The sequence below is a fragment of the Zingiber officinale genome, chromosome 2B (genome assembly GCF_018446385.1).
Source record: "Zingiber officinale cultivar Zhangliang chromosome 2B, Zo_v1.1, whole genome shotgun sequence".
Lineage (NCBI taxonomy): Eukaryota > Viridiplantae > Streptophyta > Magnoliopsida > Zingiberales > Zingiberaceae > Zingiber > Zingiber officinale.
The window spans coordinates 154,792,199-154,857,486 of record NC_055989.1 but is presented as its reverse complement, the minus strand read 5'-3'; the positions used below and the strand labels follow the sequence as shown (position 1 = coordinate 154,857,486).

At 37.5% G+C, this 65,288-nt stretch overlaps 9 protein-coding genes across 17 annotated transcripts; 2 read left to right on the top strand and 7 right to left on the bottom strand.

Moving 5' to 3' along the window:
- Nucleotides 1-6,478: 6,478 nt before the first annotated feature.
- On the bottom strand, nucleotides 6,479-8,473 carry LOC122048004. Its single transcript, XM_042609585.1, has one exon. It carries the CDS (start codon nucleotides 8,414-8,416, stop codon nucleotides 6,530-6,532), a length of 1,887 nt encoding a protein of 628 aa, XP_042465519.1. The 5' UTR covers nucleotides 8,417-8,473; the 3' UTR covers nucleotides 6,479-6,529.
- A 3,438-nt stretch (nucleotides 8,474-11,911) lies between these two features.
- Nucleotides 11,912-14,350, bottom strand: LOC122048003 (probable WRKY transcription factor 21). Of its 2 annotated transcripts, none has more exons than XM_042609582.1 (4): nucleotides 14,195-14,350; nucleotides 13,006-13,833; nucleotides 12,793-12,918; nucleotides 11,912-12,598 (listed from the first exon to the last, which is right to left on the bottom strand). In XM_042609582.1, the coding sequence occupies exons 2-4, from the start codon at nucleotides 13,755-13,757 to the stop codon at nucleotides 12,454-12,456; spliced, it is 1,023 nt and encodes a 340-aa protein (XP_042465516.1). In that variant the 5' UTR covers nucleotides 13,758-13,833; nucleotides 14,195-14,350; the 3' UTR covers nucleotides 11,912-12,453. The 2 variants fall into 2 exon arrangements, with proteins under 2 accessions (XP_042465516.1, XP_042465517.1); XM_042609583.1 differs by having other exon boundaries at nucleotides 13,006-13,783; nucleotides 14,195-14,343.
- A 4,062-nt stretch (nucleotides 14,351-18,412) lies between these two features.
- Nucleotides 18,413-19,741, top strand: LOC122048000 (jacalin-related lectin 19-like). The gene is made up of 4 exons (XM_042609579.1): nucleotides 18,413-18,441; nucleotides 18,708-18,938; nucleotides 19,026-19,217; nucleotides 19,288-19,741. Exons 1-4 carry the CDS (start codon nucleotides 18,439-18,441, stop codon nucleotides 19,525-19,527), a joined length of 666 nt encoding a protein of 221 aa, XP_042465513.1. The 5' UTR covers nucleotides 18,413-18,438; the 3' UTR covers nucleotides 19,528-19,741.
- Nucleotides 19,742-21,427: 1,686 nt separating this feature from the next.
- Nucleotides 21,428-22,373, top strand: LOC122048002 (auxin-responsive protein IAA31-like). The gene is made up of 3 exons (XM_042609581.1): nucleotides 21,428-21,614; nucleotides 21,706-21,972; nucleotides 22,048-22,373. Exons 1-3 carry the CDS (start codon nucleotides 21,478-21,480, stop codon nucleotides 22,103-22,105), a joined length of 462 nt encoding a protein of 153 aa, XP_042465515.1. The 5' UTR covers nucleotides 21,428-21,477; the 3' UTR covers nucleotides 22,106-22,373.
- Nucleotides 22,374-22,852: 479 nt separating this feature from the next.
- LOC122047999 (protein OSB2, chloroplastic-like) lies at nucleotides 22,853-30,369 on the bottom strand. Its single transcript, XM_042609578.1, has 5 exons — nucleotides 29,945-30,369; nucleotides 29,657-29,795; nucleotides 29,490-29,574; nucleotides 28,963-29,066; nucleotides 22,853-23,679 (listed from the first exon to the last, which is right to left on the bottom strand). Exons 1-5 carry the CDS (start codon nucleotides 30,328-30,330, stop codon nucleotides 23,491-23,493), a joined length of 903 nt encoding a protein of 300 aa, XP_042465512.1. The 5' UTR covers nucleotides 30,331-30,369; the 3' UTR covers nucleotides 22,853-23,490.
- LOC122048001 lies at nucleotides 24,384-26,035 on the bottom strand. The gene is made up of 4 exons (XM_042609580.1): nucleotides 25,842-26,035; nucleotides 25,620-25,738; nucleotides 25,159-25,513; nucleotides 24,384-25,073 (listed from the first exon to the last, which is right to left on the bottom strand). The coding sequence occupies exons 1-3, from the start codon at nucleotides 25,963-25,965 to the stop codon at nucleotides 25,166-25,168; spliced, it is 591 nt and encodes a 196-aa protein (XP_042465514.1). The 5' UTR covers nucleotides 25,966-26,035; the 3' UTR covers nucleotides 24,384-25,073; nucleotides 25,159-25,165.
- Nucleotides 30,370-32,146: 1,777 nt separating the features above from the next.
- LOC122048900 (zinc finger BED domain-containing protein RICESLEEPER 2-like) lies at nucleotides 32,147-36,257 on the bottom strand. The gene is made up of 3 exons (XM_042610414.1): nucleotides 35,436-36,257; nucleotides 35,169-35,366; nucleotides 32,147-32,479 (listed from the first exon to the last, which is right to left on the bottom strand). Exons 1-3 carry the CDS (start codon nucleotides 36,255-36,257, stop codon nucleotides 32,147-32,149), a joined length of 1,353 nt encoding a protein of 450 aa, XP_042466348.1.
- Nucleotides 36,258-42,664: 6,407 nt separating this feature from the next.
- LOC122048899 (UPF0481 protein At3g47200-like) lies at nucleotides 42,665-43,984 on the bottom strand. The gene has a single exon (XM_042610413.1). It carries the CDS (start codon nucleotides 43,982-43,984, stop codon nucleotides 42,665-42,667), a length of 1,320 nt encoding a protein of 439 aa, XP_042466347.1.
- A 2,424-nt stretch (nucleotides 43,985-46,408) lies between these two features.
- LOC122047998 lies at nucleotides 46,409-48,804 on the bottom strand. 8 transcript variants are annotated; one of them, XR_006130704.1, is made up of 5 exons: nucleotides 48,125-48,804; nucleotides 47,805-47,888; nucleotides 47,379-47,469; nucleotides 46,954-47,033; nucleotides 46,409-46,599 (listed from the first exon to the last, which is right to left on the bottom strand). XR_006130704.1 is itself a non-coding variant. In XM_042609573.1 (5 exons), the coding sequence occupies exons 1-5, from the start codon at nucleotides 48,667-48,669 to the stop codon at nucleotides 46,501-46,503; spliced, it is 453 nt and encodes a 150-aa protein (XP_042465507.1). In that variant the 5' UTR covers nucleotides 48,670-48,804; the 3' UTR covers nucleotides 46,409-46,500. The 8 variants fall into 8 exon arrangements, 5 of the variants coding, with proteins under 5 accessions (XP_042465507.1, XP_042465508.1, XP_042465506.1 ...); XR_006130706.1 differs by having other exon boundaries at nucleotides 48,657-48,804; XM_042609573.1 differs by lacking the exon at nucleotides 47,379-47,469 and having other exon boundaries at nucleotides 47,805-47,881; nucleotides 48,125-48,308; nucleotides 48,657-48,804.
- Between the last annotated feature and the right edge of the window lie 16,484 nt (nucleotides 48,805-65,288).

Below are 65,288 nucleotides of genomic sequence, written 5' to 3'. Positions count from 1 at the left end.
CAACTCACTTAATTAATATCTAGCTCCAAGAGTAGTACTACTCAACTTCATTGTCATGCCGGACTAGGTCCACCTGCAGGGTTTATATGACAATCTTTATGAGCTCCTCAAGGGGACATCATTAACCTAGATTACTAGGACACAATTTCATTCTATAATCAACAACACACCATATAAATAATATCATTTCCCAACTTATCAGGCCTATTGATTTAACGAGCTAAATTACACCCTTTGATAAATTAAAGAAATAAATATTAAATATACGTGTTTGTTATTATATAATGATTAAGAGCACACACTTCCATAATAATAGAGGTTTTGTTCTCTTATATAGTTAGTATAAAAAGAAACTACCTCAAATGGTCCTGCTCAATACACTCATAGTGTACTAGTGTAATTTTATAGTCTAGATAAACTAATACCAAATTACACTACAACCACTCCAATGATTTGCCCATGCCATCATGGTTGTGAGCTACTATTTATAATTTATAAGGATCTGATAACATGATCTTCTGTGTGTCTCCTCACACCATGTTATATACAATATAAATTAAATGAACAACTACACTTAGCATAAATGTAGACATTTGATCAATGTGATTCTTATTTCTAAATAAATATTTATACAAAAAGTTAGACTTTTAGTATACATTCCAACAAACATTTTGTCCTTCAGACCTGTTTGGATTTTCTTTGCTCAGTGTTTGATCGCCTGATCCACTAAAATGTTTCCCTCAATAATAAATTAGCACAACAACAAATAATAGTAATGAAAAATAGTGCTGGTAAAATTATACTTAGGTTTACCAAAATTTGCTAGTCTGGTCGACCGCACTCGGTCGATCGGAAACCATCCGATCACACATGCTTACAGTTCACTCCTCTAAGACTTCTCATTACCTAGGTGATCCAGGGGTAAAGTGGGACCCGGATAGTAGAGGAGCCAATGACGCGTGGGGGTCAGAGTTAGCACGGTCAACATCCCGGGCTCGGCCGAGCGGCCGGTGTACTACCCGGGCTGCGATGCAACAACCCAGCTCAACGTTGGGTTTTCGACGCTCAGGGGTCGAGCGAAGTCCCCGCTCGGGCGGACAGTGGACACGACTCGACTACGCGTGGCGAGGCGAGAGCAGGATGAAGCACTAGGGGACGAGCGGGCCTCCCACTCAGCTCGGTCACTCCCTCAACAGTGTGTGGGCGCAGCCGAGCGGACCCCCCGCTCAGTCTTGTAGACAGCAAGATGAGCAGGAGGGGATATCTTCCTTGGGGCAGGTGTCACCGACAAGCGGCGTGGTTGGCGGCATGTTCAGGCAGAGAATCATACAGTGGAAGCCTCCACTGTCACATCAGGGATATGCCCGGTCTGTTAAGGTATGACGTCAGACACGCTTTTCTGACATACTCATTACAGGTATGCTTTGAGAAGCAAGCACGTCTTGATAAGTATGCACGCACCTTCAGGGAGTCCTATATAAGGACCCCAGACTTCAACGGAGGTATGCGCTATTCACCACTGTAGTTACAGTACTCGTTAGTCTGCTTCGATTTCTCACCGCCGAGAACTGACTTGAGCGTCCAAGGGTCGTCACTGGAAACCCCTCCCCGGCTCGGTCTTGTGCTTGTAGGTTCTCGATAGAGGTCTACACCATCCCAGAGCTTACGTGAAGCCAGCAGGGAGCACCACATCCCCAGCGACCATCGTCTCAGCACTCGGACAGGATCACTAGGGTTGCCTCCCCTTAGGTATCTAGGATTACCTCCCCCTTGAGTTTTATTGTCTGGCTTTACTCACTAGGGCTTTCACCATCTATCTTTGTTCACTAGGGCCTAGCTTCACTTACTAGAACTTTTACTAGAGTTCACTCCTCAAAGACCTAGGGTTACCTCCCTTAAGTACCTAGGGTTACTTTCCCTAGAGTTTTCCTCTTTACTTAGGGTTAGCTCCCCCTAGAATTTTTCCTCTTGCCAAGTATCAAGTCACCTTACCTGCTTGGACTTACTAGTCACTTGATAGACTATTCATCACTTGCCAGTCATCTATTAAACCTTGACCTGACTAGAATTTTCGCTTAACTAGGTCAACTTTAACCAAGTTCCATTAAACATATTGTCAGACATCAAAACCCTAAAAGTTGATTGCACCAACACCCCACTCCTCAGGGATAAGGCCCCTCGCATATAGTCGGTTGGCCTGAAGTATCGGTCGGACCTACAAGACTCAATTTCCCACTCCTCAGGGGTAAAGCAGCCTGCATATGGTCGGTCGGCCCAAATTATTGGTCAGACCTATGGAGCTCAGTTCCCCACTTCTCATATGCCAATCTCCTAGCCTACAACTGATCGGCTATAGGGTCAGTCGGATTTCTTCCAGGAGACAACAGCGTTAGAGAATTATAACAACTTACCAGAGAATAACGATTACTCGTCGGGGAATATTACACTACCCTGGCATATGCACATAATGGAACCTTCCTCTGAGGGTGGTCATACCTCTATCTTTACTCGATATATTCTAACACCAGACATTCTCTGACGCCTCATTATTATGGAGGTTATGAGGGTTAGTATAAAAAGGGAAGTCATCTCTGTTGGTCAGGTACGCTCATTTACATTACATTACGCGCACTCACGCATACACATCTAGATTTACTGCTCTACTATTCATTTTTTTCTCTAATTTTTTGGATACGATTTTGGCTTGAGAGTCGGAGTATCTGCGCCTGAGATCTCTTTCCTGATTATACTCTAACTTTTATGTTTGCTCTTTTTATGATGTGTGTAGAAAGCAGCGCTCGGTGTCATCTTCTTCCATCTCAAAGTCTTCTCACGATTACCTATCTAGCTCATCATCTTCTCCAATTTCAGACAAAATGAATGACAATCAATAAGATGGATTGATTAACTTATCAATTAAACCAAATCTTTGCCGGTCAGAACAGGCCACCCATAAATTAAACTCGTTCAACTAATTAATTAACATATTTCCTACCATCTTCTATTGTTTATCTAAATATATTTTAACCAATAAAGAAACTTATAATTAAATTGTGAATCATAAGTGACAATAGGTTGTGACCATTTATGAATGTTTGATAATTATTAATTAGTTTGGTGGATGTTGATTATGATATATATATATCGCGAGTAATGCTAATTTTTTTCTTCCATGGTCCCCTTCATCTTTTTCAAAGAGAATAACAAAAGAAGTTGACTTAAACTGTCCTTTCAGATTTCCTTTTCCTACTTGGAAAAAAATATATATTACTGTCTACATTGATTTCCATTAACAATTAATAAACTGTGATCCTTAAAAAAGAATGTAGATTTGTTAGAATTTTATATTGGTATGCTTTTCCATGTCAGTGGACTTAATTTTAACTATTTTAATTTTAAAAAAATGGAAATAAATTTAATTAGAAGAATATTGATTAAGCAAGTGTCTACTGAACAGGCTCCATGTGTTAATTAATTAACAGACAAATCTTATTTGGTAAATAATATAAAGTGACCAAGTGTTGACCTGTGTGTGTATAAGTGGCATTATAAATTTAATATATTATCAACATTTTATAAGAGTCCAAATCATTAGGTGAAACAGGCCAAATGAGTAGGTTTTAAGTAAACAAAAATTCAAAACCTATATGATTAGCTTAAACCGCTTTATTGACCAAAATCAGTGGCGTTTCTGAACAAAATAGATGACTCTCTCCGCGATAAGTTTCTTCTTTTATGGTTTGAAAGCGTTCTATCAATTAATGGCGGAGTCAAGCATTAGCTTATTCGAGCTATAGCTCGGGGACCTAATTGATGAGTAAGTTAATTTGACCAGTTTACATTGTAATACCCTGATTCTAAGATTCTGATTAAGTATGATTTAAAAGGTTAGACGGTACTATTCATATCATCAAGGTGTACCTTCTTTTTCAGAAGTCCAAACTTAAGAACTCCAAAATTAAGCGTGCTTGGTTTAGAGAAATCTGAGGATGGGTGACCTCCTGAAAAATTTTCTAGGGTGTGTGTGAGTGAGGACAAAGCATGTTGAAAGGATCTTCGGTGGTCTGTGGAGTTAGTCGTCAACCCGATGGATAATTCTGGGTGGCGTTCCCGGTTTGGTCGGGTGAGACCCGCCCGGACCGGGACGTTACATACATCATACATTTTGAATTTTCAAAGAGAAAGAAAGGATTTTTAGCATCATATCAACAATCATCTTAAAAGGTTGAAATAATTAGAATTCATTGGACACTAGTCTTGAAGCTACTACAACAGTTGAACTACAACAACTGTGAAGTCTTGAATCGAGTTTGACATATGGATAAGTAGGTGGTGGGGTTCAATGAATTCAGCTGGAAACTTGACTATCCTGGTAAGGAGACATTGGGCAGGAAAACTATGGAGTCAGGTTCATCGCGATGCTTTGTTTTGTCAAAGATATAGAAAGAGATCAACATCAAGGAGACCAAGAGGGTGCAGGACGTACAATGTTACAACTTAGTGGTTGGCCACTGATCATTTTATATGTATTAGCTGCAACCCTCTTTAGGCCTCTTCGCTCGGCGGAAAGGGTGGTTTTGCGGTTGCATTACAATAGACAGATATCGACCAAGTCTAGATACTAACAAGCCTAGTTTGGTTCGATCGGTTAAGTCATGAGTGCGTAGCTTGTTTGAGGTGGACTAGGTTTTTCGATTAGTCGAGGACTTGTGTAACGAAAGAGGGTAATGTGTGGGTTGAAGTGGCTTGGTTGGCCATGTTTGTGATGAATCAGGTGGCTCCAAGGAGGTTAGTGGAGCTAGTGTAGGTTGAGTAGTTCAAATTGAGGGGGGTCAAGGATGTTGAAGGTGGAGAAAATTTCATCGCTACACAGCATATACCGTCGTTTGATGACTTTGAACTATCTTCAATGTATAAGCCATGTAGCAAATGCATATTCAATAAGAAAATCTCTACCTCATGATATACAACTTATGCACATTCAAAGACCGACCTCATTTTTACTTGAATTCAAACTCTAGTACTTTGTTTACGGTCATAGGAGAGGCTTGTAGCAAATTTATAAATTCAATAAGAAATTATCTTCCACGTATTAAATGTTGAAACTCCTTTTTTAAAAAACTATCCAACACATCTAAAATTTCGGAGAGAGCGTTTGATTTATATTTTCCATGTTTTTTTTCATTTTCTGAGAAAATGAAAAATACGTTTGATTTGTATTTTCCACCTTCGTTTTTAAAAAATAAAAAAATATAGAAAAGTTATTTTCCAAAAAATAGAAAATATGATTTCCTAAAAAAATAAAAATAAAAATGTAAATAAACCAAATGTTTCTTAAGTTTTCAAAAACAGTTGTCTTATGAAACCCTAAAATTTAGCCTCTAAAGATGGCCTTAAAGCCCTTGCATAACACACGTCACTCTCAAAAGCCCACAACATTGGGGCCCCAATAATGAATGAATAAAAGCCCAAATGGCCCAACATCATCCATTCTTTTATATATTTAAGCCGACGCCATAGTTAATATCTGTATACGGTATACCTTTTTAAAATATAGTTTAAAAAAAATGATTTTATAACTAAGATAAAAGCCTTCTTAATATTAAGCATGCTTAACAAAAATCCTACTTAATAATGTGAAGATTAATACATAAATACTATTTTTTTTTTTTATCAAATATAGGTATTTGAGCCTTGGGTCTAACTAGTAAGTGGACAGCCCGACCATATAGATCAATCATCCGATAAATCTAGAAAATATAGGTGGATACTAACATGACATTCTAGTGTCATTAGTAGTTCGAACTCGTTTAAAAAATTAAAATCCTTACTTCATATGAATTATGTGGTACAAGATGATTCAATCGTCCTCAACATCTCCGTCAAACTTTCTTTGATAACACGGAGGAGGAATCATGCTTGCATCTTACAACGACACCGTATCCCTTCATTGTATGAGAATCGTATCTGACAACCTTCAATTATCAGAACAGGACAGAAGAGTGGGAAGTAGCAGTGGCAATGCCAAACACTCCATCTTGAGCTTTACTCCTCTGCAAATGTTGGCCTCAAAATATTATTTATGAACATCATAGTCTAAGATGAGATTGCTTAGATTATATGACAGCTTCTTACTTCACCATTCTCATCTAAACTTGTACAAAAAAATTTCTTACTAAAATAAAAAATTTAGGATACGTTCCATTTAGGGTGCGTCATTCTCTATTTTTTCAAAAATATTATCTATTATTTTAAAAAATAGACATGAAAAATATAAATCAAACATCATTTTTCAGAGACACTAATTTTTTGAAAAATAAAAATAAAAAATATGCAAATCAAACACACCCTTAGTATATTAAGAAATTTTATGATAAGATTAATTTTCATGTTTTTCTTATTTTTTTCCATGTTTATATTAACTTGGATTCTGTATGCGATTGATAGATTTTCTTTACCTAATATAGTAATTTGATTCTAACAAAATCTAAGTACTTAATTAGTAAAAGAGTTTACAATAATTTTTTTTTTAATCGTCTTCGCTTGATTTTACTGTTTTGCTATTTCCAGGGTTCTCCTCTGCTGCCGCCGCCGGAGCCGGAGCAGCTTGTTTCTTCCTATCTCGATCATGGAGCTCTCCTTCGAATCTGAACCATGCCGTCGCCGTCTCCTGCTCCGCCGCCTCCCTCTGCTGCCTGAATTTGGCGTAGATGTCTCCTTTGTAGAATTCCTTCGTCCTCCATACCAGCACCAGCGACACCGCGGCGCCGACCACCGTCACCGCCGTGATTATGAGAAACGACTTCCTGAAGCACTCCACGCCGATGCACGTCAGGTCCCTGTCATCGCCGGCGATGCCTAAAGCGCTTCTCTGTTTCCTCGCCTCCACGTCGTACAAGTGCCCTGCCACCCTCACGCTGAGGAGATAGGACCCCAGCGGGCTGGCGGCGCCGCCGAGGTTGTAGAGCGTCGAGTAATACTTGAGCCCGAAGAGCTCGGAGATGATCGCGAAGATCAACGGCCACTGCGCGCCAAAGCAGAAACCGATCACGACGGAGGCCAAGTAGAGGGAGTTGGGCACGCCAAAGGCGATGAGGAGGTGGCCGACGCAGGAGAGAAGGTGCACCGCCGTCAGCATCAGTGGCCGTGGGAACTTGAACTTGTTGAGAAGAATCTCCGACGCGAAGCCGGAGGTAACCCTGCCGGCGTAGTTCCAGATGCTGATAAGGGAGACGAACGTGCCGACGCTCCGCTTCGGGTACCCCAACGACTCCCCGATCTGCGACAAGTTGTCGATCACCGTCAGCGTCCCGCCGACGCCGCAGATGATGGCGAGGAACAGCACCAGCATGTCGACGCTCACCAGCGCTTGCAGAATCGAATAGTCCTCTCCGCGCGCAGGCGGCCGGAACATCTCCCTCGCGCACCGCACCACCGAATGCTCTCTTTCCTTTTCAGTTCCCTCGGTGATGACAATTGGAACCGTCGGCGATGGTGCTTTCTCGACGGTTATGTTGATCGGCGCCGGGTTTCGGAGGTCTTGTTTTCTCCTGTGGAAGATATTGAATTCTTCCTTGACGACGACGGCGAGGGGGAGAAGGAGGAGGAGGACTACTATTGTGGCGCTGATGTCGTATTCAGGGCGAGAGAAGTTGCCGGCGGTTTTCTCGACGACGATGGCAACGAGGAGGTAGGCGGCGAGGGCAAGGGAGATGTAGAGGAAGTAGTAGAAGGCGCGGGGAGTCTTCCCCGACGGCGAGGAAGGTTCGACGCTCATGATGCGGATGGTGTGGACGAAGATGATGGAAACGGCGGCGGGGAGCCAGGCGATGAGGAGGACAAGTGACTTGGAATCGTCGAAGTAGATGGCGTAGTAGAGCTGCGTGATGATGGCGCCGCTCAGGCCGACGAAGCCCTTGAGGAGGCCGATGACGATGCCACGGTTCGCCGGGAAGTTCTTGACGCAGGTGACGAGGGCGCCGGTGTTGGCGAACGTTTGGGAGTTGGCGCCGACACAGATATAGAGGCACATAAGCCAGACGCGGGGTGGTGCGGTGCGGCCAGTGATGGCGAGGTAGATCATGAGGTAGCCGAAGAGGTTCATGGCGGCGCCGAGGGAGAGGACGACCCACGGCGGCGTCACCTCGTTGATGAGGCCGGAGAGGATTCCGACGTTGGCGCCGAGGTCCTTGAAAAAGGAGATGGTGTTGAGGGTGGACTGGTCGTAGCCCAAGGAAGTCTTGATGTCCTTGGAGTAGATGGAGAAGATGTAGGTTGCTCCGGCGGCCGCCATGATCAGGCACGAAGAGAAGAACATGAACCACCGGCCGCGCACCACCTGAACAGCGAACAGGAATCCGTCGAGCTTCATGCCGTCTCTAGACACCGTGGCGGCGCGGCCGCCGGAAAAGTCCATCTCTCACACAGAGTCAGTGGCGCTTGCTCTGTTTTATGCTCTGTTTTGGAGGAGAGAAAGCTTTAATGCCTTAAATTATTTAATATTAAAATTTAGTTTAATGTAATTATTTGGGGCAAAATAGGAGAATAAAAAGATAAAATTATTAGGTTTTATTTATTTAGAAGGAACTGACGAAAGAAATATATTTACTTTATATTCATTTAGAATTACATACATAATTTCAGATAAAATTGACCTCGAAAGTGACCTATTTTTTTTTTATAAATAAAAAATTAATTCAATACATAAGCTTTACCACATAAAAAACAACTTATTTATTTTTAAAATAATCCTATGGTCCAAATTATAAATATATTTTTAAAAAATAATTTTAGATGCAAAAAAATTGAATAATGCTATAGGGTTCCTCAATTTTAGGATAATTTGTCGACTCCATGAAGACTTTGGCTCTCCATTGATTGGAATTCACAATATAAATTCCATCTAAAAGTTTATTTTTTTTCAAAAAACAAATAATAATAATAATAAAATGCCAAATTTTGTTTTTTTCCCCCATGATGAACAAAATCAATGAGTAGATGTGATATTATCTTGTATGAATCATATTTCATGAGTGTGACTTCACCAGTAACCAAACAAAAAACAGGTCGGCAATCTTTATTCTTTTCACATCAATCTATACCACATAAAAAAACATCAATTTTAAATTTTCCTTTAGCCGGTTTAACTGGTTCGATCGCACAAATGCTTACGGTAGAACCGGAGTTAGTTATACATTGCAGAATCAAATTTACAGACCAATGCCATCAATAATGAATCAAGGTGTACACGTACAGTGTCCATATAAGTTTATGGTAATAGATCTGAAGGATTAGAGAACAAGGTCTGAGGAGAAGGGTAAACAACCTTTTAATTCGCTAAAGTCTTTTCCAATCTACTAAATAAATATTTACATTTTTTTTCAAATATAGTTTCCAAATCGGGAAGGGAAGCTGATGTGGCTTGTAGACAAGGATACTGTCCGACGACGTGGAGGCACATGATTGGGCATGAGATTTGAGGGATTTTGGGTCGTATCCTTTTTCACTAATGACTTTTGTTTTTAGAGAGAATTTTAATAAATTTAGTGGGAAACTTCTTTACATCACGTAACATAGTGATATTCATCAATATATAGAACTAAAATAATAAACTTGCTCTCATTAACTTTCATATAGATACATTGATCAACAGTATTTTCTACAAAATCATACAACATAATGATATCATTGAATTTAAGATGTCACTGTCTGGAAACTTGTTTCGATCCATATATTGAATTCTTTAATTTACACAATAGATTTTCTTTTCCTGTGATTAGGAAACCTTTAGGTTGGTCTATATAAACTTCTTCTTCTAAATTATCATTTAAAAAGACTATTTTCAAGTCCATTTGATGAAACTCTAAGTTATAATGAGCCACTAAAGTTAAAACAATCCTCAAAAAGTCTTTTTTTAGAAATGGGAGAGAAGGCCTCTTTGTAGTCAATGTCATCCCTTTGAGTATACCTTTGGCAACAAGTCTAGCTTTATACATTTCAATGTTGCTTTTCGAGTCACATTTGATCTTAAAGACCCACTATAATTAACTTGTTTTGAACCTTCAGATAACTTTACTAGATCATATATTTTATTGTCATCCATAGAACTTAACTCTTCTTTCATAGCATTGAGCCACTTTTCAAAATTGTCACTTTTCATGGCTTGTATGAATGAAATTGGATCTTTATCAATGCTTAAGTCACATTCATGTTCAAGTGAATAAATTATATAATCATTTGAAATAGTTGGTTTTCTTTGCCTTTTAAACCTCCTTAACATTATTTCTTGCGATACTTCTATGACTTGTTCATTTCTGATTTATACATTGTTAGTTGGTTCATTATCTATACGTTCATCGGTTAATGTTGTGGGTTTTGAAGTCCCCTCGGGCCTCGGGACGGTTTAGTGACTAGCGCATAAGGTGTTATCATAATGAGATATGAGATCAGAATCTCAGCATAGTCGAGGTAACTGTCTTCCTTATGCGTCAATCATTATTTCAAAGGCTAGTAGTCATCCGTGATTGACCTCCTTTGTGTTTGTCCTAAGACGGATTGACAGGAGCGCTAGGATTTATTATCTTAACGTGTTGTTTAACTGTGATACAACAAATAAAACAACAACTTAAGAAGAAATAGTTAAGTGAAGAAGATTCACCACCAGCCTCTCTAATATCTATTTTTAGTGAATTTTTACTCTCACTAAATTGGTCATTCTCAATGAATCGAACATTATCAAATAATAGTGAATCGAACATTATCAAATTCTATTATTTTCGTAGTATGGTTAGGACAATAAAATCTACAAGTGAAGAAACAAGGAAGTGAAAAAGATGGCTAGATTATTTGATAATAATGAATAATCTATTGTGACCCTTCTAACTTATAGACTGGACTTTAATAAAAAATGGTCAAATGTGATGGTTGTTTGACAGAAAGTAATTAAAGTCCCGGGTTCTATATATTTTAAATAAAATCCATCTTCTCTCTTTTATAAACGTAGCAGAGTTATCCGATAAATATAAATAAAAGGGATAATTTTTTTTAAAAAAGAAGAGATAATAGGATAATTTTCATTATCGTTTATATGGAAAATTATATTGAGATACTATACTTCCATTATCTTTTATATGGAAGTTATACATTCCACGTACACGATAATGAGATAACTTCCATATAAAAGTAAATGAGACACTCTTGTCCAGTGCATGTGATATTGTATCTATCATCCTCAAAAGATAGAAGAAAGGAAAAAGTAGATAGCAGAGAAATATTATAAAGGTTTTATAATCACAAGGATTTAATCATTTCATTATGGTATATCTTTCTCATCGTTTCCTAATGTAGATATTATGAAAATCATTATATCCAAGCTTCTTTTCAGCCTATCATGTTCTGAAGGTCAAAGGACGAGTTGGAATTTCATTAAGGATGAATGTTCTAAAAATCCATCTCTAAGTGTGAATAAGTTGTGCTTTGGATTTACCGTGAACTAGGAGCGAAGACAATCGGCTTCTAGGATTAGTCAGGCTTCAGTTTAGGAACACAGTGAATTTGTATGAGGAAAATGGAAGTAGGCAAAGAGTGGAATTCCAATGCCATCACTACCACCAAACCTTCATTGGAACATTTTTCTCTTGGTCCTATTTCAACAACAACAATAATAAAAACAACAAAACGCTTGCTCCAGATGTTTCATGGATTTCCCCAAAGCATCCATCACCAAATCCCACTTCCCACAAGATCAAAAAACTAGGGTTTCCAACAAACAAAGTTGGTGAAGGTGGAAAAGCTAAGTGGAATCTACTCATCTACTTTTTAGGAAACACTTCCAACTAGTTTCTGCGGGTAGACATCATTACGGGAACTGATGATGCAATCAACCATGACCTTATTCTTTCACGAGTAAAGGTGAGGTAAGGCGATTAAACAAGCCTCTGACATTCATTATGACTAATTGGTACAAGCATAAGTTTACTAATACTATCTTGAATTGAAGTAGAACCTGTTTGATTGCAGTCTGATCAGTCACTTAGCATCCGTTACACTTGTCAATGTGGGATCAATTGGCATAGAACATCCTAGCTTCATGGAGACATGGCCTTTGTCTTTGCTCTATCACAGTTCTGGTGGACGACGTGAGTGGACTGACCGAAATTGCAAACAAAGTGGAAACTCTTACCTAAATAAAGTGGAATGCAGACCCACAACTCCATTGGCTGACTTGTTCTCCATTGTTGACTTCACAAGTTTTGCTTTCAAGACAACAGTTCTATTTCCAAATTCTGAACCATTGTTTCACATTTATACATTGGCACTCAAGCGAGGAAGAAGATGCTGGAACTTGGAGCAGCTCATGTTCCAACCCTCAATCGGTGGTGTGATGACCCAAAGAGGAAGGCAATACGGAAAATGTCCAGAGGGAAATGTGAATGATGAAACCGTTTGAAATTGTTACATCTGGGGAGACTGAGTAAGCAACCGGGCATGGTCGTGCTCGCCTTCGTAGGTGACAATGAGCATCGAAGGGTCTTCCAAGCACCTTTCCACATGTTTCCTGGCAGGGCAGCCTCTTGTACTGCTGCATTTGTAGTAACCCCTGGAAATGCAAATTTCTGCTTTTTAAAGACAAAATTCAGTAGCAAAATTATACAAACAAAGAATTAGCAGCTTTACACAACCACAACATAAAACATTTAAGTTAAAAGAAACTTTAACCGAAAGTTCTAATTGTGCCAATAACCTTCTTGATTTGTAAAGTAGATGAATGGAGATTGACGTGTGATACAATACCTAGGATGGGGGGAACCCTTGATTGGCTTTTGCCCGTACTTCCTCCAAGAATACTGATCCGGAGGGACATCAGCTAGCTTAATACCGATAGCAGGAACCCTAATGGATCTCTTAACTCTTAGTTTCCTAAAGATAACCCATTTGACAAGTGTTAAGTTGAATGGCTTCAACTACAATTTCAACTCTGAATGATAATAACGTCCATAACTTTACCTTCTCTTTGAGCAACGACACCGGCCACTTGTGGCACATTTGCCATTTCCATCTTCCCCTCCACATACACACCTCCGCTTGGGAGGATGGTGTGGGTTCACTGGGTCAGATATTGCTGGTCCACCAATCAGATGGAATGATTTGCCACCCGAGCTAGCCACACTATGATCCATGCTTACAGATGACAAGAAGGATGCCGTCCTTGAGGATGATGTCTGACTAGAACCCTCAAATTTGAGGTTAATGACACTATTATTCCTTTGAAACATGTGGGCCTGAAGCTTCATCTTCTCGTGAAGCTGAAACCTTGGATCATTTTGTGGCTGGCGTTGAGGAAACTGGTAAAGACCCGAAGGCGAGGTCTGTTGTCCTTGGTTCTCGAGGAAGCAGCTTTGTGATATTCGGGACATGTTCATGGCACTTGAATCCAAGAGATGAATTTTTCCCTCTAAAATGTTTCTTTGGAGGAGCTGTGGTGGGTTAGAACCATGCTCTAACTTGGGCAACAACAATTGATGGGCCGAGAGGAGCTTATGATTGGCGGTGGATATGACTTTGTTGGCAACCCTAACTCTGCCATGGCCAGAACTCCTATCTAGCAAAGAAACAACCTTTCTGAAACCTGCAATGGCATCCTCTGTCTCAGCCAACAAATTTCCAGACTGGGCTTGATCTTGAGGCCGGAAGAGGAGGCTCAGGACTCTGTGGCAACTCTCCACAGCAGCTATATTAGCTTTCTCTACCTCTTCCATCTCAAAATCACAGCTCTAAATCAACCCTAAAAATCCCATTTTTAGGGCATCAGTGGAATAAGAAAAGTCCCAAACTCTGCAAATAATAAGAACGTTCTAAGAATCTAGCCATACGAAAATAATAAATATTAAAAGATTGATACGCAACAAATACATGATTGAGTTAGATGATAAGAGATCAAAACGAAGAACAAACAATCTCCACCAAATTGTTCTAACAAAAGACGCTGTAGAAACCTAAACAATCTCCACCGTATTTAAAAAGAAAAATCATCAAGATGATATTTTTGGAACGAAGTTGACTGTAAGCATCAGAAATCAGACTCCTTGAGCTACGTTGCACGCAGTATAAGATTAAGCTCAAAAAACGTTAAGAGAGGCAACAATTCGACGCTGCGAGGAAGCAGGAAGATAAGAGATAGAACGGGAGAACTGACCTTCGAGTTAGGATGAACAAACCCTAGAGTTCTCTGCTGCTGCTGCTGGCCGCCCTCCGTTGGCGTCCGTGTCGCTGGGAGTTGTGAAGGAAGCACCAACGGAGGAAGTGGTTCGCTTCCTCTTCATTACTTTTAATACGGGAGACGAGAAGGACGACATTGTTATATTTACTTATAATAGAGGTTTATTTTAAAACTTACGAATTTTCATTTTTGCCCCTTGATTCCACTAATTTTTCCTAATGACCCCTCTATTAATAATAGAGGGTAGAAAACAATTAACGAATTAATTAATTAAAAGGAAAAAAAATAAAGTTTTGCTATTTCTTTTGTCGCAGATCTCATTGAATTACACGTAAATTATTAAATGTCAAGGTTTTTTTTTTTTTTTTTTTTTTTGATAAAATGAACCTTTTTCTAATTAAGTTCAAAATGTAGCCATGCACTAATATTCAATGAGCAAAATAAAATAAAAATTAGTCACTTTAGCTTCTACTTACAAAAGTCAAAGCACAATTGACAATTCATATTAAAAAAAACATCACGTGAAATTAATATTTGAATAAAATTCAAGCTTATGCATCATTCAAATTGACTCCCGTGCTATAATAAAAAGGAATTAAATTATTGGATCAATAAATCCTAAATTATAAATATTCTCATAAAATCATTTATTATTTTCCTAATCAGACTTATCCTCTCTTTTTTTTTTTTTAACAATTGCTATGTGCACTGTTTAATATAAATTGGATTTGAAGAATTTTAATACTCCATTCTAAAATATAAATATTGCAAAAGTATTAATAAAATTTTGAATATATATATATATATATATATATATATATATATATAACAAAAAAAAAATCAATAATTTGAATCATTTTATAAGATATCTTCGATAGAACCTCAATTATATTTTCTAAGTGACGCATCAAAAATAAAAATTTCACTCTTTTCATTACTCTAAGAAAATCTCCATACAACTTTACTATGGGTTGCACTTAACCATTCACTATAGCACAAGGTGAATACGTTCGCTCTCAGCGCCCCCATCAACTCGTCCCAGAGTCAACACAAAGAAGGTAAATCACGGACGACTATTAGCCTTTGGAATAGTGACTAGCATATAAGGGAGGTATTTAGCTCGACTTTACCGAGATTCGAACCTTAGACCTCATTTTGGCAACACCTCATGCGCTAGCCACTACACCCATCCGAGGGGACGCACTTAACCATTCACGTACCTTTAATAGATATTTATATAATTTTGAGATGATGTACACCTTATCTTGTACATCTCGCCTGCATACATCTAAATTTTTTTATGCTTAATGTTATAATTCAACCCTTAAACTCAAAAAGTAAAAATATATTGATATAATCAGAAACTTAAAAAATATAAAAGGAAAAAAAAATCAATGCGGACGTCGCTATGAGCATCGCCCACGCTGGGTGCCAGGGATAACATGGATGTGTGTGTCGCTATATGTATATATATATAAAAATGATTTTGCAAGGTATTGACTATGCTAAATAATAACCCTCTTCGCATTTGAAATCATCGTCGAAATACTTCATTGGGATATACTAACTGATCAAAGAAGTAATCATTGGCGATCATGTCTAGCTTCACAATCTCGATTTAAATACCTTCTATTAGTTCTGTTGGAAAAACTTTGAGCTGCTAGAAGTTTTATTTCCTTATATTCAAGTAGCATCGGTGTCATTTGATCCAAATCATCATCTGAATCCACTAACAAATTTCTCTACTGATCACGAAGAATAAAACGCCTAGAGTGATTGAAATCGTGAGACATTTAAAATAAATGAATAGTATCAATGTAGTTTGAAAAGACAATGAGTAGAATGAAAGATTCTAACTTCTATACATAATATATAGAAACATTTATAATGACTAATTTATAACGGCTATTATTAAACCAACTAGTTTTATAATGAATATTTTTATAACGACCAATTTTATAACAGCTAATTTAAAAAGACTATTTTAAAACTAGTTAACTTTAAACTAGCTCTTTAGCTGAAAATAAATATCCTCAAACTCTCCCAACATTCACCTTTTTTTTTTCTAATGCTCATGGTATTGTGTTGAAAGTTTAAAGAAAATGTGTGCATTAGATAAAGGATACCCTAATCAGCGGGCACATCCAAATTATTTATCCTCGTTTTAGGAAACTTATTTCAATACCAATAACATTAACATAGATAAAAATAAATTACATAAAATTAAATTAAATTAAATTTTATAAAGATCATCTCAAAAATATCCATTTCAAACCATATCTCTTTTTACTTACGCAAAATTTAGAAGGTAACTTAAACTAATTTTTTATCATCCTACTAATATCTTTCATAAAGATTTTATATCTCTTCATTGTCATATCATGTTTTTGCATCTCAATTCGTTCTCTTCATAATTCTTCCATTTTTTGCCACATATTATTGGATTTCATGTCATCAATGTCTCTATTTTGGGATTTATCCTTCCTTTTCGCTGTCGTTTCCTCCATTGGATGAATATGGACTTTACAATCATCCATGTTCCTTTCCCCCCATTAGATGAGTATGAACTTCACAATCATCCACGCCGATAAGAGCATCTAAATTGAATGAGGATATGTGCCCTCTTGATTATGAGGTCTTGAATTGTTTGTTAGCATGATAATTAACTTTCTGTGAAACATATTTCTCACAATATATGAAAACTCACCAAATATATTCATAATTGAAGGACTTGTTGCAATGATTTTTCTGTCACATTTTATGTATTCTCATGAGCTCATCTTCATCGCTCCACCCGCTTTCACGATATGTATAAAAGTTGTTGTATATGATTGTAAATTCATTCACGATTGAATGAAGTCTATAGAAATGTGATTTTAACTTCACCCAAAGTCACTCCACAAATCCATTAAATTGATACTTGTTGTAGTAATTCGTGATTCATTTCCAGAAAGTTTGTGCTTTTGATTATTATTGATGATTAGGTCAGTGCTAATATTGATCTATACCTTTGCAAGGTATATCTTTTTGTCCATTGAATACTTTACTTGGTGTAATGCACACCCAAATTCACTTCAATGCACAACTTTGGAATCTCAAATGGTATTATTGATTCTTTGTCAGTCCCGAATATGTCAATACCAGCCCTCCTTGATTCGTCATAAAGTAAAAATAATGATTGCGAAGACGAAATTTCATGAGGTAACATTATGAATTGACTTGTCATATATTACCAAAATCGAAAAGGTACATATAAAATGAAGGTTGAAGGCATTACTTAGAGGAGCTCAAAATTTTTGATAATTTTTAAAATTTGAAGAAAATTGATAGACCTATCATCATCAAAAATTTAAATTCGAATCTCGATAAAATCGAGATATATACCTCCTTTATGTGCTAGTCATTATTTCAAAGATTAATAATCATCCATAAATTACCTTCTCTATATTAATCTTGAGACGGATTGACAGATGATCACCATTGGATTCGAAATATCAAATCCAACCAAAGATTTCAAAATTTTAAAAAACCTCGTCACAATGATGTAGAGGATTTTCACATGATTTTTCAAAAAGAAAAAAGTTCGGAAAAAGCTGAGATGCCCTAAGTTATAAAAAGTCAAATTTTGAGGCTCCAAGTCTTAATCGTGGCGTTATTGCAAACACTATAAGTCAACGTAATTCTATCACATTAAAATCCATATCTTTCTTCTTGTGCTGCTTCTTCTTCTTATCTATAATCTCAAAGAAAAACATTAATTTCACAACTAACTAATTTAAGTCAATCGCATGAACTACTTTTTTGGAAAAAAACCAAGTCATTATTTTTATTTATATATGCATAAGAAGACAAATTAAAAATATATATATATTTTAAAATTTCAGTAACTACCCTTTCAATGTTGGACCACACCATAATATCATATAGCTTGTGGTTCCAATTATAGCCGGTATGAATCTCGTGCATATTTCATTTTTGTCGAAAAAATAAGATTTAGAAAAAAAAAATCTATAAATAAATAAATAAAATAAATGCACCTTTCCAAGCATTTATTGAATTCACACATTTCCACATGCATTTGTATGTGAACTCAACTAATTGAATAATAAAAAGGAAAAAAAATAGTATTAGGAATTAAAATAAAATTATAAGGACCTTCTTTGTCCCTATAAATATCCTTCTTTGTTTCCTTGTTTGTGCATTGCCATTTTCAAACTCAAATGGTGAGACTCTTCTTTTTCTACTATCATTCATTTTGTTTATTTTCTTTCTTGAAAAGATTTTCATTTGTATATCTGCTATAATTTTCATATTTAACATTATTGGTTTATTAGAAAAGATTCGCTAATTATTTTTCCGCATGTTTTTTTCTCCATTATAAGCTACTTTTCTTCTTCTCCCTTAAGTTGGTTTGTTGTAAGAATTTTCTAATGAAAATTTCTATATATTAGTTTACATCATTGAAATAATTGATTTTCAATCATTATAGGCTCGAATGAATAACTATGGGGATTATAACATGGGTCAACGACCTAATTGGGACAGGATGAGGCCTTCTAACATGGGCCAAGGGTGTCCAGACATCACAACGATCGAGATATACTCGAGGGGAGCAATTGAGACGGTCAGAGTAAACTACCCTAATCAAGAGTACTCAACTTTCCCTAATCCTTACCCTAATTACCCTAGAGGAGGACCGAGCAACTATGGGCCAAACAAGGCACGAGTATTTGTACCTCATCTTTCGTCTCATTATAATACTAAACAACTATTCTATTTGAAATTTGATTATGATATGCATGACTAGATCGAAGCGGTCAAGGTCGGCGATTGGGGCGCCAATGTCGGCTCACAATGGGACATGGGCCCCGTAAACAAGATTACGAGCATGAAGATATACTACGGAGATGTAGTTGACTCGATCGAGATAACCTACTGGAACAATGGGTCCATCCGGTCGACTCCGAGATACGGTGGAGGAGGCGGCAACCCAACGCAGGCAAGTCACTGTTTCCAAACTTATTGATTGACCAATTCTTTTAATTTAGGTTATTTGTCGATATTTTCAGATTGATCTGAAAGAGGGAGAGTACCTGAGCTGCATGAGAGGCTACATAATTTTGAACTACCAAGGGTTGCCTTGCATAAGTCAGATCATATTTGAGACCAATTTAGGGAAGTATGGGCCCTACGGAAGAGGGAGTGGGACCCCCTTTGCCCTTCCTGTTCTGGAAGGCAAAATTGTAGGGTTCTTTGGGCGTGCAGGGGATTATATCACTTCAATTGGGTGCTACATCATGCCTAATTGATCTAATTGAGTGCAAAATCAGGGTTTAGATTAGGTTTCATGGATGTTGTACTAATACTTAACCAATGGTGGTGATCGAACGTTCGACTCGAAACTAGATGTTGGTCGATTATTCGATCATAATAATGTTCTCCACGATTGATAAAGTAATGGGTATATACCTTGGTTTGGCCTTTCAATTACTACTATCAATACACATTTTGTCCAACCTACCACTAGTTAACTCAAACACGAGTATGAATATCTATCGATATGAATCTATGTCGCTGAAATGATTGTTTGTGAAACAACATATATACATATACGACACGAAAAATGATATGCTCAAGGAAAGAATCTCAATGAAATGCTCAAGGATAGACACATAAAATGATGGGGTCCACAAAAAGTGAAATAGTGAGCCATGAATTTATGTGTCTATCCTTGAGCATTTCATTGAGATTTTTCCTTGAGCGTATTATAGCTCATACGACACAGAGAAACACCTCGGATCTAAGAAAGGTCACAAATTGGAAGAAGATGAGGGAAACAAAGGGAAGAGAAGGAGAGGAATGACACATTAGCCACTGCTACCTCAGTCGTCTCCGCCAAGTTTTCGACATTCTTGACTTTCCTGACTGAGTCCTTCCGTGGAATGAAACCACCATGTCGGATACTACTAGCATCAGAGGCCACTCACTATAGAATCAGGAGATCAGATCCTCCATCCTAAGATTCTCATATCCCTGTGTCCCCTCATCGATCAGACGGGCTAGATTATATCTCAAGGATGTAATGTACATTACGAGAATGTCAGGACCGTCCGATCGACAAGAGGACACAGGAATCTTGGGACATCTGATTTGATGGAACTAGGCATCATGCAAGCATTTTCCATGAATAACATGGCAGAGGGGCAAGCTTCTGGCTCCGACACCGATAGAGGAAGACTAAGGTTGGACTTCTACAAAGGAAACAGGTCGAATGAGATCATATTAAAGGCCCAATTAGAGCCCATAAAATCTCGATTTGATTTGTGATGTAGGCCTAAACTGTAAGGAGTATTTCTTGACCATGCCAGGCGCTAATTGGTCTACCCTAGAGACAGACATGGCGCCCACCAACCATAGCCAATGGGCGGAAAAGGACAGAACTTGCGTACGTGAATCATACTGAGCTGGACGCCCGTGTCCACGATCTACACGCATTTATTATACGTATTATTTTTTTTTTATAAACTACTCAATAATTTGCTGGGTCGGATCTGTCACGGACCCGACCGATCTACTCAACAATTTGCTTGGTCGGATCTGCCACGAACCCGGACCGGTATCCTATTACGCTCATGCGAGTGTCTGTACACATACACCACAAGCTCCGCTGTATTGTTTCCCATATTCATAAATTATAATATATATTATATACATGCTCTTCTGTCCAAACTTAAATTATTAATTGTATTATTCAATTTTTTAATGTTTCTTCTCGGCAGCATTATTTGATTTGATGTGATGTCTCAGAGATCTCAGTCGAGCGAGAGTGCTCAATTATGGACCTGATGAAAAAAACAAAGGAATTTTAAGTTTATCCTGAGAAAATTGAAGAACATTTCGACAGTGGAGGATTCATTATTTGCAGCTTGTAAATTGTTAGCCTCGTAGGTTTGTTATTTGGTTAATTTAAACTAAACATATAATTCCAAGTTGATATTAGAGTCGACATAGGTCCCCGTCTGACCGATCGATTGAACCACCGGTCTGACTAATGAACCAGTGATTTGAACTTTTGACCAGGTCGGCATCAAGTCTGACCCTGATGAGTGAAGTTTTTGACGGGCATCATATAAAATAGTGGGAATTGAAGGAGCAAAATGTAAGAAAATTTCAATTTACTGCCCTTCAGACTATAAATTGAGCAACCTTTCTCTTCTCCTCCCAAACTCCACTCTTGCTATCATCGCCAATACAAGGAAATGGAAACAGAGATGGACAACCTCAAGGCCACCGAGCTTAGGCTCGGCCTTCCGGGGAGTGGTGCCTCCGACGATGCACAGCCAGTGCCCTCAAGGATGTCTAAGCGCTCCATGGATGACCACACCCATGCCCAGAAGTAAGCTCTCCTAGTTAAGCTTTTCCCTCAGGAAACCAAAGACTTGCTTGGGTTTCAACTGACGACTTGCTGATATCTCACACTGCCTCAGAACACAGCTAGTTGGGTGGCCGCCAGTTCGCTCTTACCGGAAGAACGCGATGAAGGCTGAGGCAGCTGGGTTGTTTGTCAAGGTCAGCATGGATGGCGCCCCTTACTTAAGGAAGATCGATCTGAGGGTGTACAAAGGCTACAAGGAACTAAGGGAGGGGCTGGAGGACATGTTCATGGTCTTCGAGGTCTGCAAAGGGTCGGAATATACCATCACCTACGAAGACAAAGATGGGGACTTGATGCTCGTTGGAGATGTTCCATGGGAGTAAGTCTCTAACCGCATACACCCATGACTTAATTTTATTTGTTTTCATAAAGATTTAATCTCTCTTTTCCACAGGATGTTCACATCTTCTTGCAAGAAGCTGAGGATTATAAGAGGGTCTGAGTCAACTTGAAGCTAGACACATGTGAAGGAAATGAAGACCTATTGCGTTTTTCCTGGCACAAACTAGGAAGGAACACAGGATGGGATTGAGTGATATAATTATCTGTGACTCTATCTCTTACCATGTACACAAATAGCTGTGTTGTTCAATGCATGCAATCTGTACAAACAAGTTTTTTGAGTTATATATTTGATGTCCCCTAAGGATCTGTTCCTATGTTGTTCTCTTCCAAATGTAAACAAGAGATAAGTAATGTTACGTTGTTGATGTTGAAATATCTGGGTTTTCCTACATGTTCTTGTCATGATATCTAATGATGAATCAAATCAGGAGAGAAAAAAACAGATAAACGAGTGCATACATTGCATGCAATCTTATCATGTGATGTGTTGATAAATAGATCTATAAGCTCATCATGAATCTATTATGAAACAGAAGATGAAAGATGTTTTCATGTTGAATCATGCTGTAGAAAACAGATTGAGAACAACTCACATGTCAAGTGCATTGAATGGGGAGGAGGATGAGAGGGTAGCATTCCACCACCTTATCAACAACTGTGGGTGTGAGGCTCCACAGGAGGATACTTCCATGTCTTTGGATGGGGACCTCTCAGTGCCTAATGAAAGCGCAGGACAAGGAGCACAGGTGACACTATTTTCTGCGAGTGAGGCAACAACAATTCAATCAGTGCCATTCTTAATAATTGAGTGAAATGAACTTTGCTAAATTTATGGGTGTCGACATGAAGCTTACCAGTTGATATCAAGCTTAAATCCAAGGCCTCAATAATGGTGGCCAGTCTCTCCTCCATAACTTCCGACATTAAGCACTGTACAAGATGGATCATAAGGTGCGTCTGCCGCAACTTGCATAATGATGATAGAAGTTACGCTACACGCAATTGCCTCCTCAAGTCAGGGAAACAATACCCAAGATTCCAGCCAACAGCCATGTTGCTGCTGTGGTTCATCTAAGAGCAAAAAAGAAATTGAAAGATAGATACTCTACACTAAACTACCAATCCAATCTGTATGATAGGGAGAACAATACATGAAATATGGTTTGCTAATCTAATAAATCTCATAAATTGGGTATCAAGGATTCACAACATAGTACCAAAGATACCAGTGTGAACCCTCACATGACTAGTATCTTATAATGTCAGACATCAGATACTCTCCACAGTAAGTCACAGATTCATTCTTTCACAAGTTGGGGTTGATCCATCAGCATGTGTCGTGCCAAAACCATGGAGAGACTGCAGGGGAAGCCATTACTCTGAAGGTTGCAAGTTTGTGACTAAAAGATATATGCCAAGCATCTTTCATCATAACTCTAGAATATACTGCGAGTAGAACTCGAGGTCTTTCGTCCAATGTCTAGAAATTAAACTAGAATGGTGTGAAATCATCACCATACATAAAAGAAACAGAAGCATCACTGCCATTGGCTTGGAGAGTAGCCATTCTTGAATCCAGTACGGCCAATTGAGACTTCACCCACTGTGGGTTGTTCTTAGATTCAATCCACAGCACTTCACCAGTATCCTTGTGCTTGAAATCAGGATATTTGGGGTTCCTCTGTGAAAATAATTGCAAGACTTTAGGTTCCAATCACTTAAATGAATTGATAGTTTGACACTAATTAAACTTCCAAGTTACCAATTACTTAAACAATTTTTCTTTTTGTCACTTCAATTTTTTCAAGCAGCAGATTAAGTGTTAAACAATTACTTCTAACATGTAATATAAGCAAATTATTTTTATTCATTAATCTTTAACAATAAAGGTAGAACCAAAATAATGAGGCTATCATATGGATTAACTAAACCAAGAAAATATAATTGTAAATTCATCAATATAGATTTTAATTTCTGAAGACAGGGGAATGGAGAAGATTATTACAGAGAGCCACACTGAACATAGGTGTCAATTTTAAGATTATGAAGCTGCTAAATTTAAGAAAGGCTGAAATCATCCATTTGCATTTTAGTTGAGCATATTAGCAGTAAACTTAATCTCGCTCTGATATAAAGTTATATAGGATATATAGAGAAAACCCATGTAAAATTCACACATGGAACTACATTGCCAAAATGTTAACATTAGTTAAAATTAATAAAAATGTGGAACTACCACATCAACAGCCCCCTAGAGTTGATCTCATGGATATGGAAGGAGGTAAATACAGAAACTCAAACTGATAAGTGCATCCAGCAAAGGGTGATGAAATCCCCTGCCAAGATGACCTCTACGGCCATTACCCATGCACACACAAGCTGAGCCAATCCAAGGGACATTATTTTAAATTAATGATATAATTTTATGATACATTACATATTTCCATGTAAATCTATTATCTAATGATTCACAAAAATTTTAAATGCAATATAGTAATTTCATACACACTGTATATCGAATGTCCTATTCTACTCCTATTCACAATTCTAAATTAAGTTCAAAACACGCAAATAAAAATTATTTTAACAGATTATTCAAGGTTCATAAACTTTTAAGCTAATTAACCACTGAAAATATTCAAACAATGAGGAAGTATCTAAACCAGTGTTTTAAATCGCGTAGCGTTGGTTCATAGCGTTTTTGTCTTGTCATTGCGTAGCGTAAATAGCGTAGCGTATAGCGCAAGCTTTTCGTGCACGTCAATGTTTAAATTTTAAAAAATAAAATATACTTATATAAGTAAAATAAAAATAACATAACCTAAAATTAATCATAATAATTCATTACATGTCAAAATATCTCATACCAACAATTTAAAAAGTCTTATAATTAAAACAACATAACTTAAAAATAATCAGTATCATCCAACTCTATATCACTATCATCATCAATAGTGTCTATGGTTGGAAAATTTCCACTATCAAAAGTTGGAATTACTCCATAATTTTCAGCATCAAGATGATTATCTTCCACATCAACAAGACTCAACCTTGCTTGTTTGTCTTTGCTTCCACCTATTATATAAGAGATACAACATTTAAGAATCAATTATAGATGAAGTAGATATAAATAAATAATTTGCATATGCTTAGTGCTTACTTGAATTTTAAGCAACTCTTTTTTTTGAATTCGTAGGAGGAACTTCAACTATATCCTCAACATCTTCGACTCGCTTATCTGAGTCGAAAAGACTTTCAAAGGTAGCAGATGGCACACTCACAATAGGATCACTTTCAAATAATTCATCATCTTCAAGCCATTTAGTAGTTACGGGGAGAACTGGACCTTCTTTCTCAGTTATCCATTCATCATCTGAATTAATTTCATCAACTACAATGGGATCAATCTTGTCTCTCCTCCTAATACTTCTCTCCCTAAGCTTGAAGTTATATTTCACAAACACCAACGCATTCAACTTTGCATGTTCAAGCCTATTTCTCTTTTTTGTATGAATCTAATATTACAAAAAAGAAAACATATATATATATATAAATAAACAATGATATGAAAATTATAAAACAATTAAAATTCAAGTAGAGTTAGAAACTTAGAATACTCACCGATTCAAAAGTGCTCCAATTTCTTTCACATCCCGAAGCACTACAAGTGAGACCAAGCACTCGAATTGCAAATGTAGTAAGCTCGGGTGTCTTACTTCCAAAACGTTCCCACCACGAGACTAATAAGTAATAACATTAAAAAAAATTACAAGAATGTATATAATTTTAAAATATGAATGCTAGTATAATTTTACAAGAACGGTTACAAGAAGAAAATTTTACCCGGAGTTCGCAACATTCTTGTTCGTTTTGCTATTGGAGTTCCAAATTCTCCTTCAGCTTTATTATATAAGTCCAATTGGATGTCTGCTTTAAGACGATCATCAGAAGACAACATCCTATCCATGCAAGTATACAATCCATCTCTAACTTCATCACAATAAGAAAATCTTTCTTCATAACGCAATTGCGGATTCAAATAGTACCCGACCGCGTGTAGAGGATGATGAAGTTGTGGAGTCCATCGTGAATCAATTTTTTTCCAAATGGGTTTGTATTTTCTGTCAACTCCCCCACAATTAAATTTTATTGTCTCTTTTGCCTTATCCATAAGTTCATAAATATATCCCATGGCCGATCTCTCCTCCGAATCAACTTCCCTTAACACACTTACAAGAGGAACAACACTCTTAACACAAAATGCAACATGTGGCCAAAAGTTGGGATCATTAATAACAATTCTCTTCACGACCTTCCCCTGAGTTGTTTGAGATAGTGGTGAACTAACCCAATCTTCGGAAGCAAACATTTGTTCAAGTGGCCTTTTAACCTTATACATACTCTGAAGAGTGAGAAATGAAGTAGCAAAGCGAGTAACAGCGAGACGGAGAATTTCTTTACCGTTTGTATACTTTCTCATCAAAGAAAGTATAGTCCCATGACCATAAAGGAACTTCACAACCATCTTAGCATGCTCAATTGTGTCAGAAAAAATCTTCAACTTTGCAATATCCTCCAACATTAGATCAATGCAATGCGCCGCACAAGGTGTCCACCAAATTCTATGTCTAGTCTCCATAATTTTTTTCCCCGCCTTAATGCAATTCGAAGCATTATCCGTGACAATTTGAATTACATTTTCCTCTCCCACCTCATCAACAACATCATTAAGATATTTAAAGATCAATTCCCCATTTTTAATAGAATCTGATGCATCAATAAATTTCAAAAAGAAAGTGCCGGCGGGACTATTTACTAAAAAATTGATCAAACTTCTATTCTTTCCATCCGTCCAACCATCGGACATAATAGTGCATCCATATTTTTTCCATGCCTTTTTATGCTCCTCATATATTAGGTTGATGCCATCAACCTCAGCTTTAAGTATCCAAGTTCTTAACTCATGCATTGAAGGAGGCTTGAACCCTCTTCCATATTCCGCAATGCCCTCAACCATAGGCAGCCAATAAGGATCATTCACAACATTAAACGGAAGTGCGGCAGAGTAAATAAAATGACCAATTCTACGCTTCACATCAACCAACAAATCTTTTTTGTATGTCGAATTTAGGGTTGTTTGTCGAGGTTCGGAACTAACAAACCCATGAAGAGTACCTTTACCTTTTGATTCACCACTACCAGAACATCCAATTGAATTTCCCCCTACACTTCCAACTTTCGATGATTGTGTACTCATACTTGGGACCTTCACCAATCTCTCGTAATAATTCAGTTTGTTTACTTTAGATGCTCTAATTTTGTCAAGTGATTCTCTAATTTCTTTCTTAATATCATCCTAACACTAACACAAGGTGCAACCCCTTTATGAGTTTGAGCTAAATGTTCCTTCACGCAGTAATCCCTCCATTCGATATATGATGACAAAATTTGCACCGAACAGCTTTTTCCCCCTCATTTTGATAACAATACTTCCAACCAATATCTTTTTATCTTTTTGATAAATTCGTAGACATTGCAAATTCTAACTAGACAATTAAAATCCTAGAAAAACAAAAGAAAAAAATCAGAATAAATAATTAATTAATTAGAAACAAATCAGCAAAAAAAAAATCAATCCAGGCATCCGGATCGATCGATCCGATCCATTCGATCCGCAGTGATCGATCCAGATGCCTGGATTAGCTACTGGATATCGCGATCGCTGATTCTCCATCAAGAAATGAAAAACGAAAAGGATGTCGCTGGATCGATCCAGATCCTTTCTGTTCGACCCTGGATCGATCGCTGGATCGATCCAGATGCCCGACTTCTGGAAATCGCGAAATCGTTTTTGCTCCTTCGAGAAAAAAAACGAGAAGGAAAACCTAAACGAAGAAAACGAAAGGAAGGAGAAAAGCTTACCTCCAATCGCTGTCCCTCGCCACCACTCACAGGTCACCGCTCGCCGCTCGTCGATCGCCGCCTGTCGCCTCTGCAGTCTGCCCTACCTTCGCCTCTGCCACAGTCACGATTCGACTCACCTTTGCCCTAGCTATTGGTAAGAAATTTGTAATTTTAGCGCCCGCTATGGGGCGCTAGGGCATGATAGCGCACGCTATGTGCGCTATCGACGCTTTTGTCCCGAATAGCGTGGGCTATTCGGGACAATCGCGATTCAGCGAACGCTCTGCAGCGTTCGCTGGTCGTAGCGCGCGATAGCGCGCTATGTAGCGCGCTATTCGCCGCTATTGAATACACTGATCTAAACAGACCTAAATATTCTTGCCTTTTCTTAATCATTCCAACACATTCAAATAACAAAAATAAACATATGTTCAAGCAGGGAAAACCATATTTTTAGAGTGGAATGGAAATTAATAGGAAAGCGAGTTTCACTTTCCACAAAATATTATTTATTTCCTTGGTCATTTATTCATTGATAGACAACATTGGGCCAGAAATATCAAAATAGAATAATAACAATGAATGTTGAGACTAGAAAAATACAGCACCCTTAAATTTATTGTCAATTATGAAAAAAATTATCGATGTTTTAATTCACAATATTCAAAATAGAGATATTTGAATGATCAAAATGAAAATTTCTTACACACCACTATCTTTATCAAATTATAAATGCATACCTAAGCCCAAACATTATAGTCGCAGATTCCTCTAACAAAAATGTATGATAAATATTCCTTGGAAGGAGGCACTTGTCTGCTGATTCTAATGGGAATGATGGTTTCCCAAATAGATTGCCACATATGAGTTAAACATGGGAATTTCATATTCCAAGCTTTTTTTGCCATCACAATCTTAAAAGGTTCTCTGAACCAAAAGCCTCTTTATGTACTAATCATTTTTCCTTATGTAGAAGATATCAAGACCGACTACTAATATCACTCTTTGCGAGAAAATGCTTGCTTCACTGATTTCATGGAATAGATGAAATATTTATTACCTTATTGTTCCTGTTATCCCACCACTCTGTGGGGTTAGCAAAGAAGGCTTGCCAGAGCTCTACTGTAGAAGCAGTGGTATTAGCCACATAGTTCCCAACCTTACCTTCATTACCAGAATACAAGTAAGCAACTTTATAGCCATAAGTATCTTGCAAAATTGCAGGCAATAAATTTGAAGTAAACAGGTGAAACATGCGTCGTGAACCCCAAGATTCTGATAAAGTGCATCAAATAAAATTTAGAAAAGAGCGACACATATGGAGTTACTGGAAGGAAAATAGATTGAGATGAAATGGATACATTCAAAGAAAATAAAATAGTTGCAAGAATTGGATGAAGATGTAACGATTTGAGAGTGATCAAAGGAAAGATGAGTCATCAAAATTATAAATAATTTAATTAATTTGAATATTACTAGTAGTATAGCATTACTTAGATATGACGAAAGTACTAGATTCATGCCACCGACCACATATAGTTGGGACAAAACATATCTTGATGATGACACTACTGCTAAATTAAGCACCTGAAGGTACAGCACCCATCTCTTGTTCATACTTCGAGACCGCAGGGAAGGTCCTCTCGATGAAATTTAACTTTTGAACTATCACCTAGCACATGAAGCATTGTCCATTTAAATGAGATACCATGCCAGATAGGAAAATAGGAAAATTCACATTTTTTTCAAGACACCTTGTAGAAGACCTGCCATTTCCCATCTTCCCCATCAACAGAATCTGACACGAGACGCCCAGATACATACACTTGCCGACCCTTTTCCACATGCTGGAACGCCACATTTGCAAGGTCGTCCCAAAATGTTAGATTAATCCTGCAGCAGAATCGATTAAACAAAATGAGCTTCCGTCAAACACTTGGTCTGCGCACACGAAGCCACCATGAAAATAAAATAAAATAAAAATCGATGTTGAAGATACAGGCTGACAAACAGAAGCGATACCATCACAGACTCTTCCTTACCATGAGGTCTCGGAAGCGGACTTTTTGACCCCGAGGCGGGTCCAAGCGACGACCTTCCCGCTGCTGAGTTGCTTGATCTGGACGGGCGCGCCAACGGTGCCGATCAGGTGGACGGAGTTGGCGAATTCCTTGCTCCATGGAATCTCTTGCGGCCGCGGGTACACTCCCCGCTCGTACTCGTACTCGCCGTGGCCGCTCGTGCACCGGATGGCGAACGGGCCAGGAGGCGAGGGGCGGCGGACGAGGCGGAGGTCGACGATTCGCTTCTCCTGGAGGCGAGCAGAGGAACGGAGACCGGAGAAGGAGGAGCTAGGGTTTATGGAAGAAAGTAAGGGTTTGAGAGATGAGGGAGTTTGGAGAAGCGATAGAGTGGGCGGTGTCGCCATTCTCCAGCAGCAACAACGCCACGAATTGGGATTAAATAGGGCTTCTTTTCCGGCTCTCAAAAAATACTAAAATGCCTTGTGAATATTCATTAAATTACATGATTATAAGTAATTTACGAAAAAGAATAGGAGCAAGTTTTTTTAATTTTTTTTAAAATCATTAAAAATGTCACTGTTAAAAAATATTTAATTTTAATTTATTTTATTTAAAAAATTAATTCAAATGAGTCAACGATTAAATTGTGTGCAAATTATTAAGTTTAACTCATATAATATTCTAATATTAAATCCAATATTAAAACACACTCATACTAATAATAAAAAAAATCAAATTTTAGGAGTTTAAATTTTAAATGTGACGAATATAATCAATTCATGTATTTTAAATTTATAATGAATTAAAAAAAAATAATTACATTAAAATTCTCATGCAAATCTAAATATGTATCTTTAATTCCTATGTTAATTTTTGTTTTCGATATATAACTGAATCAGTTTATCTGTTTCAACTCTTTAATCCATGCGAAATTATCAACTTACACCCTATTAAATAAAACCTAAATATTATTTATTTCTCTCCCAACTTTCAACTTACTCCCTCTTCTTACTTCGAGGCTCAGCGACTCCCCTTAATTCGATCCTAAAATATCTTCATTAACGTTAAAAGTAGAAATAAGAGAATCACGCAGAACCTTACTTTCAAAATTTATAAAAGTTTAAATTTTAAATGGGGTGAATATAATCAATTTCTAACGGTACATAAATTGTATTTTAAATTTATAAGGGTAAATTTGCATGCACTCTCTATTGGTAAACACAACTTTACATGCAGTCCCCATCTATGAAAAACTTTCTTTTCACTCCCCAGTCAAACATATTTACCTAATTGCCCATGATATTTTTAGGTACAAAAAGTCCAAAAATCAGTATAAATCCTCTTAAATTCAGTATATTAAATTAGAATCTAGTATATTTTCTATTAAATTGAGTACGATTCTTTTTTCACCTCAAAATATACTCGATTTTAGTTTAATATGCTGAATTTAATAGAAAATATACTCGATTTTTAATATAAAGTACTCACTTTAAGAAGAATTATATTCATTTTCGGACTTTTTGTACTCAATTTTTGACTTTTTGTACCTAAAAAATATGGGTTAATTTCAATAGAAAATATACTCGATCCTAGTATAGAGTATTGGATTATAGTGTAAAGTGTTGAATTTAACAGGAATTATACTTATTTTTAGACTTTTTATACCTAAAAAATAAGAGGGATAATTTTGATAGAAAATATACTCGATTTTTAATATAAAGTACTGATTTTAAGAAGAATTATACTCGTTTTCAGACTTTTTGTACTCAATTTTAGACTTTTTGTACCTAAAAAATTTGAGGGACAATCTAGGTATCAATATTTGCATGAGGGAGTTGAAACAAGTAATACTTTGCATGCAGGGAGTGGAAACAAAGTTTTTTAGGCATGGGGATTGTATGTACCATTGGGGATTTTTCTCTAATTTACCGAATTTATAATGTATTAAAAAAACTATATATTTTCAAAATTAATCCATTAAAATTAAAAAGGCTATCCTACAACTCTCTATTCACATAATCACACAATAAATTCAGAGGTAATCACTGGGACAGAGACGGAATAAGGAATGTGATCATATTGGGAAAAGGTACGTGTTTACAAAAGATTATTTTCGCAATTTGAATATATGATCTTACAATCATACGACATGCAGTGTGTCGAGCTCCTTTTCTTTTTTTTTTTTTTTTTTTTTTCAAGAAACAAATTGAAATGCAAGCATCAAAGTTGTTTTTGTGGCCTAAAGTAGTTGAGAACAGCGAAACCAAGCTGGGTGACGTTAATCACAAACAGCACAATCGCACTGAACGATCGCGAGCAAAACGGCTTGTGATCCAGATACGCACGCCACGCACCGTATTCATGATCAGCGCCGCCACGCTCGTTCACCTCCTTCAATACGCTCCAAATGTAGCCTCTTTCGTCCTGCTTCACCACCACCTCCTTGTAGAGCCTGCGGAACAGATTTGCCACTTCATTGCTGCTCCTGCTTAGCCCGCCGACGATCCCGCTCCTCCTCTTCAGCAACCGAATGTTGAGGGTGTTAAAATTAAACTTTATTTTTAAAAGTGATTGATAAAAGTTTATGAAGATAGAAGGATGATGTGATAATGATTGATGAGTGTTTGGGATAAAATAGAATTTGATGAGGTGTTATAATAAAGATAAGAGCCTCATGGAGATAGAATTTAAAAAAATCTAGATTATTAGTGTTTATTCAATAAACCTATAAATATGTACCTTTTTCATGAATGAAGCAAGTGGAGCATTCGGTTTTTATTCCATGTAAAGATTCTCCTCTTCCATAATTTTTTTCTCCTATAATTTTTTTTTCCAACAAAATGATATCAAAGTCATGTCGATGCTCCCTATCCCTCGTCTTACTGATTTGAAGTATAATAATTGGAGTATCCAAATGAGTGTCTTACTAGAAGACAGCTACTTTTGAGAAAGTAGCCGAAGCTATAATTTTCAAAAGGGCATGGGAGATTCTACAAGTAGCATACAAAGTGATGAAAGAGCAAAAAGTATTCGCCTTCAAATCTTGAGACGGGAATTTGAATCGTTGGAGATGAAAAAGTTCAAAAATATATTAGACTACTTTACAAGGGTATTGATTATTGTCAACCAATTGAGAAGAAATGGCGACGACGTCGAAGATAGTCACATCGTAGAGAAAATTCTATGCCCATTGGAGCCAAGATATGACTATGTAGTTGCGGTCATAGAAGAATCAAAAGATGTGAAAGAAATGAAGGTATAAGAACTATTAAGCTCTCCACAAGCTCATGAAGCAAGAATGCAAAGAAGACGGAGAGAGCCTATGGAGCAAGCTCTACAAACTAAGCTCACGATTATTGACAAAAAAAAAGAGTCAAAGACCAAAGGTTCGTAAGAAAACGATGGTGGCCATGGTGACTTCCATGGACTTGGCCGAGGTAGAGGCCGTGGTAGGGGCTTTACTCGAGGCCGAGGAAGAAGTAAAGACAACAATCAAAGTAGAGACCAAAGATATAACAAAAGAAATGTAAGATGTTATACTTACAACAAATTTGGATATTATGCATCAGAATGTCGCTCTAAGAATATGCAAGGGAATGCTAATTACGCATCAAAAGAAGGCAATGACAATGATGTAGTTTTGCTAGCAAGAAAAGATGGAGATTCCACAAACAAGAATTTGTGGTACTTAGACTCCGGGGCAAGCAATCATATGTGCGAGCATAAAGATATGTTTGCTGAGTTGGATAAAACTGTGAATGAACAAGTCTCATTTGGAGATGCATCCAAAATCCAAGTAAGAGGTGTTGGTAAGATTCTCATCAAACTTAAAGATGGAGCTCACACCTACATCACCAATGTTTATTATATGCCCAACATGAAAACTAATATTATTAGTCTTGGATAGGATTGTAAACGAGTCGAGCCAAGCTTGAGCCAGCCTCGGCTCGAGCTTGACTCGACTCATTTTATGCTAGTTCGGCTCGATCAAGCTTGTAAATTTGAGCTCGAGCTCGGCTCGATCATTTAATCCAAGACTCGAGCTCGACTCGAAAAGCTCGAATTAAAATCAACCTTTCGAGCTCGAGCTCGAGCTCGAGCTCGAACTCGAACTCGAGCCAATCATAACTTGAGCTAATTTTGCTGTAATTTTAAAAACTTGACCAAACTCAGCCATAAAACTGATCATATACAATTATCTATCTTTCTAATAAAAAGTTAAATTACTGAATATCAAAACATAATTACTCTCAAACTTCATCCCAACATATTTATACCAAATTCAAAAACATAATATTCCAAAATCCAAACCCGCTCAAAATATTGGCGTTCAGTATCGGTCTTTATCCATAAAATTGATCAAAATATAATTATATGTTTCTCCAATAAAAAAGTCAAATTACTGAACATCCAAACATGACCCAACATAATTTACAGTTTTACACCAAATCTAAAAACATGATATTCCAAAACCCAAACATGCTCAAAATGTCAAATTTCTACAACGTTCAGTATTTGTCTTCACCCATAAAATTGATCAAAATACAATATTTGTTTCTCCAATAAAAAAAGTCGAATTACGAAACATCAAAACACAATGACCCAACATAATTTACACCAAATCCAATAACATGATATTCCAAAATCCAAACTACTTAGTTGCTCAAAATATCAAATTTCTACAACGTTCAATATTTGCCTTCATCTCAAATTCTCAGCCATATCACCTGTACTGCATTCAATAATATGAATTCATATTAAGCTTAACTATAATAGCATAATAATCAAATCGGAACACATGTTAAACAAAGAACTAAAATTTAACTTACTTTAAGAGGTAGATACCGGAAGAAAAATTTCCTAGTAAGTTTTCTCCTTTTGAAAAAGAAAAATTCAGATAAATAGATGATTAAATTTAGTTTGTAACTTAGAAAACTAATAATAAAATTTAACTTACTTTAGTCATTTTTGTCAGTCCATGTATTTTTCGAAGCCAATCACCCTCATATAGAAGAGCCTACACTGTGTCTAGAGAGAGTGATGAACGATAAGAATCAATAACTCTCGTCCCTGCACTGAATGTTGCTTCTGAAGCCACTGAACTCACTGGGATAGCTAAAATATCAACTATCATCTTTGACAATATTGGATATTACATTCTATTCATCTTCCACCATTCTAAACATGAAAAAATTTTAGGAATCTCATTCTTCTTAAGGCGACCCTTTTCAAGATAATCTACCAATTCAGATCTCTTAATCTCTGAAGTTTCAACTTTTGCACAATAGTTATCAAAATCATCCCAACTATACACAGAACTTTGTTGATTTCTTTTAACACTTGAAGAACCAAAACTCTCAGACTCAGATGGATGAGGTGCTCCGTTATTAGTTTCTTCAACAACATACTTTTCATAAAGAGAATTAATTATCTCCTTAACCTTTGAGATATGCTTAGAGGCATCCAATATAATTCAGAATAAAGCTTAGGGAAGCAAAATTCAACAAACATTTTTTTTGGTTGGATCTAACACAACAGTTATAGCCATCAATAGATTACAATCACCCCAATACTTGTCAAATTTTTCTTTCATTTTACTAGCCAGTTGCTTAAGAAACAAATCTTCATGTTGTGCATAAGTATCCAATGATGACTTTATTTTTTGAACTTCCTGAAGAAATAGATTTGAAGTAGGATACTCACTACCAGAAATGATGTGTGTGGTTATCCAAAATGTCTCCAACAATGAGCAAATCTTTTGAGCTTTATTCCATTCTTCTTCTTGAGGGCAGCAACCATAAAAGTGATCACATTCTTTGAACATTTGAAAAACTTCTTTGAACTTGAGTGCACAACTTAACATTTCAAAAGTCGAGTTCCACCTAGTTGTGCAATCACGAATCAATTTTTCATCCTTCAACTGCAATTGTTGCACACACTCTATAAATTGTACACGTCTTACCTCTAAACGATTTTCGTATTCTACACTTTCCCTTATATTACTAATAATATCTTCAATCTCCCTCAATCCATCTTGAACACACAAATTCAAGATATGTGCACAACAACAAATATGAAATAAATTTCCTTCACATGCCAATGTTCTAGATCTTTGAATGGTATCTTTCATGTACCGAATGGCTAAATCATTATTTGAAGCACTATCAACAGTAATAGTGAAAACCTTGTTTTCAATACCCCACCCTTTCATACACTTAAAAATGGCATCAGAAATTTGAAGACCTCTCCTTGGTGGTGGAATGTTACTGAAACTTAAAACTCTCTTTTGCAAATTCCAACAAGAATCAATCCAATGCCCAGTGACAACCATGTATTCAATTTTTTGAGTCTTCGACTTCCAACAATCTGTTGTCAAAATTATTTTATCAATGCACTCAAGGCTTTCCTTCAACCTCTTTTTCTCAATCTCATAAATTTTCATACAATCTGCTCTGCATATCATCCTACTAATTTTTTGTCATTCAAGCATTTCACGTCTCATCATTAAATTAAACCCCTCTTCATCAAGAATGGTGAATGGATGTTCATGCATCATAATCCAATGAGCAGCTGCCTCCCTCATTTGTTCCATGTCAAATTTTCCAGAATGTAAAGCAAGAATGGATGGTGAAGCTGAATCAGTGGACAAAAAATTCAACTTTGTTTGTTGTTCAGCTTCTCGCAAATAAATTTTTCTCTTCACACAATGTAATCTATTCCTCAAAAGACTTGATGTGGGCCTTGATTTACCCAAGGTAAAAAGGGATTGACAATGTTTACATTTGGTTTTCTTTGATCCATCCACTATGTCAAAATCATTCCACACTTCTGAAATTTTTTTCCTTTTCTTTGTTTTGAACCCCTCTTCCTCTTTTTCTTTAGCATGTTCTTGTGTTTCTTGACCAGCTGTGACAATTTTCTTGTTGATCTCAAGATTAACTTCATTACTTTCAGCTATGACACTGTTTATGGTAAGTGGAACAGATGTCTCTTCTACAGACATAACTAATCCAGAGATAAATAATTATCAAATAAATTATAAAATGCTCAAACAATAATAAAAAGAGAAAATATTGTCTACAAAGCAACATTCAAATCTTTAGTTTGTAGGCATCAAAAGAACTCCATATAAGTACTTGTGAGAAAAAAAAGCTCCAAACTTACAAGATCAAATCTTTGAAATCCCCCCTAAAAAATGAAGGAAACAAACCAATTCATTACCACTTCCATATATTGCAAGCACACATAATTTAAAGGTCATTTATATTACATAGACTAATAAAAAAGAATTGCAAAAGCATTAAAAATATGACTAACTTCATATTGAGGTTATAGTGCTATACTATAAAAGGCTACATAGATATGAATAGAAATGAAGATCAGATATTCGAACAATTGGCTGCTATGAGGTAAAGATCAAAATTCGCTACATGAAACTGACAAAAACAGTCCATAGTGCAAACGTGAAACAAACGAGAGTATGAGTTATAAAACATGCTAGTTATTAGTATGTCAATCTCTATAATTAAAAAGAATTTCCTCATAGGATAAAATTCAGTTGACATTAAATAGTACAGTGAAAAATTACACAGCATCCTTTTGAATATACAGTATGTTTCTTGGAGTGAAAAATACTTTGCTCACTTTTGCATTTGAGAAAACCACAGTATAGAAGAAACTTCTCCAAAAAAGCATTTAAAAGATACAAGTAACCACATTTACAATTTACCTCATCAGCTTTCACCGCAATAACATATGGTGTAAACTCAATTCCAGCAGCTCCTCGTATCTTAAAAGGATTTCTTCAAAGCCTAAATTATAATGTTCTTTAGAAAATCAATCTTCAACCACAGAACCAAACTGATGTTCCTAAAATTAAGCTGAGGGCGATGGGGAAGGGGGTAAGAGTTGAGGGTAACGTCTAACGATTGAGGGCGATAAGGAAGAGGGTGAGGGCTGAGGGCAACGTCTAACGATTAAGGGCGATAAGGAAGGGGGTGAGGGATGAGAGCTGAGGACGACGGGGACGAGGGTAAGAGCTGAGGGCGACGGGGACGGGGGTAAGAGCTGACCTCGACTGAGGGTGATGCTGAGTAGGCGAGACAGTGATGGTTGAGTAGGCAGCGATGGAGGGTGAGGGTTGAGAGTTGAGAGCCTTGAGTAGGCGGCGACAGAGGGTGAGGGTTGAGAGTTGAGAGCTTTGAGTAGGCGGCGACAGAGGGTGAGGGCGACGAAGGGTGAGAGGATTTTTGGTTTGAGATTAGAGCTGACTACTCTAACTTGGATTTAGATTTTAGGAATATTATGTATTTTGATTTTAAAAATAAACTCAAAAGTTACAGTTTTACCCTAATACTTATCATTAATTACTTAATGACCTAGATTTATCAATATTTATATGAATAAATAAAAATAATATTATATATATAGTTGGGCTCGAAAAAGCTCGACGAGACATCGAGCTAGTATTAGAGGAGCTCGAGCTCGAGCTCGGCTCGAATATTAAACGAGTTGGCTCGAGCTCGGCTCAAGCTCAGTCAAAATCAAGCTTGAGCTGAGCTTTGACCGAGCGACTTACGAGCAGCTCACGAGCGGCTTGACTCATTTGCACCCCTAATCCAGCCTCTCCCAACTAGGACATTGTAATGAATCGAGCATCTATTTCCCCTAATCTCGGACCAATGACATCCATCAGTAATTATCCTTTTCATGGTCCATTCTCTCTCAACTCAGACATACTAACGGATTGAGCTCATATATTCTCTAGTCTCGGAGTAGCGACATTCATCAACAATTATCTTTTTCAGGGTCTAATCTCTCCTAATTGAGACATAGTCGCAGATCCAGCTCATATATCCCCCAGTCTCAGATTAGCAATGTCCAACAACAAATGCCCTGTTCAAGGTTCAATATTTTCTGACTCAGGTATAGTCATGGATCGAGCTATTCTCTCCTCGACTCCATTGATATTTAGGAGTAATGAGATTGTGCTTACTTATTCTCTCCCGACTTGGATATAGTCCCGAATCAAGCTATTCTTTCTCCTACTCCACGGGTGTTTAGGAGTCATTAGATTGAGCTTACTATTCTCTCCTAACTTGGATATAATCGAGGGTCAAACATTCATTCCCCCTTTCTAGAAAGTTTGACATTTCATCTTCTATGCCTCGAGTAGTGTCATCATGTCTGGGTCTAATATGTCATCTCATTCTAATAGTCATATTTCCATCTCATTTCTAATAGCCATATTTCCATTAATAGTTGAAGACTTCCCTGATCTTCGATACTAACACTCCAATCAATAAGACTTCTATCTCCTTCGAATATGTTAATCTCATTTCTAACAGTCATATATCCATTAATAGTGGAAGACTTCCTTGATCTTTGGTACTGACAGTCTAGTTAGTTAAACTCCTGTCTTCTTCGATTAGACTTGAGGGGATGCATGTGATGCAAAGGTAAATAAGGGTTCACGTAACGGGTCCTTAGCTTGGCCAACATAAACTCCATAGGATGTGTCAATTAACGAGATGACTCGACCAGTTGAGTCATTGACCTCCCTGGAGGAGTCTTCCCAATGAAAGACAACTCCTTCTTCCCAGCCACTCGGTTCGACTACCTTCAGCTCGGCAACTTGGATCGACCACCTTTAGCTCAGTCAGCTTGGCTCGACCATGCTAGCTTCTTCATCTCAATCACTCAGCTCAACCACCTTTAGATCCCAACATCATTCATCTCTCGGCTTCGATCACTGATATCTTCCACGCCTTAACCTTAGATCTAAGCATCCTCCTTGTCTTGGCCTCAAAGGCTAAGTTTGTCTATCTTTAAAGTCACTCAACATCGACGTCATTTCCTCATCTACTAATCAGGCTCACACCCTATGTTGGCCCACTAACAACAATTACAAATATTCAAAAACATGTGACACCATGCGAATGGAGAAGGGTACGTTATGTAGTTGTTAGATCCAGTCTCCTAGATGTCCTCCTTCAAACATGTGGCGCTTACAGGGTGGAGAGATAGCTAACGTCGAATTTGGTAGCTATATAAACCCTAGAGAAGGTACATGCAAAAGGTCTACATTATGCTCACACACTCTCTTTTTCGCCTTATCAAGCTCTCACTTGCTACTTCTTCTTGCTCTACTTGTTACACCTCAAGTAACCTTAACTTGAGCATCAAAGTGGCCTGTCAGGACTCTTTAGCACCAATCTAACTTTATGTTGAAGTGTGTTTCAAGTCCTCCCTATCTTCTTAATTGGTGACCTTCGGGAAGCGCATGCGCCATATTGTTTAGTGACAAGTGGCTTGACCATCCATGATATTTGGATGGAACAATACTAAAATTGATAGACTAATAAGAAGGATATATCAGTGTATTAAGAAGAACATGAAAGAGACATGTTGTCTCCTTAGGAACCCGAAAGACTTATTGTAGGTTTTACCTTAAAAAAATAAAAAAGGTTAGCTTGATACCCTCACAACATCACCTTAAGATGAGAGGCTTGTGTTGGTGCAGGGAGTATCATAATCGAACCTATATTCTGATATTTTCAAAGGTTCAAGTTAAGTCTTGTTGTTATCTTATGAATTGATCAAGTGTGTAGGATGCTCAACTTAGAAAGTCCTAATAGGTCAGCTGGACCTGATACTAGGTAAGGAAAATTTCAGCAGATTGTGAAAATCAGGTAGGAAGTCTAGATGGGTCAAGTGGACCTGACATCTGTCAGGTGGATTCGATAGGCCTAGAGGATCTGATATCAAATCAAGTGAAATCTCTGGCAGACCGATCCAATGCTGAGTAATTAAAATCCAAACAGGTCTAGAGGATTGATCGGGGCAAACCCTAGGCGCTGATCCAATTGAAAAAATAAACAGAGATCTCTAAGTTAAGATCAAGATAGTCCTTACTATCTTAATCATGCATTATCTATTTGTACTAATCTTGTTTTGCATGTTTATTACTATTGCATGTGCTAACTCGGTGTTACAGATAAGTGAAAACCAGATTGATCGTGGGTTAGGTCGACTGATAAATGGGATCTGTCGATCAATACCGCCAGTGTGGCACAGTATTGATTAGCACTTTGTAAAAATTGGAAATACAAAGGTACCCGTCGATTGATACATTAGATCAATCGACCGATCCAAAATTGGCAACTGAAGAAGACAAGAAAGGAAATTGAGTTTCGTCGATCGATTAGAAGGGTCAGTCGACCGATAAAAACAAGCAAAGACAAATAGGCCGATTCGAATAAGAGTAAACAAGGAAAGGCACCGGGTTCAGCCGACAGATAGAGGGATTGTCGACCAAACTGATCAGTCGACCGAATAGTGTCTATAAAAGAAGGCTTCGAGGTCCAATCCCATAACAACTTTCTACTTTGATTCATTTTGCTTCTGCTTCTGCTTCTGCTTCTGCTGTTACTATTCGTGCAAGTGTCAATACCTTTGCTCCAAGAAACTCTGCAACAACCTCGTTTAATCTTCTTAGTGTTGTTGTTAATATATTTTTATTCTTGCACTTATTCATTATAATAGTAGGATTGTTACTATCATCTTTTATACTTGTATGAATTAACTTTTTCGAAAGAACTATATTAGAATTATCCATCGAAAGCGATCAGGATCGCGAATCTTATTATAGTAGTCAATGAACTATGAACCAAGTAAAATCAATTATATCTCTAAGTTGTTATCTCATTTCAAAAGAACGAGATTCACTTTCCCCGTCGTGTTTTATGATCCAACAGTTTTGAGGTGATTCGCTTTTGTTGGGGGCTTGCAAAGGAATAGAGCTCGGAGAAGGAGTTTATGGAAGAAAGTAAGATTTGAGACAGTGGCGTGGCAAAAGGCGAAACCCTCGCCCTCAGGGCCCCCGTCGCACCCTGCCCAGGGTCATCACGAGGGAGGTAAATCACGGTAGCTCGGTGGCAAGTACGCAGTGGGCCGAGACTTTTTGCACAAGGATAGGGAATAAATCCCCGTTGCCCTGCGGACTCGAACCCATGTTCTCAGTGGCAAACTTCCACGCCTTTACCAACCGAGATAACCTCATGGGGCATGTAAGAGGTGATAGAGTGAGACAGGAGAGTGTTTGGAGAGGTGATAGAGTGAGCAATGTCACCATTTCCCATGCTGGGAGATCCACCATCAGCAGCCCCCGAATTGGGTTTAAATAGGACTTCTTTTCCCATGCTTAAAAAAAATATATTAAAATTCTTGTAAATATTCATTAAAAAATTGATTCAAGTTTATTTCATAAAATGGAATGAGTTTACAATAATAAGTAGTTGAGCGCCCTCTGATGCTCGCAACGCTCGTTTTCTTTGGTTTATGACCTCTAATATTCCGTGTGCTTGTCTGAATGTGCACAGAGTTCAAGTAACACCGGTTTAATCATCATCGTCTGTCAGCACCACGTGGAGATCCATTCTTATAGGCGTATACTAGAACGGTGTCCTAGTCGTCCCTCTGTCAACGCCAGCAACAACGCATCCGGCCTTCATCTGACTCAGATTCTAAATATGATCATAAGTATTCATTAAAAAAAAATTAATTCAAGTTTATTTCATAAAATTAATGGAATGAGTTTACAATAATACATTGGGTGGGGTGCAAATCATAAACTTTGTCTCATACACTATTGCAATAACATCAGAGGGCGACACTCCATTCGCATACTTGAAGCTAAGAAAGGAAATACAAGCTCGCATTAAACTCGAATAACATGCATCAATGTCGTTTAAGAATAGCAAAAACAAGTTGCGCGATGGCAATTAGGAAGAGCAAAATGGCGGCACCAATCGAGCAAACTGTCCAAGGACTACGGAAGTACTTGTGACATAGATCCGCACGCCATTTATTGCAATAGGCGCCGCAATGCTCGTTGACCTCCTTGAAGACGCTCGCGATGTAGCACGTGTCGTGGTTAACCACCACCTCCTTGCAGAGCCTGTTGAACAGATTAGCCACCCCCTTGTTGCTTCCGAGTCCACTGATGATGATTCCATTCCTTTGGAGCAATCCAACGTCGACCGGAGTTTCGACGATGCAAGACATGAGCGAGGCGTAGGCCGTCACGTCGCTGCTCGCCTTCCCGTAGCACTGCTCGAACGCGATCAGGTTCCTGAACAGGATGTTCGTGTCGTCGTCGACCTCGATCCGAGGGATCTCCAACTCGCCATTCCTAAAGCTGACGTCCAAAAAGCTCAAGGCCTTCTCCCTCCTCTTAAACTTTATTCCTGCCTCCTCCAGCCACGTTGCACTCGGGATCCATCCTAACTGCAGATCTTGTGGATCATCGCTCATGTTTTGATCAGCTCGACCTGCAGTAGTAGTACTGCTGCCCTTCGGTGGGACGACGATGAGAGAATGGAAAAGGTGAAGAATATGATGAAACTGTACTTCGCTGCGATCAGGCACTTTGGGCGGTTTCTGATCATTATCGGCGAACGCACTGAAGAACTCGACCACCCAACTCGTCAACTGGCTATGTTCGTTGGGAAATGCCGAGTCAAACAGAGTTTGAAGCAGAAAGAAGGGGAGCTGATTCTCTAGCAGCAGCATATCTCTCCCCAACAGACTTTGTGATCGCGGCATGTTCATAACTACACTTGGATTATTCTGCATCGCCTCCGATCCATATCCATCGCCCATCTTCCATAGCCACAAGTTCATGATCACGAACACGCAGTCCAGCAGCAAGATCTGCACCAAGTCATCTTCGCTCAGGTCTAGTCGCTCTGCATAAGCATCGCGCGCTCTGTTTGCATTTCCCTTGACCAGTCTGAGGTAGTCCCTCAAGCCAAGCTCAGGGTTCTGGTGCAGTAGCTTGTTCAGGAAGTGCCATTTGAGCTCGTTCATGCCCTCGAGATGGCCCTTAATTTGGTGGTGGTGGTGGTGGTAGGGTCCGAGTGCGACCATCTTCGGCTCGTAGGCCTCGGGATCGACTCCTCGAAGGATTTCTGGGACTTTAAAGATCGTCGGCTCTTCTCTTCGTTCGTTCGCCTCCTCGTTCAAGATATCCAACTTGCTTTCCATATCGCTCACCATCTCGTCTAACATGATCACAAAGTTCACTACAATAACAGCTAAGATGAAGAAAAGAGAAGCGTCAAAAATCAAAATAAAGGAAGAAAAATTAAGATGAAGAAATGAGCCTGAACAGCTTTAATGAACATGAAACTCCTCTCATCCTTGAGGCCAATATATAGAGAGAGAGACGGCGTGCAGTGTAGGCTCGTTATTAATTAATTTCATTATACTTGATTCATGATTAGCTAAATAAAATTAATGAATCACATTAATCGTTTTGTAAAATAACAAAAGTAAAAGATTATTTAAAGACCGTATATCTGTAATCACACATGTTTGAACAATATATTATTTCATTAAACAACTCTTAATTTGATCAATAGTTATAAGTTAATGAACATTGTTGAGTTGTATTTTTCATTCCCACTTTTTCGATATCTAATTAAAGTCTGATTAATCGAGATTATCTAAGGGCATTTTTGTTTAGGGATTACAAAAATTCTAGTAGGTATGTTGAGGACTTTTGTATAGTATTTGGAATGTCAACGGGCAATACTTATTGTGATTAGTCAAATTAAATTGATAGAGGACTAGATGTATACTGGGCTCAATTAATATATAAATAAGTGGTGTTTATCTACCATAATTAATATAAATACATTCAGAATAACATCAATGCATGTGCTAATATTCCCACAATCTCAGAACCATTAACTAGCACGCAAGTAATTAATATATTTTATAACTGAGAGATAAAATATAATAATTTATTTAAAAAATAAGTTATAATTAAAAATTCATAAGATTAGTCAAGTTTTGGAAGGATGGAGCCACAACTAACCTGGTTAGAGATGTCAATTCGCTTGGATCTTACAATTTGGATCGTGTCAAATCATAAAGTCTAACCTGTGGAACAGGTTGAGACTGATGGAAGTGGCTTAAGTCGGTCTTAATTGGTGTTGGGTCGGGCATGGCTTCAGGTCAAGCGTGACCTATATGTGGCATGCGAAGCCTGACTAGATATTAGGCAGTGCAAAATGTCCTAGTAGATATTAGGCAAATGCAAAGTCCTAATAGGTCTATTGTATCAGATATTAGGCAGAATATTTGCTGAACGAGTACACCAAGAGAGAAGTTTAGACAAATTTAAAGGACCGAAAGTTTAGCATGTCGATAAGTCTAGAGGATCAGACATCGAGAGGAAGCTCTGGGGTTGGAGCATTGGATGCTGAGCAGGAAGTACAAACAGATCTAAAAGATCATATGTTTAGCAAGTCAAATAACTTCTTCTGAGAGAAGTAGATAGGATGCATTCTCTCGGAGGGAACAGTAAACGTCAGTCCAACTTAGGATTTCAGGTGAAATTCAAAGTCAAGATTATACAGTCTCAATACTATCAAGTTTTTTCTGCTCTTATATTATACCTGTTTGCTAACTCTATGATATAAAAAATCAAAGTTGGAAACTAGTTGAAAAAGGGCTTCTAGACGCCTATAGTGGCCCCAAACAATCGGAGGTCCAGGCACTCCTAGTGGGTCCAGGTGCTTGGTTAGATTGAACCTAGTCACACATATAGCTGAGTTGGCACAATCACTACAAAAAAAATAGGATTTTTGGAACAAATTTAAAAAAAAATTCATTGCAAATTTTTTTGCGACGAAAATATTTTCGTCGCTAATCTGTCGTTGCTAATTTTTGTGACGAAAAACTAAAAATTCGTTGCAAATTCTGCGATGAATTTTATTTTTGTCCCAAAATTCGTCACAGATTTGGGACGAAAATCTAATTTCGTTGCGAAAAAGCTCGGCCAGAAAAAAATTTACCTTCACAGATTTACCACGAAAATAGATTTTCATCCCAAATCTGTGACAAATTTTGGGACGACTCCGGGTTCATCCCAAATTTGGGACGAATCAATATTCATCCCAAATTTGAGACAAACCCATATTCGTCCCAAATTTGGGACGAACCCAAATTCATCCCAAATTTGGGATGAAGCTAGATTCATACCAAATTTGGGACGAATCAAGGTTCATCCCAAAATTCGTCACAAATTTAGGACGAAAATCTAAAAAAAAATATCGATAAAAAAACAAATTTACAATCGTAGATTTGCGACAAAAATAAATTTTCATCCTAAATCTGCAACAAACTTTGGGGGGAATCTGGATTCATCCCAAAATTCGTCCCAAATTTGTGACAAATTTTGAGACGAATTTAGATTCATTCCCAAATTAGTCCCAAAATTCATCCCAAATATCATCCCAAATTTATGATAATTTTGCAACGAAAAGATTTCATCACAAATTTTGTCCAAAACAAGAAAAAATTCCAACATCTTCCCTCTTTTTTCTTTTATCCCGTTTACATATTTACATATCAAATACATCAACACATCCAATTAAACATATTCAACACATCCATATCCAACATTCCAAGAAGTCATTCAAAACTAAACACATCATATTCATACACAAATAAACAACATCCAAACAACAAGTCATATAATATTCAAAAAACCGAAGGTCAACAAGTCATAATCCAAACAACAAATCTAACAAGGCATCCAAAGCAAAAAAAAAAAAAAAAAGACAATACAAATCGTCATCCTCTTCTTTTCCTTTCTTCTTTTCCTGCATCAATTACAAATAAATAATAAGTAACATTTATAACAAAAAAATGTATCTAACATCTCAATGATATCTATATCTAACATTCAGAACAAATTAAACAAAACTTAAATCATTATCATATTATATCCAAGGCTTAATGGTAAAAAATATTATTCATCCTTATTTGTATGAAATATATACATAAATGAAATGAAACTTATAACTAAACGTTAAAAAAAAATGTATAGGTCATGTAATCAAAAATACATGTATCAAATGTTCTATGACATAATAAAAGTATTGAAACATATATAGCTAAATTTACATGGATTAGTAGAGTAAAAAATATAGAAAACAAACAAGTAAAACTTCCACCTTGATAATTCCAATAGCAGCTACAACTTTTTTGATTGCTTGTCCGTTGCCTTCAACACAATCACCTTCAAACTTCTTTCCTGTATGGAAACCCACATTAATTATTCATAGAAGTTACAATATATCAACAAAGTCAGAGGATGAAAAATAGACAAGCACGTAGAAAGTTTCCTACAACGTCAAACTCAACCATAAGAACTTAGAAAAGGTTTAGGATCTAAATAACAATGGCAGTAGAAAATTAATACACGTTAGAGGGGGGTCATGTTCATCCATACATGCATACAGTACGTCAAAAGGAATACACATTTCCGATGAATGGTCATCTCTGATATGTTCTAATTTGTATTCTGGACAAAGGAAGCATGCATGTTATCAGGAGACATCAATACCATCTGCAAAAAGCTAGAGTTTGAAAATGTCACCTCTAGTTTAGACTCTATTCTGCTATTGCTGCACATGTTGGATCCACAATCTCATGAAACTTGTTACTTTCAATCTTAGGCAAGATTGTATCTGAAAGATTTCCAGGTTTGGAGCCCATGATTAGTTCAGGTAATATAAGACTAAGGCTGTAGATGGCATAAGTATCATGAGAGACCACGTATGAGTAGGATCCATCGACAAGTCCAGATTTGAGGAACTTGAAACCAGTAACTTTGGCAGAATAATAAGTGTCTATAAGTATGTCACTGGTCTTGAGATCTTCAATATAATTTCATATTGATATTTCGTATTACAGGTATGCAAGGGCACTTGCAATTTTAGAAGCAATATTCATTCTGAGGTGCCAGCAAGATCCGGAGACGTAAAAATATACAATTGAAACAAGATAGATAATGGGCACGTACCAGCAAGAATAACCATTCTTTTTCTGCAAAACCTCCCCTTGTAGCACCCTACGTCATTCTCATCTTGAGGATCATTGCTACAAGCTTTAAATGAAATTAAATTTTGTTTACAAACATCTTAGTAATAGAATAAAAACATAGTAATAGAATACTTAGTTAGCAAAAGATTCGAACAAGTAAACCATCATAATGAAACCTATTGAGAGAAAACAAGCTATATACAAAAACGGGAAAGAAAAGCAACAAATCAAAATGCTATCTTTCTTTTTGTTTGTTTGTTGTATTGGAATGTAAGGCAGTGAATATAAATAATGACTCACCTAAAACCACCACGCACAGCAGTGGAGTTCACCACCAACACACCAGCCACAACAATTGACAAGAGAAGAAAAGGGGCGACCTGGCTGAGGGCGCAATGAAAGACTAGGGTGTCCTTGCCCTTGACAGCGTAGACGAGGTCCGACATCCTCTCTGAGAAAGTGTCACTGGCATAGTGAAGTGACCCTACGATGTGGGCGTCGTAACTCCTCTCATAGTCCCTGAAGGCAGTATGCATCCGGTGCACCTAGGGGCCGGCAGCGGCCACTCCGGCCCGGTAGCGGCCAGGGGGCCACAGCGGCCCAGGGGGGCGACGATCGGCCGCTAGCGGCCCTCCTGGCCAACCAGCGGCCGCCTGGGCCACCAGAGGCCGACAGGGGGCCGCCAGCGGCCGACCCTGGCCGCCAGCGGGCCAGCCAAGGCCAGATCCGGCGCCCCGCAGCTGCCGTCCAAGGCCAGCCGCGCCGACAAGGCACGGCTGGCCGCAATGCGCCGAAAACGCCGGAGAGGAGATGGGAGAGTAATGAAGCTTACCTGCCGGAGACATCGACGAAGAAGAGGGATTGCGCGCTGCTGCCGTCACTGAGTTGAGAAGAGAAGAGGAGATAGAGAATTTTGGAATGGATCGAGAATATTAGGGCAAATATGGGACGAAACCGAATTCGTGGGACGAATTCTAGGTTTGTCCAAATTAGGGACGAATTTTAAAATTTGTCTTAAATTTTTATTTTTTTAAATAATACTTTAAAAAATTAAAAGATGCCTTAATAAGCTCATAATGATAAATTTCTATGTATTTGTATCATTCCCCTTATCTTACTAATAGACCCAAAAAAAAATTTTAAACCAATACACCGATTTTTATAAATTTTTTGAATAAGATTTTAATATTTATTACTCGTTCGCGGTAAAAAATTTATAAACGTCTGTATATTGGTTAAAAATTTTGTTCGAGCTCGCTAGTAATATCAAGAGAACGATACGAATCCATAGAAACTTGTTTCGTGTCATTCTGAGCTCTCTATGATCATCTTCTAAAATTTTAAAGTATCACTTAAAAAATAGAAATTTTGCGACGAACTCGGGAATTTGTCCTTAATTTGCGACGAACTTCTGAGTTCGTCCCAAATTTGGGACGAAATTCCAAGTTCGTCGAATTTCGTCGCAAAAGTTAAATTTTTAAAAAATTAGAATAAATGCGTCCAAAAAGTAGAAGATGACCCTAGAGAGCTCCGAATCATATAAAATAAGTTCATATGGGTTCGTATCGATCTCCTGATTACAACGATAGCCTCAAATGTTTTTTTCACACAATATATTTAGGTGAGTGATTTTTTGATATCAGAATCACTTGACAATTTTTAAACTCGGATTCTTTTTCACTAACTCTTACTCTTTATTAACACCGTCTGCTTATTATTAAGATAAAAAAATTTAATAAAATATTTGAGGTCATCGTTGTGATCAAGAGATCGATACAAACCCATAGGAACTTGTTTCAGGTGATTCAGAGCTCTCTAGGTCCATCTCCCGCATTTTGGACGCATTTATTTTGATTTTTAAAAATTTTAAACTTTGCAACGAACCTGGGAATTCGTCCCTAAATTTTGGGATGAATTCTAGGTTCGTCCCAAATTAGGGACGAATTTCAAAATTCGTCCCAAATTTTTATTTTTATTTTTTTAAGTGAAATTTAAAAAAAATTGAAAGATGGTCCTAGAGAGCACAGAATGACACGAAACAAGTTTCTATGGATTTATATCATTATTCTCATCTTATTAATAGGCCAAAAAAAATTTTAAACCAATACACTGATGTTTATAAATTTTTGGAACAAGATTTTAATATTTATTACTCGTTCAGGTTAAAAAATTTATAAACGTCTGTATATTGGTTAAAAATTTTGTTTGAGTGCACTAGTAATATCAGGAGAATGATACAAACTCATAGAAACTTGTTTCGTGTCATTCTGAGCTCTCTAGGATCATCTTCTAAAATTTTAAAGTATCACTTAAAAAATAGAAATTTTGTGACAAAATCGGGAATTCGTCCCTAATTGGTGACGAACTTCTGAGTTCATCCCAAATTTGGGACGAATTCCCAAGTTCGTCGCAAAAGTTAAATTTTTTAAAAATCTGAATAAATGCGTCCAAAATGTAAAAGATGGATCTAGAGAGCTCCGAATCATATAATGTTGGTGCAATATTCCCCGGGTCAAGGTTGACCAAGTTGACTGAGCTTGGACTGAGTCAAGCTCGAGTCTTGATGTTTGAATTTCGATGTTTGACAATACATGTAAACAACACATGGAGATTGCAGGTGCAATTGTTCATGTGGGGAGATTGTGAAGAAGAGTCAAGTAGGTCAAGGTTGACTGGATACTTGACAAGAAAGTCCTAGTGAGTGAAGCCAGACAGATTGAAAGTCCTGGTGAGTGAAGCCAGGTAGAAGGAAAATCCTGGTGAGTGAAGCTAGGCAGATTGAAAGTCCTGGTGAGTGAAGTCAGGCAGATTGAAAGTCCTGGTGAATGAAGTCAGGCAGAAAGAAAGTCCTGGTGAGTGAAGTCAGGCAGAAGAAAAAGTCCTAACTGGGAAGTTAGGCAGATGGAAAATCCTAGTGAGTGAAGTCAGGTGAAAGACCTAGTGAGTGAAGCTAAGAAGAAGGAAAGTCCTGGTGAGTGAAGCCAGGCAGAAGGAAAGTCCTAACTAGGAAGTTAGGCAGATGGAAAATCCTGGTGAGTGAAGCCAGGTGAAAGACCTAGTGAGTGAAACTAGGCAGAAGGAAATCTTGGTGAGTGAAGCCAGGTGAAAGACTTAGTGAGTGAAGTTAGGCAATTGGGAAAGTCCTGGTGAGTGAAGTCAGGCACGAGGAAATCCAGATGGATCAAGTCTGATCGAACATCTGGTGTTGGAAGGACTAAGTAGGTCAAAGGGATTGGCCGGATACCTGGCATGAGCTGGAAAGTTCAAGCAGGTCAAAGGGATTGACGAGATACTTGGCACGAGGAGAAAAGTCAAAGTGGGTTAAAGGGATTGACCGGACACTTGGTGAGGGAGTCCTAGCAGGTCAAGGGTGACCGGATGCTAGGCATGATGGACCAACAGGTCATGGTTGACCGGATGTTGGTTTAGGAGGCTTTAGATTTGATTTTGGGGAGAAATCATGAGCTGGATCGATCAGCCGATCGATTGGCTCATGCCCAATCGATCGGCTGATCGATCAGGCAAGTCTTCGTGACAAGCCTCCTCCCAATCGATCAGTGGATCGATTGGGAGAACTGCGCGATCGTACAGAACGACTCTAGATCGATCGGTTGATCGATCCAGAGCCCCAATCGATCAGGCGATCGATTGGGAAGCTGTGATTTCGCGCGATGAGCCGTTTTCCCGAAAGCACATAGGCGCTCTGGATCGATCGACCGACCGATCCAAAGCCTCCCCAATCAATTGGGAGCAATCCAATCGATCAGGATCCGACCGTTGGCATCATATTTAGCTGCAGGCGTTCGATTCCTTCGGCAGAGCTCACACTGTTCATCTCAGATCATCTCAGCTTCTCCACAGCTCCTCCACAAAGTTCAGATCGCCAGTTCTTGAAGGTTCTTGGAGGTTTTCCAAGTCAAGAGACGGATCTACAGCTGAAGAAGAAAGCTAGGGTTAGGGTTTCCTTGTAAGCTTGTGCTGTATTTTGTTTCCCTTTCCCTTTCTTCTTGTAGTGTGAACTTATAGGGCTTCTTCACCTTCGGTAGTTACTGCAAAGGAGTGTTTCATTAGTGGAGGGTGCGTGAGTGTGTGGATCCTTGGACTAGTCATCTCTTGTGAGGTGGATACCAAGTAAATCCTAGTGTTAGCATTGTGGTTTGTATTTTCGCTGCATATCTTTAAAGAAACAAGCAACGAAGAGCACGACGAGCGCACCGAGCTATTCACCCCCCCTCTAGCTCCATAATTGGTCCTAACATATAAAACAAGTTCCTATGAGTTCGTATCGATCTCCTGATCGCAACGATGACCTCAAATATTTTTTTCACACAATATATTTAGGTGAATGATTTTTTGATATCAAAATCACTTGACCATTTTCAAACTCTGACTCTTTTTCACTAACTCTTACACTTTATTAACACCATCTACTTATTATTACGATAAAAAACTTTAATAAAATATTTGAGGTCATCGTTGCGATCAGGAGATTGATACGAACTCATAGGAACTTATTTCAGGTGATTCGGAACTCTCTAGGTCCATTTCCCGCATTTTGGACATATTTATTTTGATTTTTAAAAATTTTAAACTTTGCAACGAACCTGGGAATTTGTCCCTAAATTCTGGGATGAATTCCAGGTTCATCCCTAAATTCTGGGACAAATTCTAGGTTCGTCCCAAATTAGGGATGAATTCCAAAATTTGTCCCAAATATTTATTTTTATTTTTTTTAAGTGATACTTAAAAAAATTGAAAGATGGTCATAGAGAGCTCAGAATGACACAAAACAAGTTTCTATGGATTCATATCATTTTCCTCATCTTACTAATAGACCCCAAAAAACTTTTAAACCAATACACCGATGTTTATAAATTTTTGAAACATGATTTTAATATTTAGTACTCGTTCAGGGTAAAAAATTTAGAAACATTTGTATATTGATTACATATTTTATTTGAACACACTAGTAATATCAAAAGAATGATACAAACCCATATAAACTTGTTTCGTGTCATTCTGAGCTCTCTAGGATCATCTTCTAAATTTTTAAAGTATCACTTAAAAAATAAAAATTTTGCGATGAACTCGGGAATTTGTCCCTAATTGGCGACGAACTTCTGAGTTTGTCCCAAATTTGGGACGAATTCCCAAGTTCGTCGCAGAAGTTAAATTTTTAAAAATCAGAATAAATGCGTCCAAAATGCGGAAGATGGACCTAGAGAGCTCCGAATCATATAAAATAAGTTCCTATGGGTTCGTATCGATCTCCTGATTGCAACGATGGCCTCAAATATTTTTTTCACACAATATATTTAGGTGAGTGATTTTTTGATATCAAAATCACTTGACCATTTTCAAACTCTGACTCTTTTTCACTAACTCTTACTCTTTATTAACACCATCTACTTATTATTATGATTAAAAAATTTAATAAAATATTTGAGGTCATCGTTGCGATCAGGAGATCGATACGAGCCCATAGGAACTTGTTTCAAGTGATTTGGAGCTCTCTAGGTCCATCTCCCGCATTTTGGACTCATTTATTTTGATTTTTAAAAATTTTAAACTTTTCAACGAACTTGGAAATTCGTCCCTAAATTCTGGGACGATGGACCTAAAGAGCTCCGAATCATATGAAACAAGTTTCTGTGGGTTCGTATCGATCTCCTGATCGCAACAATGACCTCAAATATTTTTTTCACACAATATATTTAGGTGAGTGGTTTTTTTATTTCAAAATCACTTGACCATTTTCAAACTCTAACTTTTTTTCACTAACTCTTATGCTTTATTAACTCCATCTACTTATTATTATGATTAAACAATTTAATTAAATATTTGAGGCCATCGTTGCGATCAGGAGATCGATACAAACCCATAGGAACTTGTTTCAGGTGATTCGGAACTCTCTAGGTCCATCTCCCGTATTTTTGATGCATTTATTTTGATTTTTAAAAATTTTAAACTTTGCTATGAACCTGGGAATTCATCCCTAAATTCTGGGACGAATTCCAGGTTCGTCCCAAATTAGGGACGAATTCCAAAATTCGTCCCAAATTTTTATTTTTATTTTTTTTAAGTGATACTTTAAAAAATTGAAAGATGGTCTTATAGAGCTCGGAATTACACGAAACAGTTTCTATGGATTCGTATCATTCTCCTCCTCTTACTAATATGCCCCCAAAAAAATTTTAACCAATACACCGATGTTTATAAATTTTTGGAACAAGATTTTAATATTTATTACTCATGCGGGATAAAAAATTTATAAACGTCTGTATATTGGTTAAAAATTTTCTTTGAGCCCACTATTAATATCAGGAGAATGATATGAACCCATAAAAACTTGTTTCGTGTCATTCCGAGGTCTCTAGGATCATCTTCCAAATTTTTAAATATCACTTGAAAATAGAAATTTTGCGACAAACTCGGGAATTCGTCCCTAATTTGCGACGAACTTCTGAGTTCGTCCCAAATTTAGAACGAATTCCCAAGTTTGTCACAAAAGTTAAATTTTTTAAAAATCAGAAAGAATGCGTCTAAAATATGGAAGATGGACCTTGAGAGCTCTAAATCATATGAAACAGGTTCCTATGGGTTCGTATCGATCTCCTAATCGCAACGATGACCTCAAATATTTTTTTCACACAATATATTTAGGTGAGTGATTTTTTGATTTTAAAATCACTTGACCATTTTCAAACTCTAACTCTTTTTCACTAACTCTTACACTTTATTAACTCCATCTACTTATTATTACAATTAAAAAATTTAATAAAATATTTGAGGCCATCGTTGCGATCAGGAGATCGATACGAACCCATAGGAACTTGTTTCAGGTGATTCAGAGCTCTCTAGGTCCATCTCCCTCATTTTAGATGCATTTATTTTGATTTTTAAAAATTTTAAACTTTGCGACGAACCTGGGAATTCGTCCCTAAATTCTTGGACAAATTCCAGGTTCGTCCCAAATTAGGGACGAATTCCAAAATTCGTCCCAAATTTTTATTTTTATTTTTTAAAGTTATACTTTAAAAAATTGAAAGATGGTCATGGAGAGCTCGAAATGACACTAAACGAGTTTCTATGGATTCGTATCATTCTCCTCATCTTACTAATAGGTCCAAAAAAAATGTTAACCAATACACCGATGTTTATAAATTTTTTGAACATGATTTTAATATTTAGTACTCGTTCGGGGTAAAAAATTTATAAACGTCTGTACATTGGTTAAAAATTTTGTTTGAGCCCACTATTAATATCAAGAGAACGATACAAACTCATAGAAACTTGTTTTGTGTCATTCCGAGCTCTCTAGGATCATCTTCCAAAATTTTAAAATATCACTTAAAAAATAGAAATTTTGCGACAAACTCGGGAATTCGTCCCTAATTTGCAACGAAAATGGCGACGAATATATATTTGTTGATAATTTGCGATGAAACCTGAGATTTGTTGCAAAAATTTATCTGTTTATCTCAGCTTCTGTGATGAACAAATTTTTTTGTCGCAAATTTTATAAATTTTCCAACCAAATTTATTTTTCGACGCTGATTGGCAACGAATTTGCGACGAAAATATATTTGTTGCGAATTTGTGATGAATTTGTTTCGTTTCTATTTCGTTGCTAATTTGCGATGAATTTGATTTTTGTTGCAAAATCAGTCGCAAATTTGCAACGAATATTTTTTGTTCCAAATTTTTGTCCCTAAATTGTAGTTTTTTTGTAGTGAATCTGGTTGGCTGGTAAACGTCAAGTTCCAGGCGTTCGAGAGTGGTACAGGAGCCCAGGAAGGGAAAAAGGTGACTTGGATAAAACTTCGCTAAGGTGCAACCACGTCAGCTGTCCAAGCGCCCTAGGATGGTCCAGGCGCTTAGAGTTGGATAACTCAATGACAAAATGTAGATCAAATAGGCTTCGATGGAAGCACCTGGAGCTAGTCCAGACGCCTAGAATAGGCTATAAAAATGACCTTCAACTAGGAGCTCATAAACACAATCTTCTACGCTCAAACACCTTTCGTGCTGTTCCAGAATTTGACTACAATGTTGTAACACTGCTCTGCCAACACCCAACTCTATACTTTGCTTAAAGTTGTTGGTATATTTAATTTGTGTTATTTCCTTATTGTAATTGGATTTCTTGTACTTGACGAATTGATAGTAGATTGCCGAACGAAAACGAAAAATGATCGCATACCTTAGACTAGCAACACAAGATATAAACCAAGTAAAAAAAGTAATGTTAGTATTGAATTTATTTTTCTTTTCCGCCGCTACTATCTCTCGAGTTTCTAAAAAATTGTGAAAAATATTGGAGTAATCAGTATGCCCCTAGGTTTTGATGTTTGGGCAAAAGTTTAAGTTAGGTTATGTGAGATCGTTGGCGGCCGGCTAGAGGGAGGTGAATAACCTTGACAAATAAAAAGAACCTTTCTCGAATTTATGGCTTAATTAATCTAACACTTGCATATATAAAATAAATGACTGAAAGAAAAGAGGCATGAAAGGGTTACTTGATTACAACCGGGGAGGTTGTTAATCCAAGGAAATTGGAGCTGAGTAAACAATCTCCTTCAGGCGGAGAAGCCTCTTACAGCAATTGAAGTACTCAATTACAGACCAAAACAAAACTAGAATGAATCACCAGTATTGTTCTAAACCTCTTGGACCAAGACTGTATTTATAGCCCTGATCAGGGTGCTTGGAAGGGTTTCAGATGCCTAGAATGGGATAGAATTATATCCTCGACACAACGGTTAAATGCCATGTCAATTTGGATAAAGTTTGGATTTTGGGCGCTCGGAAGGGTTCTGGGTGCTCGGATGATCCGGGCTCCCTGACCAGGTTTGGAAGCCCGACTTGGTCCACTCTGCTCGCTTGGGTGATTTCGACAATCCGAAATAGAGCTCACTCAAACCCAACTTCCGGCCTTCTTGAGCAACCTTCCACTCCAGCTTCTCGTCCATCAGAAACGTCGCGCGCCTCCTTCTCCTCCGTCCGCGTACTCTTCCGCAACACCTCGTCCCTCAGATGCAATGAGCCCGTCGGCTCTCTCCCGTGCCGTCCTTCTCACTAGTTACATCTATTACTCAACTTCCTGTGCTCCTAAGTTCCTGCACACGTAGACACAAGGTTAAACCCAATAGGATCTAACCTAATTTATTTGATCACATCAAAACTATCTTGGGGTTCCAATAATCACTTTCATTTGCTTCTTTGTTTCGCTGCTTCCACACATCGTCGGTGACTAACTTGAGCGTCGGAGGGCCAACGCTGGGGACCCCTTCCCTAGCTCGGCACTGACGTAGTTGTGGTTGCAGGTCCGAGCGGAGTCTACGCGCGGTTAGTAGGAGCGTCATATCCTTAGCATCTGTCGCCTCGACTTTCAGACATGATCATATTTGTTGCCATCTGTGGGAAGATAACCTGCATCTAAGCTGAGAAGATGGAAGATGTTGGACGACTTTACACTGTGATGCTCACCCAAGAAGAGCTTGACATGCTCGTGCAAGCTTGAGCGCAGAAAATAGTCGAGCAGCAACAACAAAAGGCGTTTGCCGATTGGCTGTTGGTTGCTACACCTGGATACCGTTTTGCTCCCCTATATAAAAATTTTATACAGGCACAGAACTTTCCTAGCTACCATTGTGCTCTACTGAAGTTAAACTTGAATCACAAACGGAACTTAACATTATTGATTCAAGTTCAATATTCAGGAGTTAAACTTGGATTGCAAACGAAACTTAACATTATTAATCCAAGTTTAACTGATGTGTTCTTCATATGTTAAACCATATTACAAAAGTTATCAAATATCTATTTCAAGGATCGGCTTCCAGGTCAAACGTGGCGAGGCACTAGTCCTTCTTGGGTATGAGATCATCCATCACTACCTAGACAAAACCTTTCGAAGAAATCAGATATTTAACTTCTTACAGTAAACTAGGTTTAACTACAGAGACCTCAATAGAAGCACAATATTGAACATGAAATCAAAAAACAAAATAGATAACAAAAATGATAACTAAAAAACCGATAGTCTCTTGTGTTTGGTATTTCAAAATCTAAACAAAAAGATGATCTAGTTATGATGCAGAAACTAATAACTAGTTATACCTTTTGTAGCTTATAGACCTCTTGATCTTCTATTGTATTCCTCTTCTTATCTCGGACGTCATATGGGCGACGATCTACCAAGACAAGAATCCACACAAGCCTTCTTCTTCCTTCTAAGTTTCGATCACTAACCAATCTCCAAGGGGCACTAGGAAACAAAGTCTCATTTCTCTCCTTCTTCTACTAGCAAGATCCGGCCACCAAAGTCTCCAAGAGATGAGATGCCGTCGGCCACCAAGGAAGAAGAATAGGGGAAGAGGAAAGGGTAAGGACCGACCACCAAGGAAAATGAGCGGAGGAATAGAAGATGTGTTCACCCTATGAGGCACCCTCTCCCTCTCTTTTATATCCTTGGTCATGGCAAAAAAAGGAAAGTTTAAATATAATTAAAACTTCCTTATTTTCCTTGCCAATGACTAAAAAGGAAAATTTAATTAAAACTTTCTTATAAACTTTGTCATGGCCAGCCACATTAAGTCCTCCAAATAAGGAAAGTTTTAAACAAAAAATTAAAACTTCCTTAATTGCTTCCGGTAAGAAATTTTAATAATAAAATTTTTCATTTAAATTCCCTTCATGGTTACGTTGGTTATAAAAGGAAACTTTTATAAATTAAAATCTCTCTTTTAAAACATATGGATGATTTTATAAAAGGAAAGTTTTATCCAAAAATTTAAATATTTCTTTTATACACTACAAATAAGGAAAGATTTCAAATCTTTCTTTGTTTATAGAAACTTATAAAAGGAAAGATATTAAAATTTATAAACTCTCTTTTAAAATCATGACTTCCATAATAAGAAATATTTTAAAAAATTAAAATCTCCTTTTAATGTGATGTGGTCGACCACTTATGCTTGGGCTCCAAGCTAGAGGCGACCACAACTTGAACCCATCTAACCTTGGTTTGGCCGGCCCTAGCTTGGCTCCAAGCTTGGCTTGGTCGGCCACCTTAAGGGGGGTAAGAAGTTGGACTTTTGGTGGATATAAGACTTTATAAATAAGAGGCTACAATAGGGACCAAGAGGAGGAATTGGTTTTGATCTCCCGATGAACTTGAGCTTCCCGTGTTCGCCCCGAACACCCAACTTAAGTTCATCAATAATAACTCATATCACTAAAGAGTTATTATTGAACTACCACACCAATCCCATATTACAATATGAGCTCCTTCTTATTATGAGTGCATTAATCTCCTTGTGTTTAAGATATCGAATGTCCATTAATTAAATGAGTTACTGACAACTCACTTAATTAATATATAGCTCCAAGAGTAGTACCATTCAATCTTATTGTCATGTCAGAGTAAGTCCACCTGCAGGGTTTACATGACAATCCTTATGAGCTCTTCTTGGGGACATCATCAACCTAGACCACTAGGACACAGTTTCCTTTTATAATCAACAACACACCATATAAATAATATTATTTCCCAACTCATCGGGCCTATTGATAACGAAATAAATCTCACCCATTGACAAGTCAAAGAAATAGATATTAAGTATACATGTTTATTATTATATCGGGATTAAGAGTATGCACTTCCATAATAACTGAGGCTTTGTTCTTTTATGTAGTTAGTATAAAAAACTACCTCAAATGGTCATGCTCAATACACTCAGAGTGTACTAGTGTAATTTTATAATCAAGATAAACTAATACCAAATTACACTACGACTATTTCAATGGTTTGTTCCTATCCATCTTAATCGTGAGCTACTATTTATAATTTATATGGAACTTATAACTGATAACATGACTTTCTGTGTGTGACACCACACACCATGTTATCTACAATATAAATTAAATGAACAACTACATTTAGCATATAAATATAGATATTTGACCAATGTGATTTTTATTTCAAACTAAATGTTTACAAAAGTTAGGCTTTTAGTATATATTCTAACAATCTCCCACTTATACTAAAAGATTATGTTGTATCTATGTTGTCATATATCTTATTCTCATCCCCTCAATATGCCGATCAAAAGCTTTTACCGGAAGGACCTTTGTGAAAGGATCTGCCAGATTATCTGCTGATGCAATCTTGGCGACAACAACTTCTCCTCGCTTTACGATGTCTCGTATCAGGTGGTACTTGTGTTCAATGTGTTTACTTGCCTTATGGGCTCTTGGTTCCTTCGAATTTGCTACTACAACACTATTATTACAATAAATTGTGATAATTTTGGGCAAACCAGGAATCACATCTAAGTCCATCAAGAAGTTCCCAAGTCAAACAGATTCTTTGGCTGCCTCAGAGGCTGCCACATACTCAGCTTCCATAGTGGAGTTCGAAACACATTTTTGCTTAACACTCCTCCATACTATGACTCCTCCTCCTAAAGTAAACACATAACCTGAGGTAGACTTACTATTGTCCCAATCTGATTAGAAGTCAGAATCTGTGTAACCCACAGAAAGCAAATATCTGACTAGTAAACTAGCATATAATCTCTAGTTCTTCTCAGGTAATTTAGTATATGCTTTACAGAAGTCCAATGTCTCTGTCCTGGATTACTTTGATATATGCTAACCATGCCCATGACAAAACAGATATCCGGTCTCGTGCATAGCATTACATTCATTAGGCTTCCTACAGCCGAAGCATAAGGAACTACCTTCATCTCCTCTATCTCCTTTAATGTCTTCAGAGACATCTCTTTGGATAAGGGTACTCCATGCCGAAAAGGTAAAAAACCTTTCTTAGAGTTTTGCATGCTAAAACAAGCAAGAATTGTATCTATGTATGAAGCTTGGGATAAACATAACATCTTATTCTTGTGATCCCTTATTACTTTGATCCCAAGAATATGTCTGCATTCTCCCAAGTCTTTCATATCGAATTATTTAGACAACCATACCCTTACATCTGACAACACTTTGACATTATTGCCAATTAATAAAATGTCATCTACGTATAATATAAGAATACCACCATGTTTTCGTTATACTTCTTGTATGCATAAGACTTATCCGGACACTGAATAAATCCATAGGACTGGATTACTTTATTAAACCAGATATTCCAAGATCTTGAAGCTTGCTTTAGTCCATAAATCGATTATGCTTACATACAAGATGTTCTTTGCCCTTTGCAATAAATCCCTCTGGTTGTTTCATATGGATGTTTTCTTCAAGACTTCCGTTAAGGAAAGCTGTCTTGACATCCATTTGCCAAACCTCATAATCCATATGAGCAACAATAGATAAGAGTATCTAGATAGACTTAAGCATGGCTACCGGCGAAAAGGTTTCCTCATAATCAATTTTCTCTTCTGAGTATACCCCTTTGCAACAAGCCTCGCTTTAAAGGTTTCCACCTTTCCATCTATCTCTCTTTTCCTTTTGTAGACCCATTTACATCCAATGACTTTTACAATATTTGATAGTTCTACAAGCTCCTAGACCTTATTAGAATAAATAGATTCTATTTCTGAATGCATTGCTTTTTGCCAAGATGCTGCATCTTTATCTTGGAGTGCTTCGTCATATGTCCGAGGATCAGGTTCATGTTCACTAGGGATCAAATCCGAAGACTCTCCCAAAAACATGAACCTTTCAAGCTACCTAACAGCCCTCCCACTACGACGTGACACTGTCTGTAATTGTGCATCATTTGTGACACGTGTTACAGTTTCTTGTGATATTTCATCTTATACTGTTGGTACTAGACTAGACGTGTCCTCTCTAATTTCTTCTAGAACTATTTCACTTATGGGCTTATGGTTCATTACATAATCTTCTTCTAAAAATCGAGCATTGGTGCTAACAATGATCTTCTGATTTTTAGGATTATAAAACAAACCACCTTTCATTCCTTTAGGATATCCTACAAATAGACAAACTTCTGTATGTGATTCCAACTTATCAGTCTCTCCCTTCAGCACATGTACTGGACTACCCCAAATCCAAATATATTTCAGACTAGGCTTACGCCCATTCTATAATTTTATGGGAGTAAAGGGTACTAATTTAGAAGGTACTATATTCAAAATGCACACTGTTGTTTCCAGTGCATATCCCCAAAATGAATTTGGTAAATCTGAATAACTCATCATCGATCTAACCACTTCCATAAGAGTCATATTCCTTCATTCTACCACACCATTCTGTTGAGGTGTACCAGGTGCAGACAATTGGAATTAAATTTTGGCTTCTGATAAGTAACTCCTAAACTCTCCTAAAAGGTGCTCGCCACCACGATCTGACCGTAGTGTCTTGATATTTTTACTATGACATTTCTCCACATCAGCCCTGTACTCTTTAAACTTATCAAGGCACTCAGACTTGCGGCGCATCAAGTAAATATACTCGTATCTCGAATAGTCGCCTATAAAAGAGATAAAAATATTTGAAACCACCTCTTGCCTGGATAAACATAGGACCACACAAATCAGAATGAACCAATTTCAACACATCTTTGGCTCTATACCCCTTGGCCTTAAAAGGCCTCTTGGTCATTTTATCTTCCAAGCAAAATTCACAGGTTGGAAAGTGTTCCATCACCAACGAACCCAAGAGTCCATCGGCTATTAGCCTTTGAATCCTACTTAAGTTAATATGACCAAGCCTTAGATGCCAAAGATATGTTTGGTTCATTTTCGAAGGTTCCTTTCTTTTATTAAAATTAGAAGATGTGTTATTAATTTCCATTTGTTGCTTTATGGGAGAAATTGGATTTAGAGTATACAAATTGTCAACCAATGTACTAGAACAGATAATAACCCTATTTTTCTTGATAACCACTCTGTCATCAAAAGAAATAGATTATCCATCCACAAATAGTTTAGAAACTGAAATTAAATTCTTTCTAAAACTTGGTACATAAAGATAATTTCTCAAAATCAAAGTTCTATTCCTATCAAATGATAAGTAAACGTCTCCCATTACAATAGTCGCCACTTTCGTACATTGCCCATGTAGACGGTTATCTCTTCCTCATATAGTCATTGGGTTTCCTGGAACCCCTGTAATGTATTGCAGACATGATCAGTGACTCTTATATCTACACACCAGGTACTGGTAGATAACACCGCTAAACATGTTTCAACTACTAGAGAATAAGATATACCTTTATTGTTCTCCTTCCTACGAGGACAATCCCTCTTCTAATGTCCAGACTGCTTGCAAATGAAGCACTTGCCCTTCGGCTTCTTCACTCCTGCTTTCAGTCCAGTACCTAGAGATCTATTCACTTTCTTTGCTAAGCCAACCTGTTTCTTCTTCTTCTTGCCTTTCGACTTAAAAGTAGAAACATTTTCAACAAAGTGAATTTGAGAATTATGATGAAATAGCCCTTCTGTTGCTTGAAGTTTTGTCAGTAGTTCTGCCAATGAATAACTCCTTTTATTCATATTATAGTTCAGGCGAAACTGCTCAAAACTTTTAGGTAGCGTTTGGAGAATAATATCAACCTGGGCTTCCCCATCGATTTCAGCTCCAAGGATTTGTATTTAAATTCAAGTAAGCCATCATTTTGAGGATATGATCCTTTACGGATGTCCCCTCAGTCATGGTGGTTGTCATCAAGTTTCTCATTGTCTCTTGCCTAGCTACCCGATTCTGGTATCCGAAGAGTTCTTTGAGATTATGCATCATGTCATAGGCAGTGTGGGCATGGTCTGATGCTGATGTTGCAATACATTTGACATGGAAGCCAAAATGTAATACCGCGCTATCTCATCTGCCTTGGCTCACTTTCTATGATACTCAATCTCCTCTTCACTAGAATCGTTATTAGGCACATTAGGGCAAGCCTCTAACAGTACAAACTTATAGCCTTCAGCAGTTAGGACAATGTCCAGGTTTTGTTTCCAATCTATGTAGTTGGGACCAGTAAGTTTATTCTCTTTGAGAATAATAACAAGTGGGTTGAAGACCATTTGAAATCCTAAGAATCACAAAATAAATTTTGGTCAAGACTCTAAATTTAGAATAATATTGATTCCTCAAACAATATTATTTAAATTTACCAACACCTCAAAACACCGTGAATTTTGCATGCCATGTTAGTGTGGATGTATACAAATTCAAACATTTGTAAGAGAAGGTTTTACCCATTAATTTTATTATTTTGTCATCCTAACTTTATGATAAATAAAATTAATAGTTGGTTTTCCTTTGGTCACACAAAAACTAGTAGTGACACCGTTGGGGAGGATACTATTAAATGCGTCTAAGTGTATATCATTACTTGATACTTAGTCCATTAAATAGGATTACGGCCCTTCAGTTGGAGAAGATCACACACTCCTAAATAATTTTCTATAATCATCCATAAAAGGAAGTTTGATCTAGTGACCCACAAACAAACTCATTCGTTGTGGAGGAAGGCACTCAGAGCCAACACGTAAGTTTATTTGCATCACTTTCAAACCAGTAATAGAGACCATGGAATTTATTTAAAAATCCCTCTCCCACTTAGTTATTTAAGGTGAGGAATTTTATCATGCAAGCACACATCACACACATCACAACAAATAAAAGCACTAAATATGAAAAATAATTTTCCAACTATTATAGCTTCTTCCATCACTGTCCTCCGTGTGCTGCCAGCCCTAGAGTTCATGTCGTCGGGTCCATCGAGCTTCCTTTTCCGCTGCACCTCTGGTCCTCAAATAACACCACGCCTCGCAAGGATACAATCCGTGACAAAAATAAAATTTTAGATATATCGATCCTATATTCCACAAGGGAATATACATGAAGTCTAGATCGAACAAAAATATAAAATCCTAGGTCTAATACAGCTCCTACTATATTTAATAAATACAATCATGCACACACATAAAATACCCTTGATATGTCCAAGGGTCCAATCACACACAATCACAATAAGCCATAATAGTTGGAGCCTGCAACCATAGAGTTAATCTATTTGCACATCCTACTATTATCATGCCTAAATTATGTATGACATGTGCATAATTAAACTGAAAACCAAACACACAGAGGCAAACCCTAGCTCTGATACCAATTGTTAGTTGCTACACCTAGATACCGTTCTGTTCCCCTGTATAAAAATTTTATACAAGCACAAAACTTTCCTAGCTACCATTGTACTCTACTGAAGTTAAACTTGAATCGTAAACAGAACTTAATATTATTGATTCAAGTTCAATCTTTAGGAGTTAAACTTGGATTGTAAACAGAACTTAACATTATTAATCCAAGTTTAACGATGTGTTCTTCATAAGTTAAACCATATTACAGAAGTTATCAAATATCTATTTTAAGGATCGGCTTCCAAGTCAAATGTGGCGAGGCACTAGACCTTCTTGGGTATGGGATCATCCACCACTGCCTAGATAAAGCCTTTCGAAGCATAATTAAAACT

Excerpts from the sequence above, each read along its gene's own strand:
- LOC122048900 (XM_042610414.1), bottom strand. The coding sequence starts at position 36,257 with ATGGTTGTCACTGGGCATTGGATTGATTCTTGTTGGAATTTGCAAAAG. Across the intron at positions 35,367-35,435 it reads TAGATCCAACCAAAAAAAAT|GTTAAGGAGATAATTAATTC; the intron begins GTTTGTTGAATT and ends CATATCTCAAAG. Across the intron at positions 32,480-35,168 it reads AGATTAAGAGATCTGAATTG|TTTAATTTTAACACCCTCAA; the intron begins GTAGATTATCTT and ends TTAAAAATAAAG.
- LOC122047999 (XM_042609578.1), bottom strand. The coding sequence starts at position 30,330 with ATGGCGACACCGCCCACTCTATCGCTTCTCCAAACTCCCTCATCTCTC. Across the intron at positions 29,067-29,489 it reads GATGGGTGCTGTACCTTCAG|GTAAGGTTGGGAACTATGTG; the intron begins GTGCTTAATTTA and ends CTGGTAATGAAG. Across the intron at positions 23,680-28,962 it reads GGGATAACAGGAACAATAAG|AGGAACCCCAAATATCCTGA; the intron begins GTAATAAATATT and ends TTATTTTCACAG.
- LOC122048002 (XM_042609581.1), top strand. The coding sequence starts at position 21,478 with ATGGAAACAGAGATGGACAACCTCAAGGCCACCGAGCTTAGGCTCGGC. Across the intron at positions 21,615-21,705 it reads GACCACACCCATGCCCAGAA|AACACAGCTAGTTGGGTGGC; the intron begins GTAAGCTCTCCT and ends ACACTGCCTCAG. Across the intron at positions 21,973-22,047 it reads GTTGGAGATGTTCCATGGGA|GATGTTCACATCTTCTTGCA; the intron begins GTAAGTCTCTAA and ends TCTTTTCCACAG.
- LOC122048003 (XM_042609582.1), bottom strand. The coding sequence starts at position 13,757 with ATGGAAGAGGTAGAGAAAGCTAATATAGCTGCTGTGGAGAGTTGCCAC. Across the intron at positions 12,919-13,005 it reads TGTCGTTGCTCAAAGAGAAG|GAAACTAAGAGTTAAGAGAT; the intron begins GTAAAGTTATGG and ends GGTTATCTTTAG. Across the intron at positions 12,599-12,792 it reads AAGGGTTCCCCCCATCCTAG|GGGTTACTACAAATGCAGCA; the intron begins GTATTGTATCAC and ends TTGCATTTCCAG.
- LOC122048899 (XM_042610413.1), bottom strand. The coding sequence starts at position 43,984 with ATGGTGAGCGATATGGAAAGCAAGTTGGATATCTTGAACGAGGAGGCG.
- LOC122047998 (XM_042609572.1), bottom strand. The coding sequence starts at position 48,360 with ATGCATACTGCCTTCAGGGACTATGAGAGGAGTTACGACGCCCACATC. Across the intron at positions 47,034-47,804 it reads AAGAATGGTTATTCTTGCTG|GAAAGAAGTTTGAAGGTGAT; the intron begins GTACGTGCCCAT and ends GTTTCCATACAG. Across the intron at positions 46,600-46,953 it reads CTGCTATTGGAATTATCAAG|GAAAAGAAGAAAGGAAAAGA; the intron begins GTGGAAGTTTTA and ends TAATTGATGCAG.
- LOC122048000 (XM_042609579.1), top strand. Across the intron at positions 18,939-19,025 it reads GCAACTATGGGCCAAACAAG|ATCGAAGCGGTCAAGGTCGG; the intron begins GCACGAGTATTT and ends ATGCATGACTAG. Across the intron at positions 19,218-19,287 it reads GAGGCGGCAACCCAACGCAG|ATTGATCTGAAAGAGGGAGA; the intron begins GCAAGTCACTGT and ends CGATATTTTCAG.
- LOC122048001 (XM_042609580.1), bottom strand. The coding sequence starts at position 25,965 with ATGGATAGGATGTTGTCTTCTGATGATCGTCTTAAAGCAGACATCCAA. Across the intron at positions 25,739-25,841 it reads AAGAATGTTGCGAACTCCGG|TCTCGTGGTGGGAACGTTTT; the intron begins GTAAAATTTTCT and ends ATTACTTATTAG. Across the intron at positions 25,514-25,619 it reads ATTGGAGCACTTTTGAATCG|ATTCATACAAAAAAGAGAAA; the intron begins GTGAGTATTCTA and ends TTGTAATATTAG.
- LOC122048004 (XM_042609585.1), bottom strand. The coding sequence starts at position 8,416 with ATGGACTTTTCCGGCGGCCGCGCCGCCACGGTGTCTAGAGACGGCATG.